The sequence below is a fragment of the Colletotrichum truncatum genome, assembly GCF_014235925.2.
Source record: "Colletotrichum truncatum strain CMES1059 chromosome Unknown Contig_0003, whole genome shotgun sequence".
NCBI classification, from domain to species: domain Eukaryota; kingdom Fungi; phylum Ascomycota; class Sordariomycetes; order Glomerellales; family Glomerellaceae; genus Colletotrichum; species Colletotrichum truncatum.
The window spans coordinates 4,939,618-4,994,480 of record NW_027222400.1 but is presented as its reverse complement, the minus strand read 5'-3'; the positions used below and the strand labels follow the sequence as shown (position 1 = coordinate 4,994,480).

Genomic DNA, 54,863 nt, shown 5'->3' with positions numbered 1-54,863 from the left:
TACTTCAGCCCCAAGTCTTCGTGCTTGGACGTAAAGTCCTCAAGCTCATCGGCCTTGCGCTTCGCCATCCGCACAACCTTGTCGGGAAACCTGACGAGCTCAGCAACATGAATGCCGAAACTCTGGTCGCAAACTCCGTCCTCAACCTTGTACAGCAGCGTCACCTCGCGCTTGTTATTCTCGCCACCGCTAATGTGCGCCGTCACATGGAGGTTGTGTACCTGGGGATGCTCATCCGCCAGCGCAGTTAACTCGTGGAAATGTGTTGCAAACATGGCGAAACATCCAATCTCCTTAACTATATGTTCGGATATGGCCCACGCCAGTCCAAATCCGTCATAGGTCGAAGTACCACGACCTAGCTCGTCGATGATGATGAGAGATTCCGCTGTAGCCGACTTGAGAATATTGGCCGTCTCAAGCATCTCAGCCATAAATGTAGAGACACCCTTGAGTTGCGAATCGCTGGCGCCAACACGCGCAAGAATCGAGTCGAAGATGGTCAACTCAGCCTCGGTACATGGGACGAAGCAGCCGATCTGAGCCATCAGAGCGATGACACCGATCTGGCGAATGTAGGTCGATTTTCCGCCCATGTTGGGACCGGTGATGATGAGGAAGGACGACTTATCCCTCGTAAGGGAGACGTCGTTGGTGATGAACTGAACGTCATCCTGCATTTCCAAGCATGGGTGTCGAGCCTCCTTGAGGATAGTCTGGCCCTCGCCACGCGCGTGGATCGTGGGACGGACGTATTCTGAGGGCGCATGGACGGAGCAGTGAGCAAAGGAGACAATGACGTCAAGGTGTGCCAGAACACCGGCGAGCTTCTCCAAGACTGGGGAGTAAGATGCCGCGACACCGACAACTTCGTTAACTAGGCTGCTTTGGGTGCGGTTGTAGTTCTGCGAGAGCTGGTCGAACTCGCGGCGGAGACTCTGAAGGGTTTTGGTCGTGAAGTAAACTCCGTTCTTCTGTGTGGAGCATTCTTGGTAGCCCGACTTATTCCGGATAGCACCAGCTTCCTGTCTGGTAAGTCTCATGCAGTAGCCGTGGACTTTGTGGTTTTCGAGGAAGATTTTCTTGCCAACTTCCTGCTTAAGGTCCCGAGCCGAGTCAGCGAATTCCTGGTCGATATCTCTCTTGAGCTTGTCGAGTTTTTTCCTGATGATCCGCAGGCTGTCGTCGAATTCAGGCTTGATGATGTACTCGTGGTTATCCAGCGCGTCAAGGTCAACAGTTGTCTCAACCATTTCTGCAAGCTTTACGAGACTGTTGGAGAGCTCACGGAGCGGGGCTGTGTAGGCTTCATCAAGAGGATCCTTGTACTGCTCATCCATGACACCCTCGAAGGTTCCCAGGAAACCAGGCAGGCGAATAACGACCTGGTACGCGCGGACAACGTCTTCGAGGTTGGCCTTGCCTCTCTGGAAGCGCTTGGCAAGGCGATAGAGATCCGGTACAGAGCGAAGATGTTCCTCCTGCATCGTCTGCCTCAGTTCAGTGTCGTTGATAAATGCTTCGACCAGCTGCTGACGCTTCACGATATCCGCTCTGTTCATTAGCGGCTGCTTCAGCCACTGTGAAAGCAACCTGCTGCCCACTGGGGTCTTGCAGTGATTGAGAAGACCAAAAAGACTCATGCTCTTGGCGCCATCCCGAGCGCCGGGCATCAGGTTGAGAGCCTTCAGAGCGGCAGCATCCAGCTTCATAAATTGAGAAAGGTCATGTTGGTACAACTGATACTGCCCAAAGTTGGAGGGGTCATGAAGCACGCCGAGGTACTTGATAAGCGCCGCAGCGGAACCCATTGCCAGCTTGAGATCGGTCTGAGGAAGGAGGCTCGAAGCTCGCTCATCCTTCAGCAGTCGCGCCAAGTCCTGTTCGATATCCTTAGTGCCGAACTCGGTACCAGAGCGCTCTGAAATGGCAACGCCACAGTTGACGATGATCTGCTTCAACTTTGCCAGATCAGGGTCTTTAGCCTTCTCAGCCTTGTCAGTCTGAACAAGACACTCCCTGACCCCAAGCTGAATGAGCAGAGCTTCAAAGTTGGAGAAGAGATCATTGTCGAGGAACTCGCTGACGCCCAGTTCCCGTACGCTAGCGTCTGCAAAGCAGACGCCCACACTCCTAGCTTCCGAGGCCTTGGTGGAGATTTTGACAGCAAGAATCATTGGTGCAGCCTCGATTTGACCCCCGAGGTCCTCCTCGACGTCCTGCAGGTTACCTGGCGACGCCTGCTTTACGACCTTCCAATTCATGCGGCCGCCAGTGCTCTCCCATATCTCTAGTCTCTTGCCGAGCTTGAAGAGGGCTTCTCGGAGGAATTGTCGAAACACCGTAACAGTCATGGTCACAGAGGCGAGTCCGGTCTTATCATCTCGACCTAGTGTCCTTACAACGGACGTTGTCTTGTAAACCTAGAGAGGGTTAACTCAGACAAGAATACCTGGAATTGTATATCATACTGTGCGGGCAATAAAGTTTGCATCTTCGCCATGTGCAGTGTACCAATCACCTCGATCGAATATGCGGACTGTATCTTCGTGGACGGCTGGAAGGGACTTGAAGAAGCGGATGAAGCCATGCTCGTCATCGACCTGGTGAACTTTGATTTAGCCAACGGCTTTGAAAACATACGAAAAAGCATTACGAACCTTCAATTCGGGTCTGGAAGACATTTTGTAAACTGGTTAAACGCTGAAAAAGGACAAGTGAGAAACAGAACAAAGTCGGAAGCGAAAATGGGTGTAACCAGAAAGTATTACACCCCCGTGTACAGCTGCTCTAGAGGGCGCGGGTGTTAAAGTGGTTTCTGGTGGCGCGTCTTCTATGCCGTTTAGCGGGGAGACGCGTCGCGATCGCGCTAGTCCCGATAGTGATTGACCGCCTAAATAAATCTGCCGTGTCGGGGAGCAACTGGCTTCAGAGCGGGAAGCCCCTCTAGCCTAATAGAGCTAGACTACAGCAAATCTTCCTGCAGCTTTCTACTGAAGCCTTTCCTTTTTTTACGAGTACAACAGACCAGGGAGAGATTCTGCTGTGATCCAGGCCATATCTGAAGCATTACTCGTAGTACTCTTAACACCATATCGTGTTACTATAATCCCACAGGAGCATTGAGAATGTGTCCAGGTGTTGATTTGCCAGGGGAATATTAAAGGTCCTAGTTACCTTATGCTGTGCAGGACACTGCATCTCAGAGCGCGAGGTCTCAATTCTAATGCTTCCGCCCCACTATATACCATAAAAGATTTAGTGCACTTCTCCAAAGCGGCAGCTACGCAACGGCTGCAGGACAATCATCGCAAAGTATCGACAAAATTTCCAAAAAGTCCCCCACTTCCCACCCCAAACTTTGCAGTCATAGCCAACCTCACGATCGTATCGATGGCCAGCACAACTACGGAACCTGTTGGTCAGCCAGCAAAAGATCTCGAAATGACTGACGTTAAGCAAGACCAAGCTACCGTTCCTTCCACGGTCCTCAATGGCGACGAGGCGGTGCCGAGTGGTGGGGTAGAACAGGCAGAAGGACCGCAACCAGCTGCTACGTCCTGCGATTCAACAGAACCCAACGACCAGCAAGGACAAGGGAGCAACAACAACGGCGACGAGCCCAAAGTTTCTAAAAATCAATTGCGCAAGATGAAGCGCAAAGCAGCATGGGAAGAAGGCCGTGAGGACCGCAAGCGCAAGCGCAAAGACAAGCGCGCCGACCGCCAGGCCGCTCGGCGCGAACAAATCGCTGCCATTGTCGCCGACGCCGAAGCCAAGGGTCTCGATCCCTCACAAATCGTCATCCCGCCTAAGCGCAAGACGCCGAAGGTGCCTGCCACACAGGTCCCTGTCAGTCTGATTCTCGATTGCGACTTTGAGAAGTACATGATGGAAAAAGAGCTCATCTCGCTGGCGAGCCAAATCACGCGGTGCTACTCAGATAACCGAAATGCCCGGTACCGTGCGCATTTGTACATAAGCTCGTATGGTGGAAAGCTGAAGCAGCGCTTTGAGACGACACTAGCCGGTCAGCATACGGGCTGGAAGGGAGTGAAGCTTGTCGAGGGCAACTTCATTGAGGCGGCCAAAGATGCGGGTGAGGTAATGAGCGGAGATCGTGGCGGTGAGGTGATTGAACTCCTGAAATCGGAGGACGCAGAAGGTGCTCCAAAGAAGCCTGCTGTGTCCTTGGACGTGTACGACAATGCGCCCACTCCCGCAGCCGAACCCGAACCCATCGATGAGCTGAAAAACATCGTCTACCTCTCCGCTGATTCGGTCAATACTCTCGATCGTCTCGAGCCTGGTGTGAGCTACGTCATTGGTGGACTCGTCGATCGGAACCGCGAAAAGTACCTGTGTCACCGCCGCGCGCGTGCGTTGGGGGTTCGTACTGCGAAGCTGCCTATCGGAGAGTATATGAACATCTCTAGCAAGCGGGTGCTGGCAACGAACCATGTTGTGGAGATCATGCTGAAGTGGCTTGAATCCGGAGACTGGGCCGAGGCATTCACAGCTGTGATTCCCAAGAGGAAGGAGGCGAAGCTTAAGGGGGAGGTAGGCAGCGCCAGTGGTACACCAGCTGCTGAGACAGGCGAGGGTGAGGAGGAGGACGACGTCGAGGATAGCAGGTTCGAGGAAGAGCATGACGAAGACATAGACGAAAAGCAGACGATCACTGAGAATGTCAAGGTGTCTCAGCCAGAAGCCGAACCTCGGGACGAAAAGACAAAGGAGGCAGAGAGCGTATCATAGCCTACGTACGGGCAGGCATTAATTAGATGAAGAATAATACCCCCAGTTGCTGTTACCAAGTCAAAAACACCGACCCATTTACCCGAGTTCGCCCATCATACAAGTCGTGTCGGATTTTATCTTCAAAACTCCATCGAGTCGTCTTCCCTCTCTCTCTTGACCTTGCCATCCCTCTCTTCCTTCATCAATCCAATCACGAACGATCGGAACTGCTCCACGTACGGCTTCAAGCTCGTCTTCTCCCAGTCCTGCACGCTCTTCTGCTGTGATCCTTCGGCATCGTCATCCTCGCCCTTCCACGCATCAATCTCTACGAGCAAACTCTGCACCGTTGGCACGCCAAGGGGGTCAAAATCCTCAAGATTTTGGGTGTCGATTGGCACACACACCCGTCCTGTGCCGGGATGCACGACAAAGGGCGACTTAAGCAAATGGTTGAGTTTCTTGCTGACCTCGATATCGAGGCGAGGGTAGGTATACTCGAGCACAATATCCTGCTTGGCCTCGAGCAAGGCTTTCGCGTCGAGGTTTTTGCTAGCGCCGCTCTTGGCCATGGTGTCGATGTCAGCCCATTTAGAGATAGACGAGCGCCCCGGAGCAGCGTCCCACTTCCTGCGGAGGGACTCGTTGAGGTTCTTGTCCGGCAGAAGCTGGAGTAGGCGTTCGGCGCGCTCGTTAGACGCCCACGGGTCCTGTGCCTCGAGAACGTCTTCTTGAAAGTGGGCTTTAAGAGTATCCAAACTCCGTCTGCGCATGGTGTCAGCAGCTATAACATCAGATTTTAGAGAAAGGTTCCATACGAGATGTGAGGGTGCAGCGGTCGCCACAAGTTAACCTTCTTCCCGCTCTGTGCACCGCCCTTAATGACCTCCAGATACCCCGCGATCGACCTTCTCATTTGGTCTCCCATTGTTCTTGCTTTCTTGTCGCACACCCATGCGTGGGCACCTCTTCGTCCGGAGTATACCCACATGATGTGCTTGAAACCGAAGTCGTCGCGCAGCGCAACATCAACAACCTTGATCGCCATAGTAATGAACTGCCAGCATTTGATGCAAATATTGGCCTTGTCGCAGCAGGTTCTGATATCGTCGTAGTCCGTCAGATCGATATCGAAGCACAGCTCCTTTGCAAGGGGCTTAAAGGCGCTGGCATTACGGATCTCCTTGCGGTCGCGCGGGTTTGTGCTATAGACGGGACCAATTTCGAAACGGGAGGGCATGAGACGAAGAACATCTTTGCGGAGGCTGTTGAGATTAGCATGGAGTCATTGAGCACGGGCAGGACTAATGAGTAACTCACAGGTCGTGACTTGGAAATGATTGGTATCGGAGATATGCGTCGTTCTGCAACGTGAAAGCGAATTCTCGGTGTCTGAAGTCGTTGGTTGGCGAGGGGCTATGGTTGAGCCATTGGAAAAGGTATCTCCAGGGGAAGAGACGCTGGTAGAAACTTCTCATTACTTCAGGATCTGAAGCCTTCAAGTCTGCAATGTCTCTGGTCCGTACATCAGCATCATACCCTAGAATTGGCGCCGAGAAACCCACGTTGGAGAGGGGGGCGTCGCGATCCCTGGGGGACTTGAGGATGGGGATTCTTGTGGTTTTGAACTAGGAAATTCGTCGTCTGAGTCTGCGTCCGCAAAGAGCTCTTCCAACTTGACATCTTTCTTCTCTGCAGATGCAGCCACCGCTGGCGCATCGACCTCGGCCATGGCGACATCGCCGTCAGTCGCCTGGCTGTTGCCGTTGACCGGGGATTCAGCCATTGTATTTTCGGGGACCGCGTTTGGTGAGTTTGCTTCTGGTGTCACGGAATGCGGCATATCTTTGACTGGAAGTTTGAGTAAGGGGCTGTGATTTTGGCGACGTGATCGAGTCTTCAATTGTCGCCTTGAGCTTTTGGTGGATGGCAGGGTAACTTGAAAATGCGGGTGGGCGCTACTTTGAGGTCGCGTCTGAGGCGCGTTTTCTCGCGTAGATTACCTGGGAACCCCTGGTTGTGCTTAGTCATTGAGTTACCCCACCATTCATCATGTCCCTCGCGTCTCCTCGTCCCTAGGAGCAAGCTTGCCAAGTCGTCAACCAAAATTACCTTCACCCTTATTGGTTATCCAGTAAATACTGCGTCGAGAATACCTTATGAACAGAACGAAACACTTGAGTGAGAAGGTTCGAAATGCCCGTTTGTTGTCCTTGCCTTGAGTCCTTCCTGCTACAATTCATTGTCGCCGTCTGTTGCGATCCTCACCATCGATCTCACCGTGACTTTTTTGTGCCTTCTGAAGTGAACTGTACTGCATAATAACGCAGATAATGTGACTTGTTTATCTATCAAGCTACAACGGAGTTTGATCAATCTAAAGTGAAAGCTTTACTGATGTCAGCTTGAAAATCATGAAAGCTTTCATCTCAAGTATGTATGCAATAGTAGTCATTAGGGCGAAAGTGTGCGGCAAGGCTATATAATTGCACTCAGTCTACCTAGTGTCTGATCTACATGTTCACAATGGCAATTTAAAGAAATAGACGCCAGAGGGCGGGGAGGTTTAATGTTAAGTTATTACAGAACAACGGATTCCGCGAGAAGTAAACGTTAAAAGAGGTTGCGAAGCCAATAATGTGCTCTCCCTGAAGGTATCTCCCTCTTGCCGTACCCTTCTTGTCAATGGTTCCCGAAACGTTCGTGATGGCAAAGATGTTGGTGAAAAGACTGCCCTACGCTGCTCTCAGGCTGGCTTGCTGGTTTTACTTTGCCTCCTTCTTTTGACGAACCGATGCCATATTCATCTCTACAGAGCCTTGAAGTGTACAAGAGTTGATTCTTCATGTTCTGTAGATGTATTGTGCTACGTTTGAAGTCTTTATTGTCTTTATCTCCAGCTTCTCGGACTAGCTATTCAAGTTGATTCATGAAAGTTCCCGTGCAATTCAGATCATCTAAAAACGTATAAGCCTTCACCGCATGACTGTCACACGTTGATAATAAGGAACAAAACTTACAGAAAGCTGAAAACCCAGATATCAGCTTTCAGTCAATGTGGGATAAATAATGTAATACATGACGTGTCATTGATTTGAAATATTTGGCGTTGTTCATGTCATACAAAGTGGAGGAAACATTGACCCACCTATTATTGGAGGTTACCTCTACTTATGCCAGTAACCCAATCTCAGTCTATTGAAGTATAAATCAACATAATTCACTTAAGCCTGCCGGTATTATCATGCTTGCTATGTTACCTCATCCTCCTTGGATGGTATTTTGTAAGATCACAATTAATCCGCTTGATAGGTGGTCGTAATGATGAAACGGAGTATGTGTGAGGTTTCTTTTACCAAAAGGCATCCGCAATTGCAAGAGAGCTTGACAAACCTGCATATTGTGGCTGCGGTGTTTCCCAGTAGTAAAAATCAGCAACTTCCATATTTCAGTAGCAACTCTAAATTTGCCGAGATTTGGCTCAGTCAAATTTATTGCGTAACTGAAGACCCTTGTTGTTGAGAGATATCGTGCTCTGAGCTGTTTTAGTTCGTACCAGTCTTGCCATCGTTCATTAACCTTGACTTACCTTCAAAACAGTGATGTGTCTATCGACCACGAGCCTGCTTGGACACCTACGCGCCAGAAAGCCTTTCGCAAAAACCTCTCTCAGCCTCCTCCCCAATCCACTAGGTTTCATTCAAACTGACAACATGGCATATTTCCAAGCTAAAATGCCAACCGCACAAGCAACGATCACTGTCAGCTGGCGCAAACCTAGCTTCCATCACCCAGAGCATGTGAAACCGTCTTAAACTTCTCTCGCCGGATTGGGTCCTTAACGTCCGTTAGGTTGAGTTTGAGGTCCCCTAAGCGCCTGTGAAAATTCCATTACATCTCTCTGGGCGTTTCGCGCACCCTTCTCGCTCTTTTGTGAATAAACCAAGGCCCGCTGAAAGGCAGATGACCGTCCCTGACTGGGCCCCTGCTTGTGGTGTCTATCTAGCACTCTTTCTCATGTTCGAGGACGTCTCTTTGGGGTCAGTGTTACAGGTCTTGAATGTACATGCTTGCCTGCCGGCACATCTAATGGCAACATATTCTAGAAAGGCGTTGGTCTACTCTTATTTTTAGAGGTAAAGTTTTCAATCAAAATCCCCTGTGCAGGGTTTCTGCTAGCATTTCTCAATAGGAATGTAACCAGCTTTCAGAAGACACCTGAAAGGTTAAATTTAGGGGTTCATTTTTCTCAAAGAGACATTCCTGGTGGTCTGAAGCTCCTAGGATGAAGGGCGGTGTTGCATGGTGTTATTCGCTATTGCCTTGGGTGAAGAATGCATTTGTAAATGCAGATGCCTTACAGATACATCGGGTGGGCATGACCACATGAAACTGGTTAACTTGGAAGTTCCAATGTTGTCAATTTGGATGAGTTTCGAAACATTCACTCGTATTCTGCCTACCAGATGTAGTTCGGAGACAGGCTCTTTGACCACCTACCATGTTGTATATTCCTTTCACAGGAGTCTGATATAGTTTTGAAAAAGCCAATTAGGGCCAGACGTGATTCTTTCCAAAGCTGGCTCCCTACTTTGGGCGTGATACATGGGTAGGCCACCCAGCAACCGCCAAGATATCAGAAGCATGGAAGGCGTTGAGCATGTGCACAGGAGTGAGCTACAAGGTTTAGGCACATGCTGATAGTATCGGTTTGTTTCGATTACGATCAATATGATTGGGTTTCTGGAAATCCCATAGCCGTGTTAATTTTAAGCAAGGCATGTTGTAGGCAGGGCCCTGTGCCGGGGGAACCCCGCCTCTCCCGCTGATCCCGTAGGACCCTTTTTCACATACTTGGAAAAAGCCAGCGCCACGTAAGGGTCTGATTTTAAGCCATGGTCTTGAAAATCCTGAATACAAATGAATAAGGTAGAATATCTGTGAAGGACAATGAAGATGGGCTCTCGGTTTTAGTTACCTAAAAATGAAAGCTTGCGAGGAACCACGTCAGGTAATGTAAAGCGTTGGCCATTCACCTCCAGCGTTCCAGCATGTGCTTATTTGAAATTGGGTTACTGTAGTCTTTTCTCTTTTCTTGGTCTTTTCTACCCTGATTTTACTTTGCTTCTGAATTACAGACACCAATGAGCCTAGGACCCTTTTAGAAACAGCGCGGAAAGATACCACTGAACAGACTCGCGGGAGGGGTAGACCTCCTCATCACTTTCCACCCATGTGTCTCGAAGGCGTCAGCCACACCCTCGTCGGACTCACACATGGCATGCTTTCAGCCAGCCTCATACCCACGGCCTTTCGCACTCGCTAACACCAAAGCCCAAGACACCGCGAGCTCGGAATTTCATAACCCAGGTAAATTCCATCCACGAACGTATCGTATTTTTGAAGGCATCGATCCCTTAAAGCTGTCAAGGGGTTTGCGTTTTGGGTAAAGCTTGGCTGGACGCAATGTTAACGCCATTTGCTTCTTGGCAACGAAAAGTCTGCGGCATGGTTTCATGAGTGATTATTACGTCTTGAAACAAAGTAAATGGAAGCCTTCTATCCTTCGTATCCTTACTGAGATGTATGGGCTTCTGATCTTCCTTCAAAGAAACATCCTGTCTAAGAGGTGTGGTCGGTACCACCACTCCGTCAATTAAGCAAATGATCACTACCTTCGTTACTACTTGTTCAACTTGTGAAGTGGCATTACAGCGAGCTTATGCTCCACCAAGGACTATATTAGGGTGGATGCTGTAGATCGATACCAGGAGCCTGGGTGTTCGGAGACATCTTGCAAGAAATTGACTACATCGTTCTTTGGAGAGTATCTGTCGACATGAAGCTTCGAGACTTGATAAGATGCGTTGACTCCTGCCAAGGTCATGCCACGCGCTGCTATGCCTTTGTCTCATGAGGCGAAAAACAACGAATGAGTGTGTTCCACGACAGAAGTGGCGATATTACGTTTGGTGTTATGGTAGAAAATCATGGAGAAGGTTTCCATAGATGTTGGCACTGCAGGCAAAAGTTTTGGGAGCATCAAAAGTACAATAAAAATCTAACTGATACAGATCCATCATATTTGGTCAAGCCACTTAAGAACAAAGCTGCCCAGTTATTGTGTGACTGGCTTATACCCCCCAGTCAGCACAGCTTACGATAAGCTGAAAATGGGACACTGCAGTGGATGTGTAACAGGGATGGCTGTCTTTCAGCACTCACATGGGGAGTCACAAGAGGGAGGGCATTAGTCAACGCTCGCCACTGACAAGAGACAACTGGCTGCTCGGGCTTGGAAGATAAAAATTCCCGCATGCTTTCTGATCTGTATTCTTCTATCTTCAGTTGAGGCAGAGTGGTATGCCGGTTCAGATTCCCCGAGTTCTCAGGTCTTGGCCCGGTTACAGCCGTTTGCGGACCTAGTAACAGACACCTGTATTATGGGCAAGAACATTCTTGTTCCAGTGAGCCGTTTTTCAGTATAGTGTTGCTTGGTGCCTTTGCACACGTGTCCAGACACGACTAAGCAATTTACGGTTGGGAGGATCAAGTCGGCCATGCGATAACTCAACCGCGGAATAAGACGACAAACGGGACTTGTGTTCTCAATACTCTACAGTTTTTCTTCTACTTAGGTGGGATGACTAGAGAAGGTTCCGCAGGCGAAAGTACCATCTAGAGTACCATTTGAAGTAATTACAAGAGCATTTCGTATGTGTGTATGTAGTGAGTAGGACGAGCTGCAAGAGAAGGCACCCGACAACGAGACTTTATGGGACCGAAAAACAAGAATCATAACAGACCACTCTCTTTTACAAGTGTAGCACTCGCTAGCATAGCTTTAGCAGTATTTGAGGTACCGCAGTAGTTGGCTCGTTTGTCAAGAGCTAGCACCACGGAGGAAAATGTCCTGCTAAGACATTGCGACGTGCTTTAGCGTGTCTTCCCCGGGCTTGCGAGCCGTTGACTCATATCAAAATCAGCATAGGTCTTCAGCCGCACAAAAGATCATAGGCCAAGACGATAGAGTCAACCCGCTGCGCAGAACGATGGAAGGGAGGCTCTTCCTATTGGCAGTGCTACGTCTCGCTTCCCCCAAATTGTGCCATACCTTCCTTTCCCATACCGATGGCTCCACGCCATCGAATGACAACCGGATTTTGAAGGCTCGAAAATCACCTGTTTTTCCATGAAGAAGTACCAAGAGCCGAGACAACCGGGTTAGATCACATTTGAAGGGAAGGAAAGAGTTGGCCTATCCAGGGCATTGCGATGAAGATCAGACAGGATCTCAGTATATCAGCAACGCTGGAATGAGTGACTGGCGGGGTTTCGTGTCTTCGTACCTGGGATAAGCGGAAATCCGCAGAGAATCTCAAGTGGCGAGAATGATAGGCGGCCAAACAAATACAGCGGGCAGCATGAGGCCCAGAACGGGCCATGCAAATCGTTGTGTTGCTTCATACCCCGACACGTTATGCAAAGATACAGAACTGAGGGCATGGGTCAGGCAAAAAAAAAAAAAAAAGAGTGTCGAGGAACACAGCATGAACCAAGGTAGAACACCATCCGCCTCCCTGTCATTTTCAACCATGGCTCATTATAAAGGGAACGCATACTACGTCGGCGGCGTTGTCCAGACTTCTTCTAGACGTCTGGCGATCACAAGAATCAGCCCTTGTAAGGGTCGAACAGCCATGGCTGAGGAGGACATGAACCATCATGCAGGCCCCTGCACACTACGTGGTCGCTGACCTTATCAATCCCTCCTCCACGAACGTCCAACCCTTCATTTTCACCGCTAGATCTCAACTCAGGTGCTTTAAGAACCCTTTCCTTTCCCAACCCATGATCAATCCATCTAGATCCTTGCCATAACCTCCAAAATAGCTTAGCCGACATGTAAGTACCCGCGCCTGCAGAAGAAAAACAACCATCCTTCCCGTCTTAAAGAGCCTGTCCACTAACACAACATGCCAAGCCGAAGACCTGCTTAACCGCTTACGCAGTCGTCGCCTACCTTCCCTTATCATCACCTTGTTCCCGCCCAGAGCCTCGGTCTGGACCATCTCGGAGCCTTAAAGGGCTTCGTTGCCTGCATGGTGTTCCGGAAGAGAGCGGCCTGGCCCAGTCGCTGCCGCTCCCGTTGCTGCCGATGTCATACTAGGACTTGGCCCATGCACCCTGCCATCCTAACTTTCTGGCGGCATTAAACTCTGGGGGTTTCCCACATCAGACGACTCACATGAGGGAAAAAATAAAAGACACCTTTTCTCTTTCTCTTTTCCCCCCTTCATTCATCCTTTCCTCGGACGCCACTCTTCAGATTCGATTCTCACTTGGAATCTCTCATTTAACATCCCCGTCATGCCTCGTCGCTGCTCCACAGCCACGATAACGGTTCACCTCCATATCCATCTCCAGACGATGGAACCCGATTCTCGGTACCGAACATGAGAAATTCTCCCCGGATGACACTCAAATTCTCCCTTCAAGTTCGCCCCGACATCCGAGAAAGCGACGTGGAGAGACAGGACCCCTCAAAACGGTCAACAGTGGGCCACCTTTCCTTCCCGTGAGGCGCAGCAGAACCGGGCCCCCTTCGGACGAAGATCCCCGAAACATACATACAACAAGCAAAACTGCCATGTGTCGTGGTACCGTTGAAGGGGGACAAAAAAAACAATCCCCCGAAGTTCCAGACCCTTCCGGACCGCCTTGGCAGGGACCCCGGCCACATCAGACCACTGGTGCCACACTGCCGTGGTCCAGACTGCAATCGACCACTCCGTGCGTGCGGGGAGGGCCAGCGCAACACAACCAAAAACAAGGGGGGGGGGGGGGGGTTTCTTCTTGAGCGACACAGTTATACCCTGCCACTCGCTGGAAAGGGCGGCTGTTTGTTCTTTGCACCCATCCAGGCGGTTGGTTCTGCGGCCAGCCCATGTGCCCGCCGCCTCCTGCAAACTGCGCGTCTACCCGCATGGCTTTCAGGGTCCTTGAGTAACTCAAGGACCCTGGGCCTTGCATACATGTCAAGTGGAGGGGGGTGAAATGGACACTGTGAAAAGGGCTTACGTCGAAGTCCTGCGTTTGCTACATCACACGCGTGTTATTTATCCCCCACCTCCTGGGCAGGGAATAATGACGAACGAAAGAAAGCAGGTCCGGGCGTTCCGTGCTGACAGGCAGAGAACTGTTCATCATCAAAAGGCTCACATCCCGCGGCTTCACGAAATCCCCTCCCTTGCACTTTGCAATTCTTTCTGTCATTGTCTTACGCAGTAAGAAAGGTAAGTATGTATATATAAATTGGTGACGAAAGAGTTGATCTCTCCTTGTAGATGGCAGCATATATGTCTTTCCAAATTTGCCCGTACATAACCGTCACAGGTTCCAAAAAAAGATGTGAACCAGAAACTCCACCAACGCCGATCACAAAAACGTGTTTACCACAGAGACGGGGAAGCTCTCTGCCAATCTCTGGTCATCATCCATGCCGGCGCCATCAGGCGACATGTCCTGTCTTGGGACATCATTAGCCGCCATACTCTGGGCGAACTTGTGGTATCACGCGCCATTTTCCCTTCCCAACAATCCTCCTCTTACATTTCGGCCTATATTGCGGCTTGCTGGACATCCTGCCAGTATCTCGGGCACAGTCTCACCTCGACTTCGGTCTGCAGACCTTTCCTTGTCGATGGCATATTTGAGATTTTGCTTACAACATGTGCAAGCATGGTCCAAGTTGTATGGCCTCAACAGAGACACAGACTATTTTGTCATGAGAGACGCATGGCGCAATTCGTTACTCAAGCGAGACCCGGGACGTCATTAGGCGTATCCACCTTGCGGTCCATACAGTCTCTGCCTCTTTTCTGGCCGGTCGTCACCCCCAGCCATGTGGTCTGGCACACGCATTTGCTGCATGCCTGTAGGCATGCTCTGATGAAACGTTGGGCGTTGTGCTGATGTTGGTGTCATAACCATCTGAGCTGTGTTGCCCATTGGGTAGCCTGTTTCGATATTGGTGACGTTGGGAGACGGTTGATGTATTTGTCCCGGCGAGTGCCAGGAAGTAGTCGTTGCGGGAGACTGGCTCGGGGTTGAATCGAACTTGACGCCAGGGTTCATTGCTGGCATGCCCATGTTGGCAGCGTGCAGCTGGGCGGCTCCGTGACCAACTGCAAGGTCATCCGGTGGAGCGTTCTTGAGAAGGTGTGCTACATGCTTGCGAAGAATACGCAGCATGCCGTCTTTTGTGAAAGGCTTCGCTAGCACATCGTTCAGACCTGTATTCGTGTCAATGACTGCTCGATTTTCTTTTTCCGCGAGAAAATAAAACGACTTACTCCAGTTGAAATAGTGACTAATATCTTCAGGTCGGATGTTGGATGTCATGGCAACAACAGGGACATCAGGGTGGACTTCACGAATCAATTGTGTTGCAGAGACACCGTCCATTTGAGGCATAACGATATCCATGAAGATAAGATCGAAGTGGCCGGACGGGACTTCTTTGCACCTATTAACGGCATCGATACCATTTTCCTGTGGAAAGTCAGTCGAATTTTCACAATCATATGGCAAGGGCCACCTAGACCCGAGAGGATAAGACGTACAGCAATCTCAACAATGCACTCCATTTGCGTCAGGAACTTGGAACCGATTCTCGAACATGTGCGGTCATCTTCGACAAGGTACACTCTCGGCTTCTTCTGTCCCCATAGCCCCTTGTCGTTGGAAGGCGGGCGTGGAGGTGCGGCTGCAGCAGGTGCGGGCGTTGCTGGGCCCGGTTCAGGCTTGACGACATTTTGGAACTCGTTCATCGGCAAGGAATTCAGAGTGTAAGGGATGTTATTGAAGTGATCCTGAGAAAGGGGGTCGATTCCTACGTTCTCGCCAACGGGGTAGACAAGGTGACGCATGTTGAGATGCTCGGCCATCATGGGTGGCATGCCGGCTGAGCCCGCCTGGAACATGAGGGAAGAAGCAGAGTCTGGAGGTGAGCTTTGCGCGTATATGCCATTGAGCCTTTCGAGCTCTCTGTCTACCATGCTGTTGGTTGTCACGCTTGAGAGAAGTTCTCTTGCCCTTCGTAGTTCAGGAGCTTGGTCGTCGACAGCACCGCCGTTCATCTGCGGGTTCTGGCCTGGGTACCGACCGCCTCTCCATCTGTCCTCGGCATGTGACATATAGTTGAGTAATTCGTGCTGTGACTGCCTCTGGGCATCAATGATCTTGTGCATTGCGTGGACCTCGTGAACAAGCGTCTTGTTGGCGCGCTGCATCTCGCCAACCTGTTCCTGCAGCGCTTGTACCTGCTGCTGTTGGGCAAACAAAGTTTCCTGTAGCAAATTGATGGATTGATTAGTCGTAAACTGATCTTCCGTCTGCTGTGTCTTTCTATGCGCGGGTGCCTTTCGCCTGATGTTGTCCAAGTTATCTTTTCTGTCGGCCCGGAAAGCTGAATGTTTGAATTCCCAGGCCTGCATCGTGCGTTAGCAGGAGCCGCCGCGTGCATATTTTGTCGTCCTTACCTGCTTGCCGTAAGGCGACTCATTGTTTTCATCGTTGCGCCGCAGCTTATGAAAGTCGTACTTGTTGAGCTGTCGAACGAAACTAGAAAAATTGCTGTGCTTGAAGTGTTTTGGGAGAATGTCGTTGGTGAACTTGTCAGTCTATCAGTCAGTTAGCATTTCCTTTCCTTGCAGTCTTTTTTGAGGTATCGCGGCCGCCACGCACCTCCAAAATAACGAAGGTGTCGCCCTCATTTCCCCATCTGACAATGTTCGAATAGGCAGGATCTTCCAGCATCCTGTTACATATGTTAGCAATGGGGCGGTGGTGTGCATTGAGGGGCTATCCGAACTTGTAGAGTTTGCGAACCTGCGCGCAGAAAGTTAGCATGGTCAATCGCGGTGCGAGAGGTGGTCGTTGGGTCATAGACTCACAAAGTCGCTGGAGTTGCTGCCACCGCCTTGGGCGGCTACAGTGTCGGGCTCGGGCATGGTGGGCGCCGAGGTAATGTGAACAGATTGTAAGTCGATACGCGTCGGTCAATCCAGTTCAACGATGCGGGTGACGATAGTATATTTGGGGTCGTGGTTTTCGCGGCGATCTCGGGGCGATCTCGAAGGTGTAGAGATCGTCAACGTGCTTCTCGAAGTTTTGATGGACGGACTGTCGGTCCGGCAGATAGGAATTCTTCGTCGCCAGGTCGGTAGAGGACAATTTTTGAGAGGTTCGGAGTCCAGACAGGTCCAGGGGTTTGGAATCGAAACTCGGGCGAGGGCACCCCAATCTCCACCGAAGCTCTGCCAGAAATGTGGTCGTATCCGGTTGCGGTCGGTTGGGGGAATGGAGGCTAAGGGTAGTAAGGGACCTAAGACAGTAGAGGCCTTGAAAAAATATGCAGCCGGTAAATCGTGGAATTGGGCCAACTGTAGAGGGCGCTAGAGTCGAGTAAAGGGAAGGCCGCGCAAGGAGGTTGAAGAGCTCAATCGGGTGGAGGTTTGGTGTTTCGTGCAAATCGAGAGACGAGATCTCAGAAACTGGGAACTGGCGCAGGGCACAGAGATGGATGACCGACGTGGAGCAAGGTTATGGTGTCGGTCTCCCAGTCTGTACTGGAGTGTGGTGCTTTGCTGGTCCTGGTCCGTACAGATTGGACCCGGCCACCGAGGGAGAGGGAGGTACGGGGACGGACGGGGGTTAGAGGGGAGGGGTGTGTTGTGACTTGGACGATTTGAGTGACTTTGGGTGCCCCGACAGGGAATGGGGGTGAATTGGATTTGCCCACCTGCAGTTGGACGAAGATTGAGGAGGATGAGGAGAGGAGAAGAGGTGGTGTGGTGCTGTGCTTGGTGGTTTTGCCTGGTATTTCGGTACCTAGGTACTTGGTACTTGAGTCTAGTGCGAAATCGTAGTACATCTGCTTGTACCTGTTTTCGTTGGCACTTCCAGGCTGTTGCCGTTCGCGCTCGAGCTGCCGCTGCCGCCGCTGCTGGGCGTCACGGTCACTGGGCTCAATTTTTTATTTTTTATTTTTATTTTTAATGTATTTTGTGCTAAAGCAGAACAGGATGGATGGAAGAGTGCTGCCTTACCCTTGCAAGTCGAGGAGATGCAGGGCACAGGTGGCCGTCAATGGGGGCCGGGGGGAGGGAGGGAGGGGCGGGGAGCCAAGGTGAGGCGTGAGCGTGGTGATGGGAAAATGCCAAATGGCGGGCGGAACTGATAGGGTAATAAGATGGGGCATTCGCAAGTTTGAATAGCGTAGTGTAGCGATGAGTCGGTGGTCGATGAAAAGGGAAAATGTAAACAGTAGAAGAGCAGTGGAGGCGATCCGTATTCGTACTGATATTGATCAGTTTTGCCTGTGCGCTATAGTTGGGTCTGCCTGCGCTGAATTCGCCTTTTTTTTTTTTTTGTTCTATTGTGGCCTGTCCCTTGCTGTGCATGTTGGTGGTTGTTGAGGGGTGTGGAGGTGCTCGAAATGGGGATAAATTGGGCTGGATGGATGAATTGGGCCTGATGGGGACGGACGAGGGCGACAGACTGAGCGAGTCCTTGATTGATGCCTTTCTCTTCTTTTCCTGCTGCTGTCCCTCTTGTTGTCTGTGACCCCGTTCCTTGTGCCTTGGCCTGACTTGCAGATGCAGTGCGGCGCATGAGCTGCTGTTCCAGTAAGAGCAGTAGGGAGATGTACTAGCTAGCTACTTAGTAAGGTGAGATAGGTAAGAGGTACACTACTGATTACGGTTCCTTAGAAAGCTGCTGCGTGGTGCGGAAGCGGGAACGGTGCGGGCGGCGGCGGGTGCCAGGTGCAGCGAAGCAACCGTGGGGCGGACGGGAACATCTATCTGACAGAGTGGGCAGTAGGATTAGACAGGTGGGTGGGATAGGCCAATGTGACTTTGGATTTGTGTATGCGAACTACCACTATGAATAAGGCGCATAGCACTTTTGTTAGGCTCCATTAAACAGCTGGGATGGTGAAGATGGGGAGCCTCTTACATAGAAACTTGAACCGGAGAAGGTCACAATGAAAGCCCCAGGCCCCAGTTCAGTCCCCATTTGACGGAAAATGCAGTTACATTGGGAGTGGCAGACCCCGTGGATCAGCCCTCTTTCAGTTCTGGCTTGTCATTGGCCATGATGAAGATGCTGCCTCCTCTCAGAATTGGGAAATATCCAGCTGCTGCCGGCTGCACAGATCCACCTATGGTCCGTGTCGACAGCCAATGACCTCATACTGTACTTACGGCAGTATCTCGGTACCTCCCCTTTCCTACACACTCTTGGAAAGTAGTAGTCCGTAGAACACCCGCCTACCCTTCTTAGCCAGTTCTAGTGGACCCTTCCCGGCCGATTATTGCCATTTTTTGCTCTCTCATCCAAACCTCAGGCCTCAGGTACCCACCCCTGGTCTTCTCACTCCTATCACCATCTTAGTATAATTATTGTGTTGCAAGATGTCAGGACATTCCCGGCTTCCATGCCGACTAGGCTCCGGCAACTTGGACTACACTACGCTGAGAGAGAGTTGAGGTGAAGCTAGCGAGACGAGCACACACCGCAAGGGGCCGTGACACTTACTCACTACACACGCTGCGGCTATTGGTATTCATCTCATCAATGACGGCAAGTCATGTTAAGGATTAGAATACCCAGCGCCTACATCTTACGTTCCAACCATGCACTCCAAGAGCTTTCCCAACGCCTAGCCTATGGTCCAAGGTTTGGCGTAACATCCTGCAAGCCATATTGAAACTTAACCGTGGAGCTGCTGATCATGCGCCGCTGTCTCTGCCTTTGGTCCCTGAACCAGCTTGTCTGACAGCACAAGTGGACGGACGTATCGTGGCACTAACAACGCCGAGTGTACATGGTAGTGTTGAACCCACAAGGCGATCCAGATGAGTAGTGCACGCGAGACAACCCAGGGAGCCCGAGACACGAGGAACTGGGAATGAGTACCAGCGGGACTCAGGCGACACCCTAGAGGTATTCCAGCGAACACAATTCCCACATGCCATCTTTTGAGCCCTTTTTTTTTGTTTCTTTTTTTCTACTTTTCTTGGTCTAGGTCGCGTCCTGAAGGGTTCGCTCTGTCATGCCCCCTTCAATCCTGTCCTATAGCCGTCATTCGGAGGCCATCCCGTGCTTGACAGGACCAGTCATTGACGATCGGTTGTTTCCGTCGCAACATTCCACATCGACTTTTCTCAGCTACTCGCAAACAATAATGTCGCAGCTGTTTGTCTCGTCATGCTGGCACCGTCGCATCTCCACGCCCGCGCCCCGCGGTGAGCCCTGCATGGCGGCGGTCAATCTAAAGCCGGAGGAAATTCTAGGACGGGCAAGAAGAGGAGCACACCCTTACCGAGCGGTCAACATGAACAGCGAATAGGCGACAGAGGGTGTGGATGGAAAGTAGTGGTGGATTTGGCAACCCACGGCGTTTGGCCTACCGCCCAGCCATCCTGGGGACACTAACACGGCAACGATCCGCGATGACTGCCTCAAGATTGGCCAGCCTTGATTAATTGGATCTCCCCAGGACGTTCCGAAAGAGGCCTCTGAGTGCTCCTAAGCTGACTAGACAAGCGGCGGTGCCTCCTGGCTCCTTCCGGGCATCCTCCTACCTGAAGACGGCGCGCGCACGCCGGTCCCGCTTGGGAGAGGTGAACCATCTTTTGTCACCCTTCGGCGCTACTGTGCCGGGCTTCGGTTGAACACTACGTAGCTGCGGATGGGGACCTGCGGCGGCTGAATGGTGAGATCAACACCACAGTTTACAGTTCAAAGTTTGGGCGCTGCCTCCTGAAATCTCTTTGACGATGCAACATGCTCTAGTCATCCTCAGTCGTGGTGTCGCTGATCCCAATCTACAGTAACATTCGGGGTAAGCTTTTATGCTTTGCGGAGATTGGGAATACATTCCGATAGTTACTGGAGGGCTGCAGTGTTTTTTGACGACGTGAGAACGACTCGTCTTTGACTCGAACGCCAGCACGGATGCTATCCAAAACCCAGCTCCCTGGGACAATGCTGTCGGTTTATACCGAGTACAAATGCAAGCTTAGATGCTGTCAATGCCAATAGTTCAGACGGTAACGTTTACTACGTGCAGTGTCACGCTGCCCCCAGGAAAAAGGGAAACATGTAGTCATGCTCCGCCCCGTTCCCCTCACCACTCTCCATCAACGCAAGGGATTCTGGCCCTGAGGCGTACCAAAAAGAAAGAAAGAAAAAAAAAAAAGGACAAAAGGTTCGTTAGAGGGCCAACCAAAAAGACCCAGTTATGGTGCTTCAAGGTAAATTCCGAAACGGGCAGCATTCCATCCGGTGCCAAGATCGGCAAACTAAGATGGTGAACTTGGACGGAGCTACGGCAGCGCCAAGGGCTCAACGTTCCCAGACGTAGAGGGCTGGGATGCCGGCGAAGCATGCTGCTGGCGGATGACGCAAATCACAGTAAGATTTAGTTTTCGACTGCTTGGTTTGTCTCCCAACCCCAGATTGCCTGCCAACTGAAGCTTCTCCTCTGACCTTGAAGCCATCATCGACGTCCGAGCAAACACATGGGACACCTGCTGATGGAGGCTGAAGCTAGCTATAACTACGGCGTAACCCTCCAGCCCGGCTTGTCCCATCAAACTTGGCCCCAGTATGACGCAATTGAGGGGACGCTGGCCAGTTCTGCACGGTCACACCATCCACAACGTGAGCCTTGGCGCCTAGGACTAGGATAGATCTCCCGACCGAGAGAGATGGGAGAGAAATGATGAGGCGGGACGGTCAAGATTTTTCACAGCATCAGGTGAGTAGGTGACGGGGTCCCCCCGCTCCAATCCGTCGCAGCTGCCGGGGGGTGATCCCTATTGGCGCGAAACTGAACGGGGAGAGCGGTGCCGCCGCAAGGATAAAGAATTGGATTTCCGATAAAAAAATCAAGCAGCGCAACGCGTTGGGGACTTAGAACATCCCAATGATGGCCGTGCATACGGTTCTCGTCTGTACGCTGGTATTTGCCCGAACTCTTCATTACGAGGTACTCCGCAGTAGGCATGTTGAGTTATGCTTCGTATCTGTGTACGGCAAAGAAGACTGCGTTTTCCACGGCTGCCCTCTCGGACTCTTCTAGTGCCCTTTTGTCGGTCCAATGCGCTGGATAACGGACCATACATAGCACACGTGTAGGAAAGATTCCGAACAAAAGCAGGGGGGATCGACGTTGACGTTTCCGAAAACACCTCGAAAACCCCCGCCGGATCCGAACCTGAGTCCCCATCTGCACTGCTGCAGTCAGCCGCGGTTCGCGGCGTCTTAAACCCCCCCAAGGGTCCTCCTGTCTTAGTCTTTGCAATATTATTCAAGTTCCAATATCGTTCAATGTGCGACGACCCCTCATGTCGACCCGCGACGCAAAACAGCGCGTGCTATGACGAGGGTGTAAATAAGAGCAAAAACAGCAACAACTTAATCCATGCGGAGTCGGATGAGACCACCTACATTTCATCGCAGTTTGACAAGATCAGGTGGGTCCGCGCCGCTGAAATTGATTACTTCGCCTTACTTTTACCTCAGCCGCAGAAGGTTTTGTCAAAAATAAACAGCTTTAATAAAAAAAAAAAAAAAACCACATCCATCAGGGAATGAATTCCAACACACGAGGTCAACAAAGTCCTACGAGACAATATTCGGAGACAACCGGTGCCGTCCGCGTCCATGTTGACATTTTCCAGACTTGTTCAGCCCACATCTAGTCCACATAGTCAGTCTACTGCAGAGTTTCCCCGGCCACCTGAGGGGGGGGGGGGGGGGGGGGGGGGGTTTCGCTGGCGAACCCCTCGAACGCCTCAGACATTCTACCATTAGCCATAACCCAGGGTCTGGAAACATATACACAAATCAGGCCACATCGTCGAGGCGTGAATGCGAGGGAGATGAATGTTTAGTGCTCAGAATCAGCGTGGTGTAGCGTGGTCGAACATTCTGCGCAGAGGGTACTACGCTGAGGCCGAGACATGACTTATCTTGGACTGGGAAATCTCAGCTCATATCATGGACCCATACTGGACGGCCTGTCGAGTGCCCGGTAGGGCGCTGCTGATGTCTCTGTCGCATTCCTTCATCTGTCTTTCTCCTTGAACCTCGGGCTGGGGTTTTCTGAGACCCTGAGGTGCCGGCGCGATAGTTGAGGCCCAGAACAGGCACCCCGAATGTTGCCCACCCCCCCCTCCCCTTTTTTCCGTTGATGGTCTCGCGCTTGTAACATGGCAAATTTTCTATCTAAGTTTGAGGGCTGGCTAGCTTGGTTCATATCATGACTTGTCGAGTCGGATTCTGCGAAACATATTGACTCGTCCTCCACGGGTTCTTGCGTCTGCCATTTGTGCTGGGTGGTCTTTACGGCCGGTTACTGGCTTCCACGTGCTCGTCACAACCACGCTGACGAGAGTTCCAGCGGCCTGGCTCAGAGTGCCGGTATCAAGGCGAGCGGCCTTCTGCAAGCATTTTGTTTCATACGGCGAGTCCGCAAAAAAAGCAACCTCACCTTTGAATGTTATTGAGGGATTACTTTTATTGAGTTGTGCTTGCTGTAGTAATCGTTGAAAGCCCATTGAGCTTATGAGCTATATGGGTAGATGAATCAACATCGTCGGAAGCCTTATAAATTATTCACATCGCGGATGATCTTGAGAACTGTTTCCAAAATGTTGAAGAAACGGAAGCGACATTTCTGAGTGATATAAGCCTGTTGTAGTCTATCACAATCTCGCCGTTGTCAGGAAGTCTACGATAGTGTTACGTCCAGCGCGGGGCCTAGCCAGTCAAGATCAGCTTTTCTTTTCCAAGTGAAGCCATCACTCGATAAAGGCACAATGACACATGGCAGCTGGGTCTGATGGGCCAGCTTCAAAAGCTTGGCCGGCAGATATCATGCTTGAAAATGGGGACTAGGTACTGCGGCTGCAAGTCAGAAAAGATGCTTGTCTCATGACTGGAACCCCCGCCTGAACGCGGATCGGCTGGCCTCGAACGGCTCCGGAGTGGAGTCCGTCAACGCTATAGGTGATAAAGAGGGGGGTGGTAACGGTTGGTCAAATGCCGATTGCTTCGGCGGCGGCTGGAAGATTCGATTTAGTGCTGATCAGTTTGCGGCGAGCGCATCTGCTGGGTTCGTGGTCATTGGGTAATGCGCTAAGACTTATCTTATCTGAGTTGTATCAAAGGTTGAAGTCCATTTTGAGGTCACTGGATTATTGATTACATGCTTGTCCAAAGAAGCTCTTGGCTTGAACAGGACTTGCCAGCCGTGCCTGGTTCCTGCAGCAGAAGGGTTAATTGTTATGGACATTGCAAATTGAGCAACATCCATGTTGTGTATGATGTTGCAAAATGTACACCGAATCCACAAGTGCTTATTGCGTCTGCAATGCCTGACTTTCTGTTCGTGCGACATTTTCATTACCTAGCTGCATCAATGTTACCGTAGACTTTAGTTTGCTCGTGTGAAGTCGTCGCCAGTGCTATATTGTCAACATACCTTACGTAGATGCAAAGCCAAAGCCAGCGAAGACCAACTATGCTCTTCATCGACTGTGGGAATATGGCAATTTTGAAACATGAAAGTTGTTATTGATGCAGAAAGACTTTTAATGCAGCGAGAAGGAAGGGCAACGCTTGAGAGTGGCGACGGCTTCCATCTTCAGGCGCCTACATCGGTGAGTGTATTTAAACCGCAAGATAGGGCAGGCAAACACAAATCTCAAGTCTCCTAATGAACCATCTCACTTATGAAAGCCAGGAACTGATGCAATTGCATATCTCCCTCTAGCTATTCTTCCCAGTCATGACGATCGGCCTAGCATATGCCGCCTTAGGCTAACTACCCAGCTACGAAACTGGCGTCTCAATCAAAGCCAAGCTAGGGGGTTCCATTGACCCTTCACTTTATCCCAACCTTGAGCCTTGCCTATCTTATATCTCGGCGCCATGTCGTTGTCATCGCCGTTGTTCTCCGACCAATAGTCTCATCGTTTCGCACCGTAATCTTCTGAGAAGTCTAAGCTGCCACCGATGAATCACAAGATTTTTTTTAGCAAGGGTGTCTCAGTTAAAACCACCTCGAAGAGATATTCATAGAAGAGAAACATCATAAAGAGCTGGTATTTCAAGCACGGCTACCGCTTTCGCGCCTTTTCAAGCATTCAGGCCCTGCTATTGGGGATGCTAGGGTTCAAGGACGTTGTTCTCCAGAGTCGGGCAACCTGTTAATGTCTTACTCGAGGAGGATCTTTTGCGCTAGGTCATGAGGACGGAGAGAAAGAATGATGGCCATGAAAAGATCAATGGCTAACAAGGAGAAGATACTGCACTGCACTCAATCACTTGTGAATCCAAGGTGAAATTCTGCGGTTTGGTCTATTAACTGGGATTCTTTATGCTGGCAATCAAAGAGAGCCAACTGCTTGATACTACGCTGACCACATACCGCAAGGTGAGAAAGTCGTAAGCTGTCGCTGACCGGGGCGCCGCTGCATTGAACTGGTCCATTCTATGGATCGCAAATCTGTGAGGTTATAAAAGTGTTTTTAAGCACTTTTTTTCCACGCCTCATGAATAAAATACACGAGGTTAACTTTTCAAAGGCAGTCTCTTTCCCAAGTTCCTTGGCCTCGTCTAGGCTCTAATGGCCAGACGTCATTCCGTCCCAGCCGCCTGGGCCCCATTCTTGTGACTTACCATCCTACAACTGCTATGAGACCAAGAGGGGTGTTTAAGTATTCCAGATAGATGATGGTCATAATTCATTTTCTATAATGCCCGTAGCTGGTCGATGACATAAAGGAGCGGTGAAAGTTAAGTTACTTCCGTGTCTTCTGAAGTTGGTGTTCATGAGTACCGACTCTGACATCCCATGATATGGGCGTTGTGGTTAAAAGATGGACAAATGGAATCAAACCTTTGACCTAGCCAGTATCTTTAACTAACTAGAAAGCTTTACTTAAGTGCCTGAGTTTAAAGGAGGCACGAAGGAGTGAGGCCTTACACTAAAATGCAGACAACTCCCACAGAATGCAAACTCCCTCGATGGGAGCCACCAGAACCTGAATAATGTACAATCGCCGTCATTTTTAAAGCAGTGAAGAACAAGGCCCTTTCAATTTTGATTGCTCTTTCTTAACAGAAGTTGCTTTCAAAGTTGGTCACAACATTTCGGTGAGCTTCGTTCACCGACGCACACCGAAGGAGGGTTAGCGCACGGCCCACCCCGCATCGGAGCCGTTGACTCACCTTAAATTTGCAACTCACAAGCTGCGACCTGCTTTGACTCACCCGCGACAGAAAGATACCCCCTCCCCTCCCATAAAGCGCCGACCCCCCGCGATCCACTTCAACAACATGTCGCAGCAAAAGGGAAAAGCATCCGGTGCCAGTAAGGGCAAGAAGTCCGGCAAGGCCGGCGCCGAGGGCAAGCGTGAGGATGTCCTGCAGGCCGTGGTGAGTTCCCGCAAGCGTCATATGGTGGGGCAGAGCCTGGTGATGACCTCGAGATTGCTGACCACCGCGCCCGCCCATTGCAGGTCATCACCGACTCTTTCCAGGACAGATTTGCTCCATTTTCAGTCGAGAAGCCAAGAGTAAGTCGTTGATCTTGTCCGCGATCCCATGCGACGCCGACTAACCCCTCGCCCGCAGTGTCTCCTACCCCTCGCAAACACCCCTCTCATCGAATATACGCTCGAGTTCCTTGCCATGAACGGCGTCCAAGAGGTTTTCATCTACTGCGGCTCGCACTCAGAGCAGATTGAAAACTACATCAACACCTCCCGCTGGTCGCCAATGTCGATTCGCACTCCCTTCACCAGCCTGCAGTTCATCCGTGTCTCTGATGCTCGTTCTGTTGGCGACTTCCTTCGTGACCTCGACGGTCGCGGCATCATGGATGGTGACTTCATTCTTGTCCACGGTGATCTCGTCTCGAACATCTCCCTTGACGGCGCGCTGGCGGCACACAAGGCGCGCAAGGAGGCTGCTGCGACCAACATCATGACCGTGGTCCTGCGATCCGGCGGCGCGGATGAGCACAGAACGAAGCCAAATGGCATTAACCCCGTCTTCGTGATGGACTCAAAGACGAAACGCTGCTTACACTACGACGAGACGCACCCCCTCCAGAGCGACCATTACATGACCCTCGACCCGGCTGTCGTCGACGAGCTGTCAGCCGATTTCGAGATCCGCGGGGATCTGATCGATGCCGGGATCGATATCTGCACCCCCGAGGTGCTGGCGCTGTGGTCCGAGAGTTTCGACTATGAGCTCCCTAGGAGAAATTTCCTGCATGGTGTGCTGAAGGACTGGGAGTTGAACGGAAAGGCCATCTACGCGGAGGTGTTGGAGGACGGATACGCCGCACGCGCCAACAACCTTCAGATGTACGAGTCGATCAGCAAAGATGTTCTCGGCCGGTGGACTTTCCCCTTCGTCCCTGACTGCAATATCATTCCCGGACAGACATACAAGATGACAGCGGGCGCTGTCTCAATCGAAGATGGAACTGTTCTGGCGCCAGACAGCATGCACGCCAGATCCATCTTGGGCCAGGGAACCAGCGTGGGTGCCGGTAGTAAGGTGACCGACAGCATTATTGGAAGGCGGTGCACAATCGGCAAGAACGTTCGTATTGAGAACAGCTTCATCTGGGACGATACCATCGTCGAAGACGGCGCAGTAATCACGCGTGCCATCCTCGCCGACTCCAGCGTCGTGGGCAAGGGCTCTTCAGTCGCCGCCGGCTCACTTCTCTCATATGGCGTCGTTATCGGCGAGGACGTCCAAGTTCCAGAGAGCACCGCACTCGCAGTGACCACATACAACGGCAGCCCCGTCAACCCCGACAAGTCCCTCGTAGGCGCTACTGGTAAGGGCGCGCGCTACGTTGACCCCGAAGCTGAGGAAGCAGACGATGAGGACCCTTCGATCCTCCAACGCTCCCTCATCTACAACCTCGCCCACCTCAACCTCTCCACATCCTCCGTCTCTACCCTCTCTTCCGACTATGACGACTCAGACTCCGAATCCGGCATCACACCCTTCTCCGCCGACTCCCGCAACCGCCACGACTCGTTTGTCTCGGACGACTCCTCCGGTAAGGCCGGTTTCCACCACGACGCAGTCCACGGCTTGCTCGACGCCCTCCGCGCGGAGTCTGGTGATTTCGATTCCGCCAAGCTCGAATTCATGGGTCTCCGTCTCGCCAACGACGCTTCAGATGTCGCCATGCGCAAGGCCGTCGCCGTCGCCTTCGCTCGCCGCGCCGCGGAGCTTCTCGAACCTGAGAACGGCGCCCTCGAACCCACAAAGGCAGCCGAGTCGACCTTTGCCTCAAAGAAGGGCGCCGCCAAGTTCGTGTCCGAGGTCGGTGTCGGTAGCACCGAGGAGGAACAGGTCGAGTTCGTCCTCGCGCTGCAGCATGCTCTGCTCGGTGTACGAAACCTCGAGCAAAACCGTGCTGGCGTCCTGCTGGCTGCCACGCTGCAGCAGCTCTACGGTCTCGACGTACTGGAGGAAGAGGGAATCCTGGCGTGGTGGGAGGACGAACGCGCCGAGGAGGGCGAGGGTATGGGTACATTGAAGGAGAAGTGCAGAGTCCTGGTCGAGTGGCTCGAGAATGCCGAGGAGGAGGATGACGACTCTGACGAGGATGACGAGTAGGTCTTGTGCCGACAGTCAGAGGGTCCCTTGTAGCAGCAGCAGCAGCAGCAGCAGCAGCGATAGAACGCATGGTGCACGCCCCCCTTAGCTGATTAGACAGGCATAGCAACAATAGAGTAAAAAAAAAGTTCAAGTTAAAATAGTAACCCTACCTGTACCTGCAGAGACTTATTGCACAAGATTCACGGGTGCCTGCAAGATGATTAGTCTTGAATTGACTTGGACTTGCTATATTGCAAGTTACTAAGGTATCATAACAAAGCCACAGCCTCCAGACGCCAAGCTAATCCTATGAAAGATGCAAATTCCCACATCCCACTTTGTCCTTTTCCCCCTAAGAAAGCCCTCCAGTTTTTTCTGATTTAATGAGCGATTTGCCAGCTGAACATCGATTCATGCCGACTACTTGTAAGTCGCCAGGTGATGAAACTTTATACGATTGCGTAACCTGACTGAAACTTTTCTGCGCCATCACGATATAGCTGACGGAACGGCTGTCAGAAGAACATTTACGTCTAGTAGTAGTTCTGCAAGTCGCTTCCACCTGCGCCACCGCCGTATTTAGCGCCGCCACCGCCCATTGGACGGCCTTGGGGTCCAGTTGGGGCATTTGGAGGAGGTCCTGATGACCAAGCACCACCAAACGAAGCCTGGTATTGGGGTTGTTGGCCGTAGGGGCCGCCTTGCTGTTGAGGCTGCTGAGGAAGGGTTGGGTAGCTGTTGTCATCATATTCCACCGGCTGGCCGTAACCTCCCTGTTGATTGCGAGGTTCCACGTCGTCGAGGGAGCGGTAGCCGTGCATGCCGCGACCACCACGGCCACCCTTAGAACCACCTCGGCCTCTACCACCTCTGCCTCCTCCACGGTATCCTCCGCGATTTTGGTTCCGTCCCGAGTGAAAGTCACGACGCTCGTTGCGACCGTTGTAAGGGCCATGGCGATGGTCGCGCGAGTAATCACCGCCATCATGTTTCCGCTTAGATGACTTGTTGGCGAAGAGTGATTCATACTCATCTTCGCGGGGATCCTCGGGCTCGATTCGCAAAATCACCTTTTCGCCGACCGTGGTTTCAAAGGTCATAGCCTTCTCGGGAGGGATGGGTTGCCAGTTTTGGATCTTGCCGGCATCAACTGGGCGGGCGCCTTTACGGAGGGCAAGTACAACCAGAGGGGCAGGGTTGTCGGTGTGGAACTTTGCTGTGGCAGGCACAGGACGAAGACTAGCTGCCCATATGCTGTTTTCGAAGCAAGCTGTGCCTGTAACCTCCCACTTCATCTTGCTGCCCATGCCCCCGACCTTTTCGAGAATGCTCGCAGGACAAGGACGCGGGCAAATGAGAATGTTGTTCGCGTGGAATTTGAGCTCCTGCTCAGGCATTCCTGAGGGGATTTGGGCGAGCTTCATCAGACTCGCTGTATCCTCTTTGTTGATCATATAGCCTGTGAAATAGACCGTCTTCTTAATCTGAAGCCGCTGTGGACGTATATCGGCTGGTTGCTTTGCGATCTCCTCATTATGGAGGTTAATCATATGCTGCACCTCTGCAACTTCGACCACAGGGTCCAATGTTGTGGATAGATCTGCCACTTGAACGACCTCTGCCGTAATTGGACCTCGGGTGCGGGTAGCATTGAGGTTTTGTCTGCGGTTGTATTCTGTCATGAAATCTCTGAATCCTTTGACGTGTTTCGGTCGGTCTTCATAGATGCGAATCTCCTCAGCGTTTTTATACGTCTCCATCACTGCCGCCAGAAAGAGTTGCTTGAAATGCATAGTACTGCTGAAATGCTGGTTCGTTGGACTGACGGCAGGCTTGAGGCCAATCATGTCGAAATCGAGGCCTTTACTCTGGATCATCCTCTTGATGAGCTCGCCGAAGCCGCGCTCGGAGCGACCGGTCAAGAGCACGCAGAGGGCGTCTTTCTGCTTTATGCTAAGCTTGACCAGCTCAACAATCTTCTCGTTCCACCAACCCTCCCAAGCTTTTTTCTCCTCGATATCGGCGCCTTCGCCCGTCGCTGCAAGAATTCGGGAGTCGTGCCACCAGCCACCATTGCAGATGACATCCTGCGAGGAGAGCACACCAATCGTAGGGCCGCTCCATAGCGCGGGGTTCGGGAGAGGGGTTTTGAAGACTAGAGAGCAATGTAGTGTTAACGTCCAGTTGGGCAAATGACGTAGACCAAACTTAAGAAATGACTAACGGGTATTGTCAAAGTCGTAAATGTGTAGGCTCTTGATTTTGTCGACAGCTGGCAGCTGTTTCGTCGCGATGCTCCATCTGCTCAGAGCAGTGGTCGTCGCAGCAGAAGAAGAGTAGGCCGCCTTGGCGGAGCCATTGGCGTATGAGGACGTCATGACTCGGCGGGTGAATCTGGAAGCTGTCAACATTAATGTTGACCAGACTTCATGTCCAGATGGGTGGGAATTATCGAAGCGAATCGAGGTCGCACGCGTTGCCCACAAGAAAGTGACCAGGGGACAAGACTCGAGCTTTGCTGTGGGCTGCGACCGCGGCTTGTGCCAGTAGGAAGTTTTCCCAGCCGTTGGCTTGGGTGGGGCTTCTCCGTCATAACGGTGCGCAGGTGCAACCGCTGGCTCAGACCTCGAGCTCGTGATTACATAAGAATGGATTATGTAACCATCTCCATTCCGCACTTGACAAAACCTGAGAGGTTCGAACTGTCATGATGACCAGCACCGCAGCCCTGTATGGCTTCGCAGCTGTCAAAGCTTAACACCGAAGTAAGTAGAGGCTCGGGCTGGCCGGAAATCACCATATTTTTCTGCATATTTCTTCATGACGAGCAATATGTATACAGCGGTTTCGTCCACCAGTTCAGGAATGGTACGATTGCCAACTGATGATTGGGAAAAAGTAAATTAAAAGAAGATAGACCCCAAACTGGCGTAGTGCTTTGGTTTGCATTCTAAGTTCTATCCATCATTTTCGATTTAAAATGATCCTCTATTGAACAGAAAGACTTCCCGAAGAGGCCCAGTCTACTCTTAGGACACTACTCCTCTCTCTCTCAAAAGGCTGCTTGGACAAGGATGGCCTACCTTTACACTGCTTTTGAGCAGCTGCCACTCAAATCAATAAGTAACTGCGTGGGCGTCACGGGCTTAAGAGAATAAAAAACTGAATTCCCTTAGCCAAGCATTGATTCAGTCTCTCTGTATGTCTTACATAGTACATAGTGGCGGCTGACCCCTAAAACCTTCAATAGAGGGGCGCAGACAGTTCGGTCGTCTCCTGGGTCTTTCCATGAATCGACCCATGATTAAACATTTCATGAAATTTAGGGGAGCGTTATTTCCGAACTATGTTGCCCCTATCTATTTGTACTCTCCTATGCAAATGCTGAACCAACATTCACGAGTTTCGATCCCCTGAAGGGACTTGTAGTGTGGGCGAGAACCGGCACAGAACGCTCAGAATGGGAAAAGTGGTGTTGTTGGTTGAAGAACTAACTAACTGGCTAGAGGGCTGTGGAGGCTGGCTAAGACCAGTAGTGGCGGCCGTCAGCCCACGTGACGGGCCGGCGAGGCCTGCCACCCACACCCCCTCTCAGACTCCTCAGCGAAAAAGAATAATAGGAAAATACAGGAAAAGTCCCAATTCCTCCAAATCCGAGGAGTTCTCAACTATTAGAAAACTCGGTTAATTACTAGTTAAACCTAGCCAATAGGAGGCTGTGAAATCCTCCGAATCCCGAAGTCTTAATATTAATAGTCTTATAGTCTTAAAATCCCCCTCTTAATCTAATCCCTCCGCTATGCTTAATAAACAAACAAATTCCTTATGTTTAACCGTAACTAGTAGCTTTGTAAGTCTATCGGCAGCTATATTAACGCTTTTAATAAGTCGGAGTTTAATACTTTTCGTAGTATAAACCTTTTATATGATCTATTTATATTAGACGTCGATATAGCGGGTTTATGCCTTATTAAGTAGGTTTATAACGTTATTATAGCTGTTAGTATTATTAGTAAATATAATAGTAAGTATAGTAATAAGTTTGCTAAGTAGTTAGGAAAGGTAATATCTAATCTACTTTATAGTAATTATTATAAGTATAAGATTAATAAATTTAGCTTTTATAATACTTAAAGTTACGAAAGTCTATTTCTTTAACTTCTAAGCAATCGGCATACTAGTAAGGAAGATAATATAACTACTTATTAAGACTTATAATAGCTTATTATTAGCGAAAAAAGTATCTATAGTAGCGTAAAGCCTTAACTTATTAATCGTAAAGATACTTCTAAGTATAATACCGAGATAAATAATACTTTTAAGGTATTAGAATAAGTACTTAATAATACGAAGATAAGCTTTAAAAAACCTTAAATTCGCTTATAATAATTTACTAACGGTATAGGCTATATCAACGTAAGTTCTAGCTATTAGGAAGTTAAGGTAGCTAGTCTATTCGATATAAAGTTACTATTCGTTAAGTAAGTACTTATTCTTATCCTAGGTAATAAGCAGATCGTTAGTAATCGCTATAAGCGTCTTAACGACGCTTAAACTATTAAAGTCGAATCGTTAAAGTACTGCTTTTATATACTTAGCCTAAGAAACGAAAATCTTACTAGCAGCCTTATCGCGTTTAATCTAGAAACCGAGAAAATCGGTAGCCTTGCTAAGGTCTTTAAGAGAATAGACCTTCTCGAGGAGACGATAAACTTCTATTATAACTTGCTTATTAAGAGTAGTAATAGCGTTATCGTCGATATATATAAAAACGTATGCTTTAATCTTATAGTTAATAAAGAGATAAACCTCCCTATTAATAATAGTAAAGCTAATTTATTTTATTTTACCTTTAATAAGTCGAAACTACTAAAATAGTAATTTTCTTAATCTATAAAGTACTTTATAAAGCAGCTAAACCTTGTTGTCTATAGTAGTATAGCTAGCAAGAGGCTAGACGTATACCTTAACCCCTTCTAAAATCAAGGCAGCTAGGAAGGTAGTATCGAAATTATATACTTCGTATTCGAGATCGAGAAGTATAATAACTACGAAGAAAAGTCGGGTAGTAGTAGCAAAGGCAACTATAGTATAAACCTCTTATAATAACTAGTTACCTTTCTTATAATTTCTATAAACTATATATTAAGCCTTATAGCATACGATTTCGTTGTTTTTATTAGTTTTAATATTATATACCTACTTGCTAAGCAGGACTTTAGTATTATATAGTAGGTAAACGACTTTGTAAACCCCTTTTTCTATAAATTAAGTTATCTCTCGTTTAAAGGCTTATTCCTACTAAGGCTACTATAGGCTCTTCTACGCCTTGCGGTAGGACTTCGGAATCGCTATACCGTTAGGTAGGACTTTCGAAAAGGCAATAGTAAAAAGCATGCTAAGAAAGAATTAATAAGAAGTTAGTAAAGCTAGAATATTAGTAGATAGGAAGGTCTTTTTAGCATAAGAGCGTATGCTACTAGCAGCTTAGTAGTAACTAGGTAATCGCTAGGCTAAGGCGTAATAAGGTTGAGAGGACTTTGCCGGTTGACTTATTACTTCCTTAACAATCGTAGAGAGGGAATTAAGGTCTTAGTAATTAGTTTCTATTATTTCTACGGAAGCAACGAATTCGTTATTATTTAATTCGTTAGTAATACTATTACAAGGTATAGTTATTATAGTTCTATGCGCATGCATATATAGGGGCTAAAGCCTTACTATGCATATAGGTCTCCTACCTATATATAGGTCTATAAGGCCTATTAACGTCTAGTTAGATAACATCTAGCTAGACGGCACCTTTTAGCGCAACGGTTAGGCGTGCGCCTTTTCCTGTGATATATAGTAGCATAACCTAGTTCCTCTATTATAGTAGGCATAAGGAGTTCGATTCCCTTATCACGCACGCGCGCGAGTCTGGTGATCTGCTGAGTTAGCCAGGAAAGTTCACATACGCTGTGAGATGCCCACAAGAGGGCTGCTACGTTAGCCGTCACTGTTCTCTTCCTCGTGGAGATGTCTAGGAACTTCTGATAAGCAGGAGCCAGGACCGTCTAGCCCTGACGATGCTACAAAGCCTCTATGGCTTTAGGGTGCCTTCGGGACGAGTGCCTTTCGTAAGAGGGGTACTTGTCACAGTTCTATGCGTACGCATATGTAGGGGCTAAAGCCCTACTATGCATATAGGTCTCCTACCTGTATATAGGTCTATGAGGCTTGTTAACGTCTAGTTAGATAATATCTAGCTAGACGGCACCTTTTAGTATAACGGTTAGGCGTACGCCTTTTCCTATGATAATAGTAGTAGTCTCTAATAGGTTCTCTAGTAGTAGAGACATAAGATATATATTAGTAGGTATTATTACTTTTTTAACGATAGTCTTATCTAGTTTAGGATTACTAGTCACGGGTTTTTTACCTTTAATAAGCTTCTAACGGATAGTATACTAAATAATAATATCTAGTTTAATAAACGTAGTATTATATTTAATTTTATTAATATTAGGTATACTAGTAGTTAGAAGTAATACTGTCTTATACGGTTCCTTACGAAATCGAACATCTCTATAGCAAATAACCTCTTTTCGATTAGGCAGGTAAACGTAGTAAATATAGCTACGAAGAGAACCATAACTAACGAGGAATCCCTTAATTACTTATAGTTCCATCTTAGCAAAGCGTATAAGGCGTCGAAAGCCTTTCTTATATACGTAGGCAGCATAGCTAAACGTTCGGAGATGTTTAATATAGGGAGCCTTACGTTTAGCAGCTAAGTTTAGCTCTCTCGCTATAATCTCGTAAAGGCTTAAGTTACCCTTAGAAGGTATAGGCAAGAGGTTAAGAATCTAAGTCACCGAATCGATACTATAATCCTATAGTTCCTCTAGAAGGGATATATTAATTAGCTATATCTAGGCGCTTTCGACGATAGTACGACTAGTATGCTTAATAATACCGTTTATAAAAGGCGTATAAGTAATAGTCGTATTATAGTAAGTACCTTCGAAGTAGGGGTTGTTAAAAACCTTAATTAGCTTAGAAGTATTATTAGAAACCTAAACCTTAGGCTTAAGGCTAGTAAGACTATAAAATTCAGTATCCTATTTCTTAATAGCTACTAAGATAGTAACAAACTTATAGTTAGGTAGAAAAACAACCTAGTAGTAACTATTATACTTATCTATAAGGTATAAAACCTAACGGTTCCCTTTTATTAATAAGGGAAGAATACCTACGAGATTAAGGTAAATTTTATTACTAATACTTATAAGTAGAAGTAGGTAGTCTTGTTACGACCCGTTCGTTATGCCTAATAGAAGGTTAACAAACCTACCTAGGTTAGCAGTTAGAATAAGGTATTTATATATAAGATATAGGATAAGGTAATAAAAGAACCTTAGAAGGGAAAAACTATTATATAGGTTACGTAGAGATAAGATAATATAATAAGCGCCTAGCTAAGGAAGTAAGCGCTTACCTTTAGCAATAAGTACTTATTATATACGATAAGCGCTTATCAAGATCTATTACGCGATTATTAAGGACTTATATATAGATTAGGACTTAAGCTCTGCTTAAGACCTTTTAGATAGTTTTTTAATAATCAACTTATAATTTATCCTTAATAACTTTTAGCTTAGCTTATAATTTATAATATTACTATACTTTATTACTTAGTATAAAACTAATTACCTTACCCTAACCCTCGATCTATTAATACGATATACCTATATATAACGTAAGACCTATTATTAATATCGTAACCTTAACTTCTATTAGTAGAAACCTTACTATTACTAGCTAGCCGTAATACTTTAATTACTCTTATTTAGTAAGTTAACCTTACGAAACTAATAAATAATACTTTCGATAAGATGTTTTTATCTAGTACTACTAAAACTCTTACTACTTCTCCTAACTCTTCTAAAGGGAAGGCACCCGTTAAGAACCTTGCTTAGGAACTTAGAGAAGAAGAAATAAAAGACGTAGAAGAAGAATCTAAAGAAGAAGAAGATAATAGTAATAAAGAACTTTAGCGTTAGGTTTGTAAGAATAACCGTAACGTTAAGAGACTTTAGGAAATATTTAATTCGAACGTTATAATCCTTAAGCAATTCTAAGCTACTATCTAGAACCTTGAAAGACGTAACTAAGAACTCCTAAACTAGAACTATACCTTATAAGGTATTACTAATATTATCTAAACCTTTATAGATAGACGAAAGAAGCTTTGTTTTAATACCCTAAGTAAGTATAATAATACTCCTAGCAAACTTAAAGGATTCTTAATTCAACTTAAGAATTATTATAACTTTTACTACTTTAACTTTAGAAATAAGTCTAAGAAAGTTTTATATACTTCGACCTTCCTAGATAGGAAAGCCTTTTAATAGTTTAAACCGTTTTTAGAAAATTATTAATAAAACGAAACGTTAGAAGACTATAATATAGAAACCCGTAATATTTTTAATAGCTTTAAAAATTTAAGTATATATTTAAATCTTTATTCTAAGACCTAGATAAACATAGTAAGGTAGAAAAGGAACTTAATAACCTTAAATAAACTATTACGGCTAGCTAGTAATAGTAGGGTTTCTACTAACAAAAGTTAAGGCTACGATACTAATAATAAGTCTTACGTCGTATATAAGTATGTCATACTAGTAGATCGAAGGTTAAGGTAAGGTAATTAGTCTTATACTAAGTAACGAAGTATAGTAATATTACAAACTATAAGCTAAGCTGAAAGTTATTAAGGATAAATTATAAGTTGATTGCTAAAGAACTATCTAGAAGGCTTAAGTAGGTGCTTAAGTCCTAGTCTATATATAAGTCCCGTTTCCTAAGGCCGACGTCCGCGTCGTCGCTTACCGATATCTTAATTATCGGCAGCCGATATACTAAGAGTCGTATCTCTTATTCCTTTCTTATTATTACGTAACTTAAATATAGTTCTTCCTTTTCCGGCAGGGCGACCCTTATCCCTTCCGTCGCCTATATATATCTTATCTCTAGCCGCTATCCTCGAGTAGGGCTAGTTTCTCTATTAGGCATACTTAACGGGTTATAACATCAAGTCTCCCTCTCAAAAGTCTTATCCTCAAGGCTTATAAGTAGGTTAACTAGTCTTAGGTTAGGGTCTTTTAAACATACTTCCTTTAATAATACTAATACTATATCAGGTTACGTTCTAAAATTAAAATCTAAATAGCCTTGCTTAAAAACGCTTCGTTAAGTAGTTAATAAGTCTTTTATATATTTTAGCGTTATTACGGATATGCTTTATACTTATTATTTCTATACGAAACATGCTTATTAATTTACTAAAAGCGTAAATCGTTATTAGTTATATGCTTAGTATAAGAAGCTTTATAATAGTTTAGTAGTAGCTTCGATACGTAAGTTCTTTTTTCTTTAGGCGGCGATATTTTCTTACTAATTTAGTAGTATCAAAATTAAATTCCTAGCGTAAGGAGTAGGATAAGAAAGAAGAAGAGGCTAGTAAAAAGGTACTACGGATCTATAAGGAGTTAGCACGTCTTTAGTCCGATATAGCTCTAGTAGTAAGCCGTTTATCTCGTATTCGTTAAATTCGAAAGAAGGTAGTAGAGCGTTAGAAGGAGACGTTTACGCAAGGTATATAAGAATTAGACGCGGAGGATAGCTTACTATTAGCCCTAGATACGTACAAGGCTAGTATAGTTAGTAACCTCTAGTTTCTTAAGGTTCCTAATAACTTTTCCTAGTCTTCCTTTAGTATTAGGGAGGAGTTTGCTAATCTTAGTCCCTTAGTAAGTAATCTTGCTAGGTTTAGTATTATTAGAGTTCCTCCTAAGCGTATTCTAAGTTCTTAGCTAGTTTTTATAAGTTATCTTTATATCTATAGTTTTTCTATTTAATAAAGTATTTTATTATTTTACTATTCTTTTAGTAGTCTAAAATACGTTCTACTTTATATTTAGTATCGTCTATTTTTATAATAATATAGTTTTCGGTATATATACCGTCTAATACTAGTTTTAATAATAAGATATAAAAGACTAGGTAATATTTTATTATTTCTAATAGTTTTAACTTATAGTTAACTTCGGAAATTTTTTTTATAATTTCGAAAGGTTTTAGTTTTTTAAAGTCGAGTTTATTACTAAGTCGTTTCGTTTTAATATTTCGTCGTATAAGATAGGCGCTACCTCCCTCTTTTAAAGGTAAGCCTCTTACCTTATATCGGTCGGCGTATTTCTTTATTCTCCGTTATACGAATTCGAGTTTTTAAGGTAGTTCTTATTAGATTTCCTTAAGTTTCTTAATATCTACTATTGCTTTTATTACTACTAAACCTTATTAAGGTTCTCTATATATAGTAAGGTTAAATCTATAGTTAAGAAAGAAAAGTAATTCCTAAGTATTTTCTCCTACCGCGCTATTATATGCGAATTATACTATAGGTAGTAACTTAACCTAATTATCTTGTTTATAGTTAACATAGTATCTAAAATATATTTCTAAAATCTAATTAATTCTTTCTATTTATCTATTAGTCTATAGATAGAAACCAGTACTAAGTTTATACTTCGCTCTTAGTTATAAGATTAAAGATCTCTAAAACTTAGATATAAAGATAGATCCTCTATCTAATACTATCTCCTAAGGCAGGCTGTATTAGCTAATAATAATCCTAAGAAAGGTATATACTAAGTCTTCTACTATGCTTAATTCTAAGTATAGTATAAAATACGTATACTTTATAAATCTATCTATAACTATTAGTATACTATCGTATTATACTTTAGTAAGTAGTTCTCTCGATTTTAGTAGTTTGATAATAAAGTCTAAAGAGATAGAGTACTAAGGTATTAGTAATGCTAGTAATAGTTATAATTCTCTATATAGTTTATATCTACTTAGCTTGCTTTTTACGTAGACTTCGTAATCCTTAATTACGTTAGTAACGTCTTTTCTTATTACTTACTTATCGTAGTATTATCTAATTCGTTTCTAGGTTTTCGTAACTCCTTAGTAACCGTAAGCGGGTATGCTATATATCTTCCTAATCTAGTCGTATATTATCCTCTTAGTCGTGCTAGTCTTAATACGGTCGCCGATTATTAAGAGTTTTGTAGCGGGTATAAGGTCGCTATTATCTTCTTTAAGGATAACCTAAGTTTCTTTTAAGACTTCGTCTTTATAATTAGGTCTTCGGCTAAGCGCGTCTGCTCTACCGTTTTCTAATCCTTTCCTATAGATAATTCTAAAGTTAAATTCTAATAGGAATTCTAACTATCGTATTTATCGCTTATTAAGTTTTTTAGATATTATAAAATATGCTAGGTTCTTATAGTCGGTTTAGACCTTGACTTAATACTTAGTTCTTAAAAGTTACAGTCTCTATTCCTTAAATGCTTTGATAATTGCTATAAGTTCTTTATTATGAATTTAGTAATTAAGCTTTAGTCTTGAAAGTTTCCGAGAGTAAAAGGCATATAGGTATAGAATACCGTCTTTATCTCGTTGCCCGAGTTATCCTCTTATAGCGGAATCCGAAGCATCGGTTTCTAACTCGAAAGGTTTCCTAAGGTTTAGGATTATAATGACAGGTTCTAAGCTAATATAGTCTTTTACCTTCTAAAATACTTCTTATTATTTTCCTAACTATTCTTATAAAACGTCTTTCCGTATAAGCTTAGTAAGGGGTAATATCGTCTTAGAATAGTTTTTAAGGAATCTTCGGTAGAAGTTAATAAATCCTAAGAACGCTAGGATGTCTTTAGGGTTTTCTAGCGTAGGCTAATTCCTAATAGCTTTAACCTTGTTTGCTAATATCTTAATTTATCTAAGTATGATAGTAAATCCTAAGAACTCGACTTCTTATCTATAAAAAGGCTTTTATCTAGTTTTATAAGCAGTTTAGCTACTTTTAATACTTTAAAGATCTAATAGACGTATTATTTATATTCTTTAAATATCTTTAAGAATATAAGTATATCGTTAAGGTAGACGATAACTATCTTGTCTAGGTATTCCTTAAGTACGTAGTTAATCATAGTTTAGAAAGTAGTAGGTATATTAGTAAGTCCGAACGGCATAACGAAAGTCTTAAATTATCTTCGCCTTGTCTTAAAAGCTGCTTTCTATTCGTCTCCTTTAGCTATTCGGATAAGATTATAAGCTTTTTTAAGGTTTAAAATAGTAAACTATTAGGCGTTATAAAGTAGGTTTCGTAGTTCCGAGATTAAGGGTAATAGGTAGTAGTTTTTAATAGTAATATCGTTTAATTTCTAGTAATCTATATATAGTCGTTTCTTACTATTTTTCTTTAGTATAAAGAGTACTAGGTATCCGGCCGGGGATGTCAAGGGTCGGATAAATCCTTTAGCTAGGTTCTTATCTAGCTATTCGTCGAAGGCGTCTATTTCTTCCTAGTTAAGGGGGTAGATTTTACTAAAGGTAGGTTTATAACCTTCCTTAAGTTCGATTTTATAATCGTATCTACTATATTCCGGTAGTCTAGTCTTAAGCTTTAATATAAAAAGCTTGCTATATATCCTATATTTAATAAGTATCTTCGATAGCAGGTTTTCTATAACTTTATTAATAGCTATCGCAGCTAGCGTCTTAGTACGTATATCTTTCGTTCTAAGGAATAAGCTTAGTCTAGTTCTTTATACCGCTAGTAATCCGCGTAAAGGCTTTTGCAAGCGCTACTTAGGGGCTAGATTATTATATATAATTAAGCCTTTTCCCTAGTCTATCCGGGGGTTATTCTTTCTTAGCTATAGGATTCTAAGGATAACCTTATATCGTCCTATCTTAGTAATATTAAGCGTAATATATTCCTAATAGCTATAGTAAATCAAAGGGAGTAGCGCGGTCTCCGAATTAATAATACCTCCGCTATACTTAACTCTTTTCCCTTCTACCGTATTTAAAAGGTAGGGGTTTTATTTCTTATCCTATAGTATTTCTCTTTCTTATATTATTCGTAAGGATATAAAGTTTCCCTAGGCTCCCGAGTCGATTAAGGCCTCCGTAATATAACCTCCTAAGTTTATTATAATCTTAAGATATACGTCGTTTACTATAGTTATATATAGGGACTTTTCCCTAAAGCCTATTTCTTATCCTTCTAAGAATAGCTCTACTTATTTTTTAACAATTTCTTTCCCTTACGTTTGTTTTTTTATAAGATAGCAAGGTTAGGTATTTCTTTAGATAGTCTACTAGGTTGTTATAACAGTCTCTATGCTCTAGATTTATCCTTATAATATACCTTGTAAATATCCCGAGTATATTCTTCTTACGATATTATCCTATCGTGTTAGCATCTTATTAAGTACTTATAATTAAGTACGAAGATAGCAATACCTTCCTCCTTCTTATATCTTACTAAATCCTATATAAGTAGTTCGACTTTAGTATAGACTTACGTAATAGGCTTAATACCTTATCTACGTAGGTAGAATTTATATTCGTATTTATTAACGACGTATAGCTTATAACTATTAATAATATATTATCTTTAAAATAAGTTATAATATTTCTTAGTGTTGGAACGGTAGGTAGGAATCTCGTAGATAGTACGATATCCTTATAACAGGGTATTAGAGTAAGGGAACTTGTACTTATGAAGTAGGGCTTTAATAGTAAAGAATGTATAGGCTTATATTGAAGCTGAGTTGGTTGAGGAACTAATAGCTAGCTAAGGGAGAGAATTAGGCTAGTTATATAGTAGTATAACGTCGCCTATAATAGCTAATATAGGAAGCTATAAGCTAGGTTTAGTATACGTAAGTATATACGTCAACTAGCTTATAAAGCAGCTTATAAATCAGACTAGAATCTTCTTTAACTAAATAGACTTTTAGATAAAGTTAAAGAGAGTATTCCATAGGAATCTGAATATCATATGTTTAAACTAGCAAGCAGCCATTCTTAGCTAGTTACTTTTGTAAGTCCTACTAAGTCTTAGATAAGACTAAATAGGATAAATAAGTAAAATAGAAGTATAATATACTTATACTTCTAACACCCCCTCTTTTATACTATTTAGTAGAAAAGATAAAGGGTAATTCTAGTTAATACTAGAAGAAGGATCTAAACCTATAAGTTTAATAAACTTAATAAAGTTAGGTCTAGATAGAGGCTTAGTTAACCCGTCAGCCGGCATACTAGTAGAAGGAATATAGGATATAGAGATATTTCCTTTTTCTACTTCTTGCCTAGTATAATAATAGTATATCGCCGTGTGTTTTGTTTGATTATGATATTCTGGGTTATAGGCTAGGTTTAGGGCTCCGTTATTATCGGTTTTGATTGGTATTGACTTATAGTTAAAGCCTAGTTCAGATAGGAGACCTTGAAGCCAAATAGCCTCTCGTATAGCCTCTTGAATGCCGTTAAAGTTGTTGTTTTCTAGGATTTGTTGAATATAGTGGCTTTGAGAGATTTGTAAAGACCCATTAGGTCTATCTCTAGTGATCTTGAGACCTAGAAAATAGCTGATTTCGCCTAGATCCTTAATTTCAACGAATTTAGAAACCAATAACTTAAGCTTCTTTATTTCGTTAAGATTCTTAGCGAATATAATAAAATCGTCGACGTGGGTTACTATGATAATAGGATTGTCCTTATTATTATTATAGTAGGTTGCCTCGTCGGATTTAAGAGGTTGTAGGCCTAGTTGTTTAAATATAGCCTTAACCTTAAGTTGCCACTGTCGAGGGCTCTGTTTTAGGCCGTATAGGGCTTTTTCTAGCTTTAGAACCTGATTACTAGTAGGATTATATCCTATAGTGTTTTGTTTAGGGTTCTGTTTAAAGAATTCAGCTAGAGGAATATTAGAGGGATCTAAATAGATATCTTCCTCTAATTTGCCGTTTAAAAAAGCTCCTATGATATCGATATGATGAATTTCCCAATCGTAATAGGCGGCAAGGGCAAATAAAACCCTATAAGTTGTAGGGTTAGACCCTATAGCGAAAGTCTGGAAATAATCGATTCTGTAACGTTGTTCAAAGCCTCTAGCCACAAGGCGGGCTTTATATTTATCGATTTTTCCATTAGGTAATAATTTCCGCTTAAATACCCATCTAGCCGTTATAGGCTGGGTTGAGGCTAACTTAGAATTTATAGCCTTAAAGGTGCCTTTAGAGATAAGTTGGGAAATCTCTTGATATATAGCTTTAAGCCATTTGTCTTTTTCAGGGCTTTTAAGAACCTGTTTAATAGTAGACGGTTCCTTAGTATAGTAACTAGAAAAGAGATAGTGAATAATATAGTTATTCTCTTTAATAGTTATATATTCCTCCTTGTTCTTAATAGAAGGAAGCCTGATTTCGATTTTGTTTTTAAAGTCTTTAGAGACTATAACGTCTTTAGAGACGTCTTTAGAGGGTATAACTTCTTTAGCTTCTTTAACGTCTCTAGAGACGTCTTTAGAAATACTAGAAGTAATGGATTTAGAGGAATCTTGAGCCTCTTGTTCCCCCTCTCTTATAGTATTTCGTATAAAACAAATATGAGTAGCCCTTATGATTCGTGATTTATAAGGCTTAGTAGGGCAGTATATAATATGAATATTCGTTGCCTCTGTATAGAGGTATATGCCCTCTTGAGTATAGGTATAAACCTTATTCGATTTGACTTGTTTTTCCTTAGGATAATATATATAGACCGAATCTCCTATGTTATATAAGGAAGATAAATCAGGTCGATTATCCTTATTAGGAAATATATAGTTGAAAAATGCCTCGTATGGTGTAATAGGGAGTTTTGAAGTAGCTGTATAGTTTAATAACTTAATAACAGCTTTAAAGACTTCATCCCATAGAAATAGAGGTAGTTTTAAAGCTAGTAATATAGTTCTAGCCTTTTCAACTATGATTCGATTTGCTCGTTCAGCTATACCGTTTTGTTCTGGCGTGTATGCAGTAGTAAGCTCTATAACTATCCCTTTAGGTTTAGTATAGGCTTCTAATTCGCTTATAGCGAATTCAGTACCATTATCAATTCGTAATGACTTAGGGTACTGGTTATACTGCGTATAATAATATTCTAGCTTATTTTGTATAAGAGATAAGATTTTATCCTTAGTAGGACTGAAATCTATATCTCTATAGCTAGTATAATCGTCAGTATATGGGATAGCGTAGATATTCCCAGCTATAGTAGAAGGCGTAATCTTAATCGTATCGATACATAGTCGATCGAGAGGTTTAGTAGCCCTGTTATAGTTAACTATAGACTGTTGTCTAGTTAACTTAGCTTTCTCACAGCTAGGGCACTGTAAATCGTCCTTTTTAAGCTGGTTGATAGGAATCTCCTTAGTTATCTTAGCTGTCTTACATAGGTAAGAGTAACTAGGATGTCCTAATTTGTTATGCCAATCCATAGTAGGATTAATAGGGTTATTGCCCTTAAGATTAGGGTTATTTTGACCCTTTAGACCCTTAGGGTTAGGGTTACCTTGTAATTCCCCAAAAGCCATATAGTTAGAGGCTTCAGAATCGGAAAGTTCATCGATTCTAGAGGATAAATCAACCTCGTTATAATTAGAGGTAGTAGACTTTTTAGTCTTATTAGTTGAGGAGGACTTATTCGTCTTCTTATTCCTCAAACTATGAATATCAGGTTCTAATTTCCCATATATAGATAGGAAAAATCCCCTTTTAGGGATATTTAAGGCAGCAAAGGCTTTGTGAGACGGGGTATATAAATAATTCCCGTTAATATAGCCTCCTGAGAGATAGTGCCTTAGACCTGAAATAGTATTTATAGGGAAATCCGGTATATATAAGGCTTGTTCAAGCCTAATAGTTGACCTTTGACCTTTAAAGTAGAGCGGTAGGTCTATAGTACCTTGGCCCTTAGGTTTTATAGGTCCAGCGCCTGTTTTGACTTCTGGGAGGTTGTCTTTAGAAGTATAGGCTGTAAAGAATTCTCTACTGTTAGCTATGTGAACAGTAGAACCGGAATCATACAGCCACCAGTTCTTAGGACTAGAACTAGAACTAGGGCTATTAGGCCTCTTATTAAAGTAACTAGCATCAATCCCACTATAATATTCTAAATTATAGAAAGAGTAGGAGTTGCTAGGAGGCTGTTAGTTTTCCCTTTTATTATTGCCTTTAAAGGCATTAGGTCTATAGTTAGACCTCTTAGTCTTTTTAGACCGTTGTTGAGACTGTTGCCTATGGATATAGGAATTAGACATAGGGGTGTCCTCATCACGCCTATTTTCATCTAATATATCCGTAATAAGGGCTTCTAAAGTAGGTATCTCTTTAGAACGTAAGGCAGCCCTTTGCCTTTCAGCCCAAATAGGAAATAATTTTGATAAGGCAGCTATAAAGACCGTATTTTGGTCTATAGTCTCGATTTTTGCTCCTACAGAGGCTAATTTAGATAAATAAGCCTTAAAAGAGCTAATAAATAGATTTAAAGAGCTATAATCCTCGAATTTAATAGCGTGGAATTCGAGATATAGCTGTTGCCTTAGAACCGGCCCGGAACCTTCATAGGTATCCTTTAGTAACTTTAGGGCTTCTGCTGGGTCTTTATTATTAAAAACCAGGCTAAGAGGTTCTGGCTGTAAATTTTGCCTTATAACTAGTAAGGCTTGTGATTTTTGCTCTTCGGTTATAGCTGAATATTTCTCTTGATCCTCAAAGTATTGGGATAAATTCAGCAATTTAAAATAGATTTGAAGGGTAGTAATCCAGGTATTCCAGTTATCTATACCCTTTAATCGTTGATTTTCAGGCATTAAACAGCCTGTAACGGCTCTTATAGCAGTAGTAGTAGTCGTAGTAGTCGAAGACATATTGACTTTTAATAGGGTGCTTATTGCCCTTAAATATAGGGACTTATAGCCCTTGGGTACTTATTGCCCTTGAGATAGGGGACTTATAGCCCAAAAACTGCTTATAATATAGGGAATTTATCCCTTAATAGGCTGCTGAAGATACTAAGGAGCTATGCCTTGAGTAAATAACAGGTATTTTGCCTTGTTATTAAGTGCTAAGCCCTAGGATATGCCTTTATAATAGGGTATATAAGCACTAAAAGCAGCAAGTAATATCTTAGAATAATAGTTTCTAAGACGTAATCCCCTTAATAGTCTCGTATTTAGTAGTACTAAGGACTTACACTTCGTCTGCCTTAATAGTACTAGAATAGAGTTAAAGTTTTAGACTTTTCGTCTTAGGGGAATATAGCCGTTATAATAATAACCGTTATAATAATATACGGTTTAAAAGAATAATAAATATAAATTCCTAAAACTTATATCGTTTATAGGAATAAAATAGAGTTTAAGATATTTAATAACCGAAGAGTTGAGGATAAAAGAATAAGTAAAGTTATTACTCCGCTGGGCTCATAACCTGTTGGAACGGTAGGTAGGAATCTCGTAGATAGTACGATATCCTTATAACAGGGTATTAGAGTAAGGGAACTTGTACTTATGAAGTAGGGCTTTAATAGTAAAGAATGTATAGGCTTATATTGAAGCTGAGTTGGTTAAAAAGAGTATTCCATAGGGATCTGAATGTCATATGTTTAAACTAGCAAGCAGCCATTCTTAGCTAGTTACTTTTGTAAGTCCTACTAAGTCTTAGATAAGACTAAATAGGATAAATAAGTAAAATAGAAGTATAATATACTTATACTTCTAACACTTAGCTTTTAAGTCGAGGATTAGGTAGTCGTTAGCTTAGATAGAAGATTTAAAGTATGTTTTCCTCTTCTTAGCTAGTATCTTAAAGAAATATAGTTATTAGTTATTATCGTAAGGATTAATTTCTTAGTATTAAAAGATTTCTATTAGGTATCGGATCTTGTCTTATCGTTCCTAGTCTTCCTCGAAACTAGTATTATCGATACTAACTACGTCTTATAAGGTCGTATCTATATAGTCGTCTTTAATCTAGTTAGGTTCTTTAGATTAGTAGGGGAATTCGCTTATCCCGAAGTATTAGTACTAAGTGTTAGAAGTATAAGTATATTATACTTCTATTTTACTTATTTATCCTATTTAGTCTTATCTAAGACTTAGTAGGACTTACAAAAGTAACTAGCTAAGAATGGCTGCTTGCTAGTTTAAACATATGACATTCAGATCCCTATGGAATACTCTCTTTAACCAACTCAGCTTCAATATAAGCCTATACATTCTTTACTATTAAAGCCCTACTTCATAAGTACAAGTTCCCTTACTCTAATACCCTGTTATAAGGATATCGTACTATCTACGAGATTCCTACCTACCGTTCCAACACTAAGTAATTTTTCGAAGCTATTATTCCTTTTTAAGGTTATATTTATTAATTTCTTCTTCCTTAATTTTATTTATTTCCTTAAGCTCCTAGTTAATCCTACGGATTTATTTAAGGTTATCTCGAGTACTAATTCGTCGTTTAATCTAGGCGTCTAGCGCTTTAGTCTGTTATTACTAAGTAGGGTTACTTAGGTCTTATTAGGCTTGTTATTAGCAAGCGTCTTGTCCTTGCTATAGTCAGGCGATCTATTGCTTATTATCTTAATATATTAAGCTTGCGTCTAGTCGCTAGTTTTAAAGTATTTTATTAAATTACTTAATTATTTTTCGTTCTATCTTGCTAGCGACTACTAAGGTATAGGTGTTTTTCGCATCTCTATCGTTTCTAGGTATAAACTAGGTAGTTTTATGCTTAAGTATATATTGTCCGCGCGTATTACTTTATAGTAAGACGCGTTCGTTTCGTTTTTTTATAAGGTATAAGGTAACCTTATTATCTAGAATAGTTACTTAGGTCCCTACTCTTATAGCTTTATTAAGTCGTCGAATAGCCTAATTATTTTCGTCTTCTAGTTATTAAATTTCTCCTAGGGTAAAGGAGTTAGAATTTATAACTTAGTTAACTTAGGTATAGTTAGTAAGTCGTCGACTATCTTAGAATAGTCCGGGGTAATTTACGATTATTCCGTTTATAAAGGCTTTATTAAGTTTATTAGTAACTTCTTCTTATTTATACTAGTCTAGGGGTTAGTTATTATTATTAAAAAAGCTAATATCTTATCGGTCTGCTACTGCGAGAATTTTATTATTTATCTTAGTAGTATCGTATCTAGATCGTCTAGAAGGGTCTTTAAGGTACTATCTACTATTTTCTTTAGCTTCTTTATAGTCGTTATAAAGATCGTTAAAGTAGTTAGTCTATTTTTTACTATTATAATCTCGTTATTTTTATACTATGCTAGCTTGTTGCAGCGGTCCTTAGATCTGTTTAGGTTATCTATAGTCTCTAGCTATATATCTAGGTTTATTATAGTTATAATACTTAAATTCCTTCTTTTATTAGGGTTTCTAGTTTTATTAGTTATCCTTATTAGCGACGCTTAGGTCTATAAGGCTGTTATAATATCTATAAGCGGTACTTTGCTATTAATTCTGCTAAGAGCGGTTTTTATTGTATTAATAAAACTTCTTCTAAGGTTGCTATTAGTATTTCTTAGCCGAATTAGTGGGTTATCGTCTTTTACTTTTTTCTTTTCTTTACTTATAAAGTCGGTTATCTATCTTAATAGTAAGTTCGGTATAGCTAAGAAAGTCTTCTAGTTTATCTAACTTAACGATCTCGTCCTTAACCTCGTCTTTAAGTCCTAAGTAGAAGATAAATATCTTAGACTTATTAGTTATATCTAAGGTAGTATAAAAGCATCGAAACTCGGTAGCATAATAAATTACCGACTTAGTTTATTTAAGGTTATTAAGTTCCTTTTCTACCTTACTATATTTATCTAGGTTTTGAAATAGGGATTTAAGTATATACTTAAATCCTTCGAAGCTATCGAAAATATTATAAGTCTCCGTATTATAGTCTTCTAACGTTTCGTTTTACTAGTAATTTTCTAAAAACGGTTCGAACTATTAAAAGGCTTTCCCGTCTAAGAGGGTTAAAGTATATAAAACTTTCTTAGACTTATTTCTAAAGTTAAAATAGTAAAAGTTATAATAATTCTTAAGTTAAATTAGGAATCCCTTAAGTTTGCTAAGAGTATTATTATACTTACTTAGGGTATTAAAACGGAGCTTCTCTCGTCTATTTATAAAGGTTTAGATAATATTAATAATACCTTATAAAGTATAGTTTTAGTTTAGGAGTTCTTAGTTACGTCTTTCAAAGTTCTAGATAGTAGCTTAGAGTTACTCGAGGACTACGGCGTTCGAATTAAACATTTCCTAAAGTCTCCTAACGTTACGGTTGTTCTTACGAACCTAACGCTAAAGTTCTTTATTACCGTTATCTTCTTCTTCTTTAGATTCTTCTTTTACGTCTTTTATTTCTTCTTCTCTAAGTTCCTAAGCAAGGTTCTTAACAGGTGCCTTCCCCTTAGAGGAGTTAGGAGAAGTAGTAGGAGTTTTAGTAATGCTAGATAAAGACATCTTATCGAAGGTATTATTTATTAGTTTTGTAAGGTTAACTTACTAAACAAAAGTAATCAAAGTATTACGGCTAGCTAGTAATAGTAAGGTTTTTACTAATAGAAGTTAAGGCTATAATACTAATAATAAGTCTTACGTTATATATAGGTATATCGTATTAGTAGATCGAAGGTTAAGGTAAAGTAATTAGTCTTATACTAAGTAATAAGGTATAGTAATATTATAAACTATAAGCTAAGCTAAAAGTTATTAAGGATAAATTATAAGTTGATTACTAAAGAACTATCTAGAAGGCTTAAGTAGGTACTTAAGTCCTAGTCTATATATAAGTCCCGTTTCCTAAGGCTGACGTCTACGTTGTCGCTTGCTAATATCTTAATTATTAGCAGCCGACATGCTAAGAGTCGTATCTCTTATTCCTTTCTTATTATTACGTAACTTAAACATAGTTCTTTCTTTTCCAGCGGGGCAACCCTTATCCCTTCCGTCGCCTGCATATATCTTGTCTCTAGCTGCTATCCTCGAGTAGGGCTAGTTTCTCTATTAGGCATACTTAACAGGTCGTAATACAAACTAAGTCGGTAATTTACTATACTACTAAGTTTCGACGCCTTTATACTACCTTAGACATAACTAATAAGTCTAAGATATTTATCTTCTACTTAAGACTTAAAAACAAGGTTAAGGACGAGATTATTAAGTTAAATAAACTAAAAAACTTTCTTAGCTATACCGAACTTGCTATCAAAATAGATAACCGACTTTATAAGCAAAGAAGAGAAAAAAGCGAAAGATAATAACTTACTAATTCGGCTAAGAAATACTAATAGCAACCTTAGAAGAAGTTTTATTAATACGATAAAAACCACTCTTAATAGAATTAATAGCAGAGTACTACTTATAGACATTATAACAGCCTTATAAACCTAAGCGTTACTAATAAAGACAACCGATAAAACTAGAAACCTTAATAAAAAAAGGAATTTAAGTATTATAACTATAATAAACCTAGATATATAGCTAGAGATTATAAATAACCTAAATAGATCTAAAGACTACCGTAACAAGCTAGCATAATATAAAAATAATAAGATTATAATAGTAAAGAATAGACTAACTACTTTAACAATCTTTATAATAACTATAAGAAAGCTAAAGAAAATAGTAGATAGTACCTTAAAAACCCTTCTAGACGATCTAGATATAATACTACTAGGATAAATAATAAAATTCTCGTAATAGCAAACCAATAAGATATTAGCTTTTTTAATAATAACTAACCCTTAGACCGATATAAATAAGAAGAAGTTGCTAATAAACTTAATAAAGCCTTTATAAACAAAATAATCGTAAATCACCCCGGACTATTCTAAGATAATTAACGACTTACTAACTATACCTAAGTTAACTAAGTTATAAATTCTAACTCCTTTACCTTAGAAGAAATTTAATAACTAGAAAACGAAAATAATTAAGCTATTCGACGACTTAACAAAGCTATAAAAGTAGAAACCTAAGCAATTATTCTAGATAACAAGGTTACCTTATACCTTATAAAAAAATAAAATAAATATATCTTATTATAAGGTAATACGTATAGATAATATATACTTAAGCATAGAACTACTTAGTTTATACTTAGAAACGATAGAGATACGAAGAATACCTATACCTTAGCAGTTGCTAGTAAGATAAAACAAAAAATAATTAAGTAACTTAATAAGATGCTTTAAAACTAGCGACTAGACGTAAGCTTGATATATTAAGATAATAAGCGATAGATCGCCTAACTATAGTAAGGATAAGACGCTTACTAATAATAAGCCTAATAAGACCTAAGTAACCTTACTTAGTAATAATAGACTAAAGCGCTAGACGCTTAGATTAAACGATAAATTAGTATTTAAGATAACCTTAAACGAATCCGTAGGATTAACTAAGAGCTTAAGGAAATAAATAAAATCAAGGAAGAAGAAATTAATAAATATAACCTTAAAAAGGAATAATAGCTTTAAAAAATTACTTAGTATTAATACTTTAAGATAAGCAAATCCCCCTACTAATCTAAAACACCTAACTAGATCGAAGACGACTATATAGATATAACCTTATAAGACGTAGTTAGTATCGATAATACTAGTTCCGAGGAAGACTAGGAACGATAAGATAAGATCCGATACTTAATAGAAATCCTTTAGTATTAAGAAATTAATCCTTACGATAATAACTAATAACTATATTTCTTCGGGATACTAGCTAAGAAGAAGAAAATATATTTTAAATCTTCTATCTAAGCTAACGACTACCTAATCCTTAACTTAAAAGCTAAGAAATACTATAACTTATTTTAAAGATAATATATTATTAATAGCTATAAGCTATACGTCGTTAATAATATAAATATAAATTCTACTTATATAGATAAAGTATTAAGCCTATTACGTAAGTCTATACTAAAGTCGAACTACCTATATAAGATTTAGTAAGATATAAGAAAGAGGAAGGTATTACTATCTTTATACTTAATTATAAATACTTAATAAGATATTAATACGATAAGATAATATCGTAAGAAGAATATACTCGGGATATTTATAAAGTATATTATAAGGATAAATCTAAAGCATAGAGACTATTATAATAACCTAGTAGACTATCTAAAGAAATACTTAACCTTGCTATTTATAAAAAAACAAACGTAAAAGAAAAAAATCGTTAAAAAATAAGTAAAGCTATTCTTAGAAGGATAAGAGATAGGCTTTAGGGAAAAGTCCCTATATATAACTATAGCAAACGATATATATCTTAAGATTATAGTAAACCTAGGAGGTTATACTACGAAAGCCTTAATCGACTCGGAAGCCTAGGGAAACTTTATATCCCTACGAATAATATAAGAAAGAGAAATATTATAAGCTAAGAAATAAAACCCCTACCTTTTAAATACAGTAGAAAAGAAAAGAGTTAAGTATAGTAAAAGCATTATTAATTCGGAGACTATACTATTCCCTTTAATTTACTATAGCTATTAGGAATATATTATGCTTAATATTACTAAGATAAGACGATATAAGGTTATCTTTAAAATCTTATAGCTAAGAAAGAATAACCCCCGGATAGACTAGGGAAAAGGCTTAATTATATATAATAATCTAGCTCCTAAGTAACGCTTATAAAAGCCTTTACGCGGATTACTAGTAGTATAAGGAACTAGACTAAGCTTATTCCTTAGAACGAAAGATATATATACTAAGACGCTAGCTACGATAGCTATTAATAAAGTTATAAAAACCTACTATCGAAGATACTTATTAAATATAAGATATATAGTAAGCTTTTTATATTAAAGCTTAAGACTAAACTACCGGAATATAATAGATACGACTATAAAATCAAACTTAAAAAAGGTTATAAACCTACTTTTAGTAAAATCTACCCCCTTAACTAAGAAGAAATAAACGCTTTCAACGAATAGCTAGATAAGAACCTAACTAAAGGATTTATCTAACCTTCGATATTACTAGCTAGATACTTAATACTTTTTATATTAAAGAAAAATAGTAAGAAACGACTATATATAGATTATAAGAAATTAAACGATATTACTATTAAAAACTACTACTTATTACCTTTAATCTCGGAACTATAAGACCTACTTTATAACGCTTAATAGTTTACTACCTTAAACCTTAAAAAAGCTTATAATCTTATCCGAATAGCTAAAGGAGACGAATAGAAAGCAGCTTTTAAGATAAGGCGAGGATAATTTAAGACTCTTATTATACCGTTCGGACTTACTAACATACCTACTACTTTCTAAACTATAATTAACTACGTACTTAGGGAATACCTAGACAAGATAGTTATCGTCTACCTTAACAATATACTTATATTCTTAAAGATACTCGAAGAATATAAATAATACGTCTATTAGATCTTTAAAGCATTAGAAGCAGCTAAACTACTTATAAAACTAGATAAAAGCCTTTTCTATAAATAAAAAGTCGAGTTTTTAAGATTTACTATTATACCTAGATAAATCAAGATGTTAGTAAATAAGGTTAAAGCTATTAGGGATTAGCTTACGCTAGAAAACCTTAAAGACATCCTAGCATTCTTAGGATTTATTAACTTCTACCGAAGATTCCTTAAAAACTATTCTAAGACGATATTACCCCTTACTAAGCTTATATAGAAAGACGTTCTATAGGAATAGTTAGGAAAATAATAAGAAGTATTCTAAAAGGTAAAGACTATATTAGCTTAAAACCCGTTATTATAATCCTAAACTTTAAAAAACCTTTTAAGTTAGAAACCGATGCTTCGGATTTTGTTATAAGAGGATAACTTAGGTAATAAGATAAAGACAGTATTCTATACCTATATGCCTTTTACTTTCGGAAACTTTTAAGACTAAAGCTTAATTACTAAATTTATAATAAAGAACTTATAGTAATTATCGAAGCATTTAAGGAATAAAGACTATAACTTTTAAAAACTAAATATTAAGTTAAGGTCTATACTAACTATAAAAACCTAGCATATTTTATAATATCTAAAGAACTTAATAAGCGATAAATACGATAGTTAGAATTCCTATTAAAATTTAACTTTAAAATTATCTATCGTAAAGGATTAGAAAATAACAAAGCTAATACTTTTAGCTAACGACTAAACCTTATAGTCCCGGTCTTAAAAGAAACTTAGGTTATTTTTAAAAATACGACGGAAGACTTATGCTAGTATAGAAACTCTTAATAATTAGTAAAAAAGTTAAGACTAATATAACTAGAAGAATAACTTACGACTAGATTATAGAAATCTATACTATACCTATATATAGCTACTAAGATATTACTAAAACCTAGAAGAGAATTAGATAATATTATAATAAATAAGTTACTTATAAAGATATAGCCGAAGTAATTAAGGATTATAAAGTCTATGCTAAAAGCAAGCCTAATAGATATAAACTATATAG

The 54,863-nt window shown here is 43.0% G+C and overlaps 6 protein-coding genes across 6 annotated transcripts in view; 2 read left to right on the top strand and 4 right to left on the bottom strand.

The window, feature by feature from the left end:
- Window positions 1–2,684, bottom strand: part of CTRU02_206229 (DNA mismatch repair protein) — a gene marked incomplete at both ends in the record, with an annotated part of 2,865 nt that extends 181 nt beyond the window's left edge. Inside the window, 3 exons of the mRNA XM_036728173.1 lie at window positions 1–2,423; window positions 2,472–2,603; window positions 2,661–2,684. The exon at window positions 1–2,423 is cut by the window's left edge and continues 181 nt beyond it. Of these exons, the coding sequence (XP_036580287.1) occupies window positions 1–2,423; window positions 2,472–2,603; window positions 2,661–2,684 (2,579 nt within the window). The remainder of the gene's footprint in view (window positions 2,424–2,471; window positions 2,604–2,660) is intronic.
- Window positions 2,685–3,393: 709 nt separating this feature from the next.
- On the top strand, window positions 3,394–4,758 carry CTRU02_206228 (tRNA (guanine-n -)-methyltransferase; the record flags this gene model as incomplete). Its single annotated transcript, XM_036728175.1, has 1 exon — window positions 3,394–4,758. The coding sequence occupies one exon, from the start codon at window positions 3,394–3,396 to the stop codon at window positions 4,756–4,758; it is 1,365 nt and encodes a 454-aa protein (XP_036580288.1).
- Window positions 4,759–4,880: 122 nt separating this feature from the next.
- CTRU02_206227 (eukaryotic and archaeal DNA primase small subunit) lies at window positions 4,881–6,583 on the bottom strand (the record flags this gene model as incomplete). Its single annotated transcript, XM_036728174.1, has 4 exons — window positions 4,881–5,505; window positions 5,559–6,005; window positions 6,061–6,255; window positions 6,306–6,583. The coding sequence occupies 4 exons, from the start codon at window positions 6,581–6,583 to the stop codon at window positions 4,881–4,883; spliced, it is 1,545 nt and encodes a 514-aa protein (XP_036580289.1).
- Window positions 6,584–14,577: 7,994 nt separating this feature from the next.
- Window positions 14,578–16,754, bottom strand: CTRU02_206226 (HSF-type DNA-binding protein; the record flags this gene model as incomplete). The annotated part of the gene is made up of 7 exons (XM_036728176.2): window positions 14,578–15,035; window positions 15,096–15,294; window positions 15,366–16,232; window positions 16,284–16,424; window positions 16,489–16,561; window positions 16,616–16,632; window positions 16,698–16,754. The coding sequence occupies 7 exons, from the start codon at window positions 16,752–16,754 to the stop codon at window positions 14,578–14,580; spliced, it is 1,812 nt and encodes a 603-aa protein (XP_036580290.2).
- Window positions 16,755–26,514: 9,760 nt separating this feature from the next.
- Window positions 26,515–28,476, top strand: CTRU02_206225 (translation initiation factor eif-2b epsilon; the record flags this gene model as incomplete). Its single annotated transcript, XM_036728177.1, has 1 exon — window positions 26,515–28,476. The coding sequence occupies one exon, from the start codon at window positions 26,515–26,517 to the stop codon at window positions 28,474–28,476; it is 1,962 nt and encodes a 653-aa protein (XP_036580291.1).
- A 515-nt stretch (window positions 28,477–28,991) lies between these two features.
- On the bottom strand, window positions 28,992–30,869 carry CTRU02_206224 (tat pathway signal sequence; the record flags this gene model as incomplete). The annotated part of the gene is made up of 2 exons (XM_036728178.2): window positions 28,992–30,613; window positions 30,683–30,869. 2 exons carry the CDS (start codon window positions 30,867–30,869, stop codon window positions 28,992–28,994), a joined length of 1,809 nt encoding a protein of 602 aa, XP_036580292.2.
- Window positions 30,870–54,863: the final 23,994 nt, after the last annotated feature.